Genomic DNA, 69,196 nt, shown 5'->3' with positions numbered 1-69,196 from the left:
ATAAAAAGCATCAAGTGAAAAATTTCAAAGTACTGAAGTTACTTTCAGTCAAATTAAGTTTTTTAATTTTATGAACTGCTAGGATTGTTAAGACCAACAATATACATTTTCAACTTACTTTTTCAATAAATGCTGCACAAATAAAAGTAGATATTGTCAATTGGACTAATCAAATAAACTGAAAACAAATTGAAAGACCACAGTCTGTTAGGTATTAATATTAACCCCTATTTATCTGATGTGTTTGTCTAAGGTGAGTTCCATTGTGGAGATTGTACTCTAAGCTACTTGGTTTACCCATTTATTTGGCAGGCAGTTTTTACTGTGTAAATTCAGGGTAAGTACCTTGATCCAGGATACTATCTGAGCAGATTTTTTAAATTGCGTCCTTTGGCTACAAGGTGACAGCTATAATCACTATGCTACTTGCTGCCAAAATGAAGTAATATGACTAATTTTCCATTTAGCTGACTCATATCCAAGGTGACATACAACTATTTACCTGTTTAAACAGCAGGCTGTACTACAGACGTTCAGGATAAATGCCTGTCTCAAAGACAATGTAGCACTGGAAGCATTGGGATTTGAACAGACAACTTGGTGACATCTAGATGAAATCTAGGTGACAATTCATCATTCCTAACTGCTACACTACTGACATGACCCATAATACAGCATAAAAACACAGGAACAAAGTACCATTATCCAAATAACTAACAAATGAAAAAGGACATTCAGGTCAGATACTCCAAATTTACAAAAAAAGTAAAACTCTATAGGTTTGGTCTCATTCACTGAACTTGCATCCCTCGGTCAGTCTAGTGGATCTGACAGTTATCTAGCTGGGCAATGATTCATTTCAAGACATCAGAATTCAACAGTAACAAGCGCTGGCTTGAATACAAGGCATGTAGTTGATTTACTGCAAATGGTATCTAATCTAATTGATATTGCAGTACTAATACTGCCATTGACACTCTGCTTAGTAAGTACTCAGAGCTTTCACCTCACTAGTGAAAAAATCTACTTCAACATTTTCGTTAGAGCGTGTGTGACGTTCATGTAAAGTGAGGCTGACGTCCGTTGGTATGCAAGGATGACAACGCGTGTGTGAAGTGTAAGTGAATGTGTTGTCAATGTAAGCATGTATGTGGGGCTTATCTTACACATGGCCTCACTACTAAGAGTCTTGATCTGCACCTGCCGCATTGCAGGCCCCATGCTGAAATCAATCTCGCAATCAGCCCTAGCTCATGAGAAGGAGCCTAAGATACTTAAACCCTGTCTCTGGGACAAGTTCTTCTCATCTGGGTAACACAACCTATTTTTACATAGGAAAGAACTGTTGCTTTAGAATTAGAGGTGCTGACCTTACTACTGATCTTTAAAGGTCCTTAGATACGTACCCATGATTGTCAAAGTGTTTTACTGGCATGTACCCCCCCGCTGAGGGGTATGGTGGTGCGGAGGGTTTGACCAGTGCCTTGCCCTGTGGTGGCTCTGGAGTTCGAGTCCTGCTTGGGGTGCGTGGTATCTCTGTGTTTCTTACTGTGATCGCCTCCCCCAACATGCAGAGGAAGGTCCTGGGAACCCACTTTTGTTCTTGCCTTGAAAACCAATTGAGTGGTCACTATGGGTCAGGTTTGACTCAGCACCTTGCATGCATGCACCACTATAGTACTTGTATGTAGAAGTGGGACGCAGATAATCATAGTAAATAATATAAATTTGTCCAATACTAATTAGGAGACTAAGACAGAAATAGGTCTTAAAATGATGGACTTTGGGCTCTGTCTTGAATTTTATGAGAAATTCATGAGGACCAAAGGCAGACAATCATATCAGGGCAAAACCAAGAACTTCTTGTCTTTTGATTTTACACTCCTCCCGAGTAGAACTAATAATCTGCTCTTGCAGGCACTGTAGGTACTCGGGTCAGGTCCTGCAAGTGTCAATACTAATCCTGTGACATTCTTGTAGGCTGAAACCTTAAACTTGATACAGAAAGCCAGTCGAAAGCAAATGGGAGGGAAGAAACATCAGAACACTGGGAAGTTGAGTACAACTTGTGCAGCAGTATTCTTAATTATCTGAAAAGGTATGATGGCAGAGACATGAAGAACAGACAAAGTGGTTGCAGCGGTCCAGGTCAGATATCAGGATGACCTGGACAAAGAGCCTGGTAGAGTGTTGCTCTTGTTTCAGCTGCTGATCTTGATCTGCCACCATGACAGACATTGACAACATTCGATCCCCAGCCATTCTTTGTAGCCTCCACATTAGCAGTTTCAAACAGGCCTCACTGCATATCCACCCCGTAATGTAACAGAAATGATTCCATACATTGGAGGTCACCATTGGGTTTCAGATCACTCAGCCAGTTCTTTTATTATGCTTGTCCAGATTTGTCTGTTGGTACCCATGTTAGGACTGAATTGTCCCAACGAGACTAAAGAGCTGCTGGGGGTCACTGCACTCTCTTGGACATTGTGCCCAACATCTCCCAAGGTCTTGGTACTTTGTACAGCTCTTTACTGCACAAGCATGCAGTCACACCAGTACAAACTCCAGCTTAGTAAACGTCTCCAAATCCATCTGGGCCTCTCAGATGGGACAAGTGGGAGAGAGACAACCCCAAATTAAGAAGCGTGATTCTAGAGCTAGTTCTGATCGTAGAGGCAAAAGTGGCTACATCAACTCTTTACTTTTCCACCTGTCTCACTCCTTCCCTCTTAGTGTAGTGATACTCCACATCCTGAGAATTGATTTGCATTACGTTAGCCTAAATACCAAGACTCATCCCATCAATGTGTGTTACTCATCAAGCATTGCACTCAAGCCCTTCAAAGTGGCTCTACATAGTCTTTTTGGATTGATTCCAGCTGGAATATATGAATCACCCAACAGCCCCTTTACAACCTGGTTTTGGGGGGTATGCTCATTCTACTCTGTGCAAAGTGCTCAATTTTATTTTGAACTGCACATTGATTTAATATGGATTTTGTCTGGCCCTTTGCCTAACTTATCAAGGATGATGCCAACAGGAGGATGTGGCTCCACACAACATGCCTTGCAAGTTACATCCAATGTATTTTACCCCTGCTTGTTCACATTTATGGTAAGAAAGAGGTGGTTTCAGCAAAAAGGTAATGTGCAGAAGCAGACATTTGTTCACTCTTACAGTTAAACAGGAAGAACAGATTATTTAGTTTTTATTGAAACTGATTTCTTACTGTTCATATTGGATTGTTACAACTTCACACTTGATACTTGCTAAACTTTGAAAGTGGAAGAGAGAACATCAAGTCTCTCATATGTCACTCTTAAATGTAAATGCCAGCATCCACCCCCCTTTACCACGTCTGACCTCTTATTCTGCCATCTCACCACTCAATTCCCGTCCACACAGATTTCAACACTTTTTCTGTCCCAAGTACCCAATCAGGTTATGTAACAGGACAAGGCCCCAAAGAGCACTCGTTCAGAGAGAGGCAGAGAGTGGGAATTGCCTAATGCCAAAAGCATGACGTATCAGTGCTGGGGGCTTATCTTACAGCATTGTAACACGCTACGTAAACGGGTCCAAAACAGGTCAATAACCCCGATTTAACGTCACTGCGCTCTGCTCTGCCAGGGTAAATGCGGTTCAAGAGATTCCTTTGGCCAGCAATACGACTGCAGTATATCCAGCTGGTTTTTCTCAGAAGACGGTGGTTCATTTTAGTGAGCAATAAATCATTAGGGCCTCACAGCTAAAGCACAGCATAATCATTATGTTTCAAATTCTTTTTTACCGTACACAGAGGCACTCTGCTGAAGGCAGGTCCACAAGTGACTAAGTGAAACACGAGCACAGAAACACGACGGAGTTCCGACTGCTTACTGGTCTCCTCCAGGAATGGACACCTTCATTAACACTGCACGGCGGTGCAGCGGGTAATACTGGTAACAGGTCTGTGGAGGTTTGTTCTTCCCATGTTCAGGTATACACCCTAAAAGACATGTTTGATTAAGGTAAGTGGGGTAGGTCCATAGAGTTGAATTCATCTTGTTGCATCCGTTGGTGTGTTATGCACAGTAAAGAAGGGTACAGAAGTAGTTCACTATTGGCTTCTTCTGCACATGCATTAGGGAAGGAAATCCAGCTGAACAACGGGAGAAGGTATAAACTCCACCCAGACTGAACTACATTCAAACCCAGAGTCCAGGTGCTGCGTGGCACCTCTGTTATCCACTGTGCCAATGTGTGCTCCCTCTGGGAGTACCCTGCCTCCGGCCCTGTGTTTCTGGGATAGGCTCTGGACCACTGCAACCCTGCGCTGGACAGACTGTACAGGTGAATGGACTGATGGTGTACGCGTGGGCTACCACAAACACGGTAATTTGCAGCATTGCACTGCCACTGTGCATTAAGTAAGTATGCGGAAGAGGCTTCAAACCTGTCAGCGTCACTTTCCAGCAGTTGTGGCTAGACAAGAGCTCAAGCAGGTTAGAACCATTAGAAGAGACCAAGCAAAGCATTTCTGAGCCAGCTGATACACATAGGCCTTTACTGTCTCTTCACTGCATTTATGAATATACCTGCCAGGCATTTGCTGGTTGTTCAGAAAAGGAACTTCTGTAATTTCACTTATATACACACTCATTACACAATACAATCTTTGAACTCACGCTGGCTGAAACCGCTTGTCCCGAGCAGGGTTGCAGCAAACTGGAGCCTAACCTGGCAACACAGGGCACAAGGCTGGAGGGGGAGGGGACACAGCCAGGAGGGGACACCACTCTGTCACAAGGCACCCCAAGCAGGACTTGAACCCCAGACCCACCAGAAAGCAGGATCCAGCCAAACCCGCTGTGCCGCCAAGCCCCTTGAATGTTGAACTCATAACCCAAAATTTCAGTTTATTTCTGATAACCTGTATTGCATAAAGTGCCTTTGCCAAAGGGTTTTGTAAGATGAGTTCTGTGATTTTATTGCACCTGCACAGCCTCAATTGCTCCCAAATATAGATTATTGATAAGCAGATTACCCAGTCAGCAAAGGGATAATGAATGGCATAATTAAAATAGCCTTAAGAGGAAAGATCCTATCCCTAAAGTGTCTGGTAAAAAGAGCTTCTATGTGATTCATTCCATATATTTGTCAGAGAGACATGTGCGTTTGATCACAGGCCTCATCGTTAGGGCCCTTTTCCAGATCACTGCTAATAATGCAGGTAAATTATGAAAATTACACACATCAAAAGTTCAAAAGTCTCACTCCAGGTTTATTGCTACGAGTGAAAACCAGGCAGAGAGGCAACGTAAATAATAGCACATGTCTGAAAGGTACGGCGATCAAGCGCAAACAAATTTCTCGACGATAATAGAAAACTTCGAGCCATCGATTCACAGCGGTTTCCGGGGAACACCGGCTACTCGCACTTTGCAGTCTTTTTTTTGCTAGTGTGTTATTGAACCTTTCCGGTGGAAAAACACGTCAGGGCGACTTCTCCATAACAGCGAGGCCTGCGCTGCTTGTTGACCTTCAACTCTTCTGCCTGCCGTTGATGGATTCACAGCTACCGAAACACGAAGCCGCTCTGACCGCAATGTTAGCGGTTAACTTATGAACGTCTGGACGATGCGGTACACCGCGGAAAGCCTTATGCAACTCTTTTGCAATCGACGCCACCACCAACAAGCGTGTCTTTAATCAGTGTGCTTTGCCCGCCAGGTAACTCATTAAATGTGTAAAAACATGTTTACACCAAAGCCTTGGCTTTGCACCTTTAGCTGTACAATAAAACTGAAGAGGGGGCTCTGCAAAAGCATTTGGAGACGTGTGCGACACGCACACTGATGACCTTGTGGAAAACAGGTAACAGATCAATTTACGTAAAATGTAAAAAGTAGAGTGATCGCTATTATAGGAAAAGCAATACATAAATAAGACCTTATAAACAATAGGTAAAACTTTGGACTCGGATTGATCGGATTAATCGTTTTTCTTTGTTAATATTTCACTTTTCTTACCGTTTACTAATTTCTTCCAACCTTTCACCTACAACCACAGTTTTCAGAAAATCAGTCCAAAGACTGAGCAGGGAGTGAAACAGAATTATTGCTGCATGTTCATGAAAAAGTGTAATCTGTGTTATTTAATTTAGAGCTATTTTCCCTTCATAAAGGTTTGTAACCTTTGCAAAATACTTGCATCACTTAAAAATGGAAAATTATACACTTTGCAGCTGAGAGTGGATGCAAATGTCTCTATGTCAAATAAATAATAGGTAGGAATTAACATCTTGCTAGGAAATGATGTAAAATGTGGCACAATGTTCCAGGAGACAGGGATCACGGTACGGTATGGGTTGTGAGGTAAGAACAGGGTACAGAGCAGCGATGGTCGAACCTTAGTGTCCCTGTTAAGGCACAAGTAAGAAAGTCTTTCTTGCATAGGTATGCAGGCCTGGGGAAGAACAGCGCGTGCACACACACACACACACACACACCTGGGACTAGGAGCTGGTCCTATATATCAGTAGGTCTGCTACTGACTTCCTTTCTGTAGAATTCTGAACTTTTTTGCCTCTGAAGGTCCACCGATGTGTTTAAAATTACACTACACAACTCTCATTTTCTTAAAATTTCATAAGGACTCAGAATGGTTAAATCATTTTACTAGGGGATATTTTAGAAGTGTTTAATTAGCCTATTATTCAAATTAAAAATTATTACCAGTTTCAAATCTGTAATATACTAAATGTATTCTTTCCCAGACCATTTGTCTAAATTCCTCTGCAAGGTTTTCAGCAGCGCTTCAGTTTTACTGTGTTTTATTGCGCCATCTAGTGGTAACAGTCAATATTGTCGGTTTCCTCCTCGTGAACTAAAATATACATTTTGTTTATTCATTTAGGGGAAGTTCTTCTCCAAAGCGACTTACAACGTTGAGCTCAGATTGCAATACAATACAATTACAATGTTAATGATTTACCCATTTATACAACTGGGACATTGAAATGTGCATTTAAAATTTTTATTTGGGAAAGATATGGAGTTAATGAGCCAGGCACCAGTTCTGTGCTACTTATGAAATTAGTGCTACTTACCACACTTGTACAGAAGAACATTTCTTTAGTGTAATTAAAGTCCAAGTAGTCTATTTAATATTCAAAAATAAAATCCACATTCTGTGAGTGAATGTGCGGACATGTTGAGAAACAAATTTACATTTTTAACATTTTCGTTGAACTCAGCTCAACATTTTACTGTACTTTTAGTCTACTAGGAAATAGGCTTTCAACAAAAAACAAGTGACAAAGTGTACTTTTTATAAAATATTTTATTTGTTTAAATGTAGGCTAATTGAAATGTATCAGATTTACAGCATGTTCTGTAATAGACATTTCCTGCTTTTTATCAAATAGAGATACAAACCCAGTAACACTTTTAGGATTCAATATAAATTAAAATAAACAAGGTTGTTACACGTGAGCAATTATTGTTGACAACAGTCGGCATCTATACATATACTGCAATACATTGCGGCATGGAACATGCTATAGGATAACTGGTTTAATATGGACAGTATAACATTACCTCTTCATCAATACACAAAGCGTCATAACAAAATAAGCACCAGTATAGTTTGTTTCTGTACAGTTCATAAATTGTTTAACAGTTTTATAAATATTCTTAGACTGCAATCATAGCGTTATCATCATGTCGTTTTAATTATACTATAAAATAAAGAGGCAAGCGATGCGGATTTAAAGGGCAAAGCAAGTGATGCAACAGAAAACAGAACAGTCAAAACAATGGAAAAGAAGCATATTCAAGTCATACAACCCCTCTTTTTTAATACAGTTTTAAGGGTCGTTTTAGGATTATTCCTTCTTTGGAAATGCCTGTTTTCACCCGGAAACCTTCAAGAGCTACATCACTGATGGGGGGGGGGGGGGGACTGAAGAAAACTGCCAAAAATCCAAAAAGGCTGATTGGGATGAACCCCAGTACAGCTTCTATTCCTTTGTCTGCAGTTCTGACTTCAAGATATTAACTTTGGTGGTGAAACAGTCTTATTTTCAGTGTAAGAAGAAAAGAATATCTCACCATCCCTCACTTTACCCATTTGGCTTAAGTTACTGCCCTGTGTTTTTTTTTTTTTTTCCCCCAATCCCTATAATGCTTGTGGTTTCGCTGGCATCATTCTACAGCAAAAATGTATATTCTGATCATTTTTGGTATATAACAAGGGGTTTTCAAGTGAAAAGGCAACAGAATCCAGAGAAATTGCACTAAAATGCTTCAGAAAATCCTTAACCGCTGAATCCTTAAAGGCACACATCTAAAACATGTGGTGAGTGAGGAGAAGAAAAAAAAAAAAAAAAAAAAAAAAAAAAAAAAATCTGAGGAAAGAGGCTGGGCAGTGACACACAGAGCTGCCCCACACTGAACCTCCCTGTTCTACCCTCGATGGTCGGGCACGCAGCCGGTGACGTCGTCTAGGGCTGAGGGTTTCCAGACTGACACCTTCTACCGATCATAAACACCTTCAGCCGAACCATAACTTACAAAACTTGAAAGTATATTAATTCCTCACACTTACAAGGATGCCCAGATTTACAATTTGACCATTCTGAGTTCACAAGTACCACATGCGGCCGTTGCCAAGACACCAGTCGTTGTGCCCCGAACCCTAAAGCCCCTTTGCCTCCGACTCCTTTAGGAAAACTAGGTGGTTCGGTATCGATTCACACGACACAGCGAGGCCCACCGCCCCGCAACCAAACACACGGTGCGAGACAGTTCTTTTTAAAAAAAAAAAAAAAAAAAAAAAAAAAAAAAAAAAAAAAAGACAAAAACTCCCATTTGTTATATATTTGCTTTGAAATTTGTACAGCAAACCGTGTGTGTGTGTGTGTGTGTGTGTGTGTGTGGGATTTGCACAAATAATGACCTTTGAATGATAAACAAAAAACTTATACACAGCTATTTTAAACAAACAACAACATTATCAAAAAGGCAAATAGTAGGTATATTGCAACGCTCTCCGCAAAACCTCCGCCTTCCACACGTCACGCGTCTTTCGCTCGGGGCTGTCAGGCAGAGCGACGGCCCACAGAGGTCCCAGTCTGTCAGGCACACGAATACTGTACGTTCCCCGGGGACAGAAAGCTAAGGGTCGCGTCGGCACGCCGGCGTGGGACGCCTGCTGCGGACGCGGGCATCTCTGGAACGGGGAGAGTTCGTTTCAAGGTGGGAGGGCTCGTGACGGGTGGGGCTCTCAGCCAGCGCGGCGACCGCTCCGCTACGCCACCCAAGGTCTCCCCAGGTTACCGTGCACGAGCGGGTACGGCGTTCGTTCCGTTTGTTCTACTGAGCGGCAGGCTGCATTTGCTCGGCGACGTGGTTCGCTCGCATGAGACACGTACGGGCGCGAAGGCTGGCCGCGAGGCCCGTCCCGCTGTTCTCCGTCACGATCCTCCCCACCCGCGTACATTCAGTCAGCTCTGGTTTCCCTGAAGCAATACTGGCCCAAACCAGCAAACCTACCCGAGCTTCCCCTCAGGGTCAGAAAACCACACTCGGTTTTCCCACCGCAGGCCCTCCAAACTCGAGTCCAAGGACTCTTGATTAAAAATTTGCCCGCTTCTCTGCAAGTACTCTTCTTTAAACTATGGATTCAAGTATTACTGTTTAGAAGGGGTTTGGGTGACCGTAAACAGACGAAAGGAGAGAGGCGCAGGAGGAGAGACGGGCCAAGGAGTAGTTCTTTGCATCTCTTTGTGATTCCTCGCCCGCGGGGCCTCCTGGTCCTCCTTCTCTCCTGTCACTGTAGTCCAGGCCCCTGCAGCTTTTAACCCCGGAGGGAGCAGTTGCATAATGATAAAGCGAGACCAAGGCTGACTGACGGAGATTGTGACGCTCTCCTCCTTCATTAAAGTGCTAAGAGATGCCTGTCGTTTGCGGCCCAGAGTTTAGGTTCGAGCGCAGTGGACGGCGGCGGTGCCTCCTGGTTAGGGAAGTCCACCTGGAAGAGGCTTAGGCATGGTGGGAACCCTCGATTCACACCCCTCCCAGTTCAGTAAAACACAGCGACTGTTCTCATCAGCTTCTGCCCATCGATTATTTCTTCACATGCACTAAGCAAATGGTAGAAGTTAATGCAAGCCTGATATACCTGATGAGACACATGACAAGCGAACCTGGGTTTTGTGTCGGGGGGGGGGGGTTATTATCAATAGCTGTTCTGCAAAGGGATCCCCAGGGGTCCGCGGACAGGCCGGCCCTACGCTCCTCATCCCACGCAACACGCCGGGCTCCTAGGGGTGACCGCCGCCGACCTGCGCGCCACTGTCCACCGCATTCCTGTGGGACGCTGCTCTTAAACTCTGGGCTCTCTGTAGAGACAACTTCATCTGGAGTTCATCATCAGAAAGTTCCGTCAACCGCGATCACAAACACACAAGTCCACGCATTATAACAGAGGTCTGTTTTTTTTTTTTTTTCTCCCCCCCCAAACTCTTTACAAGCCTCAGCTTGTCTTGTTTTTCTATCAAAAAATAGTGCAATTTTTTTTCAACCTTTATATAAATAACTCTAAAATCGTGCTTTTAAGTTTGTTTTTTCAGTTTTCATTGTAGTATGCATGTATGTGCATATAGATATACACAGACATACACACGCACACAGATATGGACATAACGTACAAGTATAATCATATGTATAAGAACGTTAAACACGTTTGAGTTGGCAGCCCAACAAATTGCCATTTCACTTTTTTCGAGATAGACAAAACAGGAACAAAACATCTCTTTATAATCCATTCTTTTACAAAAATACCCCTGCCCTTGCACTCGCCTCTTATGATACATATTGCAGATCTCATTTTCTTCAAATAAACAGTCTTTTTTTCTTTTTAAGCTTTTGTGCAAACATCTCTTGAAAATGTACGGAAACCAGAGCATCCACATACATGACTCCACTGTGTACTGTAGGGTGAACACAGTTCAGTTCAGCTCAGCACAGCACGCATAGCGCCAAAGATCGCGGGTGAAGCCCACACCCCTCAGTTCAGCTGCATGACCTCAAACCGATGACTGGATGAGAGCATGAGAGCACTGTTCACACGCACACACGCGGACACACTCGCACGCACGGGCTTCCAAATGGCTGACTAGGGCTTGGCTGGGCAACAGCCGTTGTGCTGAGCGAGGACGGGGGGGTCCAGAGCAGAGTCCCTCGATCTGGGACCCCCTTCATGCGGGTGGAGAACGAGCCTGACCGCAGGCCAGTATGTGGGCTCTGTGCTAAGCAAGGGCTTTGAAAAGGAGCATCTGCATTGAGGAAGGAAGACCTGTTCATTTTAAAGACATCCGGAGCATTTCAAATGAAGGACAGGCATCGAAGAGATAAGTAACTAGAAATACGGAGCTCATAGTAAAGCCTAATGTCAAGGGATACAAAAAATGAAATATGTGAAAAACGTAACTTTCTTAAAAAATCTATCAGTGTAGAAAAGAAGCTGTGAGCACAAAGACAACAAATAACAAGTAAATATTTATACAAAGTTTGGGGCTGGGTCAGCACTGGGGGAGTGCAGTCATTGCATTGTGTGACAGCCCCCCCCATGCCCTGACAGTTCCACTGAAGTGCACAGAAGTGCCGATGGGGGGCGTCACACCTGCTGCGGCTGCTGCTTCTCCTTGTTGCGGGCGTTGCGACTCTCCAGACTGCTTAGCGGGGAGTGCTGCAGGACCCCATGCATCAGCGCCGGGGAGTGTGACCGGCCCACTCCGGCCGCGCTGGGAGTCTGGTGCCGGCCGAGCGACGAGTGGCAGTAGTGGCCGATGACCTCGCTGTAGGCCGGCGGGGCCCCCTCCACTCGCGCCTGGCTGGAGTAGGAGGCAGCACTGGTGGCGCTCACCCCAGAGTTGAGGCTGGGTGGGCAAAGGGATGTGTCGACCAGGTGGCTGTCAAATACGGTACGGTTCGGCGGCGCTCGCACCGACTCTCGGTTCAGCTCAAGCTGCTGCTCGGGGTCCCTAAGCTGCAGGGTGCAGGGCCCCTGGTAGGGTGGGGGCTCCTCACCGTCGGACAGCGAGATGGTTGGGGGCAGGTCGATGATGGCGTGGGACAGGTAAGGGTAGGTGGGCTGGAAGCGGGCCAGACGCTCTCTCTGCAGGTAGGAGGGCACTCTGTCCGGGGGCCGTGGTGTGTACACTTGCTGCTGAATTGCAGACGGAGACAGTAAATAACATAAATTTGGGCTCCCACCTCGATGCAGATTTCACTGCACACTGCGTGTTCGACTGGTAAGAACAAGTTCTGGACCGTTTTTAGTTAAACCGTTTCGCATAAATAAACCAGTCGACACATACAGGAAAAAGTGACAGAAAACAAAAAGGCTGTACATAGAGAAACACAGCGAAGGAATTAAAACACTGGACTGAATATTAGTGTTTAAAAACAAAACTTCAAAATACTGGACATACATTCTGTGTTTCTACACAAGTGGAGAGAGAGCTCAGATGGCTGGACTTGCCTGATCTTCCTTCTGTTTGTGCCAAAGTCTTAGTAAGATAATGAAGGAAAGAGGACAGAAAATGGCCCTTACCTCACTCACTCCACTGGAGGGTCCAGGTCCATCTGAAGGCCACAGAGTCCCATCCTGGAAAAGGAGGGAGAAAGGAAAGAGGAAACATTTGAGTGAGAAACAACTGAGCAGCAGGTACACATGCAGTACACATGCAGTACACACTTCCACCGCTAGGTGTAGACATTTCCTTCTCTGTTCTATAAACCTTCCCTCCATAAGCAGAACAAGTTTGTGGATAAGGGAGTGTTGGAGGTGGGCAGTTTAACATAGCTGGGTGATTGCATTTTGGGAGGGGGTTATGATATTTGTTAATAATTTAATGCATAAAGGCACAGATGCACAGTGATAAAATATTTGCTCTCAGCGAACTCCAAAAATTTAATTCATCTCCCTCCACCCTCGAAGAAGCAACACTCCCACCCCAAGCCTTGCCAGACCCCTGGGGTTAAAAAGGCAGAATCCAGAGCTGGGTGTAGGCCAGCCATTTGGATCCTGCCAATGATATACTGCTCATATTTCACTCAAACTAAAACAAAAAACACCTAAGAATGGTTGTGCCGCCCAAACTAGGCACGAACAATGTACAAGCGACCCTCAGTTGCAATTATTTTCCTGAAATTCTCATCAAAACATCTGAAGCGCGGCATATAATACATCTACTGTACATAGTCCTCTTTCCTATGTTAAACCCCCAGCGAGCCCAAGCAGCTCTGTACTCACGGAGGGGAGCGGGAGGTGACGCCTCCGGGCCTGGCTGTGTCTGGAGATGAAGGAGCGGGCTGACAGTCTGTAGTGGTTAAGCAGGCAGGTGATCACCACCACCATGACCATCATCACCACCACAATCACCAGGATCTGCACAAACTCCAGCTGGCCTGTGGAGAGATCAGCAGCCTCATGAAACACAAGCCTTTTTTCTCAGCCATTCCAGCCCCGCTCATCCAAGAACCCGATAGACCCACAGCCCCAGAGAGTGAACCGCGGTCGTGATGCCCACAGCACGGCTGCACGCGGACACCAATAATGCGAACGACAAAATGTAACATGTATTAAATAAATCTCATTTTGGGTCTATATGCTGGTCCTACATCCAAATACAAACATGGTCCCTCATGTAGAGCAGAGCTGCAACTAATGCAGGGATTGGAGGGTATGACATAATACGCAGCCAAAAAAGCATGTAAAATAAACCCTTAGAGACATGTTATCCTGAACTTGAGCTAATGGAAAAACAATAACAATGCAACTAATATTTTAATAAAAAGTTCATAAACTCTACAAAAAAAAAAAAAAAATAAATAAATAAATAAAAACAAACAATACACGCTATACAGGGGGCAGCCGGTAGCACAGCGGTTAGAGTTGCGTCTGCGTCCTTTAAACAAAGGTTGCAAGTTCCAATCCCATCCCTGCTGGTACTTACCCTAAACTGCTCCAGTAGAATTACCCAGCTGTATAAACAGGTAAATAATCGTGGGTAACTTAACACTCTAAGTCCCTTTGGAGAAAAGCGTCAGCTAAATTAATAAATGTAATACACACACTATGGTATAATGCAGAGCAAAAATGACAGCAGTTTAAAATGGGATTTTTAACGGATAAGAAGAGGTGAGCTGAGGAAGAGTGGGATGCTGGGGAGGTTTCCGTCTGGGGGCTTCATGAGTCATCCATGTTCATGTTCATGTAGGCCCACCAGCTTGGCTGGACTGCAGTGCATTCAGAAGCATTATTCATACACAGAAATCCGCTTTTGTATACTTTTCTCCCTCCGAAAATAAAACAAAACGTAAGACACCGAGGGGATCTCCGTGTAAAGCGGAGAGCTTTAATTTACAATCGCGCAAGATGGGACTGTACAGGATTGGAGGAGGCGATGGATGCTGTACAGCTGCGCTGCACCACGTGAAAAGAGCAACCTTTTGACCACAAAAACCAGAGCTTCATCATGTATCTCCACTGGAAATGTTCGTCCTCCTTTTTTAAACCTCAAATGAATGGAATAATGAAGCCGTGCAGACGCATGATATTCCAGTTGGCCTGAAAGAGCGCGAAGGAACATCCAGCTGGAATGGAGGACTCGCGCTCACTTTTTCCAGCTCTCTCTACCCCTCAGCTGGGATTAACGCGTTGCTCTACACTCACGCCCCGCATCTGCATCCGAGATGCATCAGAAAACCCACTTTATTACAAAAACGCGTTGGGCTGGAACTGTGCATCGGCACTGGGAAGCAGAAAGCTGGATGTGACGCATGACCCCAGAGCGGCGTCCCGCCGCCGTGCCACGGACAACCTCGGCGATACAGCTTCGCAAGTCCCTTGTTTGGTGTCGTCTCGCATTCCTGCGTGCAGCTGACTGCCCCCTCTGGTAAAAACAATAGACCACTCGAGGGAGGGGGGTGGGGGCACCGGCGGGACAGAAGGCCTCTTAATTCACGGAGGGGAGGGAGACGACTACACGGAGGAGGACAGATGGGTCAATGATGGGAAGAATCGGCGCAAGAGCCCAGAAGGGCTGCGAGTCTAGACTGCCTTTCAGAGTAAAAACAGTGCCATTGTAACACAAGCCCTGCTTTCCAATCAAAGCTTCCGAACAAGAAAACCAGCACCGCGGCGTGTTGGGAATGCTCTCCCGCACATCGACGAGGCCTCAGCCCAAGTAGATGAGCGGCGACGCAGTTGCGGGACCCTCACCCTGGCTGGAGAGACATTAGGCTCCAAGAGCTAACATTCTCTATCCTTGGTCTGAGAGAGGTATCAACCTTGTTAACGCTCTGACATTTGTTCATTTAGTTCACGCTTTGCTCCAAAGTGACTTGCAATGTTAAGCCACCTACAATTACTTACCCCTTTATACAGCTGGGTCATTTTACTGGAGCAGTTTAGAGCGACTAGTTCGCTCAAGGGAACTGCGGCAGAAGCCGAGACTCGAACGCGTGACCTTCGGATCTGAAAGCAACGGCTCGAACCGCTATTCTAGGAGCCGCCCCTTCTATTTGGCAGCTTACCTGACGCGCTTATCTTAGCTTCGGACAATTCGGACCACGTGTACGGCTGGACGTTTGAGCAAAGCGATTCGGGGGCAACGTTTCGCAGTCTGCTGTACGCATCGGGCAAACACCCTCCCTACTTCATTCATCGCATATAACCCGTCAGCTGCCGGCAGTTTGTATTTTCTGCGCACGAAGCGGAAGCACCACATGGAGGAATGGTACCATGTCCAACGACTGCACTTCTGCCCAACACTTCGCCGCTTTTATGGCTTTTTACTGAGAGGAATGAGGGAGTGGAATGCTGCTTTGAGTGCGAGTGCAATGGAAATCATTCATTGTACCATCTTCCACGCTGCTCCTGAAATGGCTTATCTGGAGGAATGCAGATAAAGCGGTAAAAAGTAAATATATTCTTCGAGGGAGGAATGAGGGAACAGTAGGATGTTGCACGTTGGGTGGAAAAGAAGCTCTTAATTCTTCCTTAGCCTCGTGAAAAGCCCCAGAAACTGAACGCGTACACCCTGTTTTCCAAGACGAGATTCCAAAGTAAATCCCGAAGAATGCACTGCAGAAAAGCGGAGGGAGGAAGAAAATAAGTCGCTGTGATGTTTAAGTCAATTCAATCATCTTAAAAACTCTAAATTTAATCAGAAACTCAAAACAGATTTTCTGAATGTACAAGAATTGCGGGGTGCACACCCCTCCGAGCACGGCGTTGTTGCTGACGAACAAATGCAGCGGTAAACAGTTTTATTGCTGCTGTTGACAAATGAAGGCGATGTTAAAGAGCTGTTGTTACTGGTAAACAAACATCACGGTAAAGAATGTTGGCGGCAAATGCGGCGGTGAGGAGATGTTGATGTTACCGATGAACACGATGGTAAGAAGAGTTGTCGATGACAAACAAACGCTGCGGTGAAAAAGAAATCCGGTAGGGAGAAGTGCTGCCGTTACTAATGAACAAAAGTGAAGGCGAGTAGCGCTGACAAACGTGAAGTGGTGAAAAGTTGTCGGGGAGCAAATGCAGCAGCGGAGAGCATCGCTCACTGTTTCTGTTAATGAACGAACATGACGGTGAGCAGCGCGACCGTTACCGACAACCAAACGGTGTGGTGAAAAAAGTCGCTGCTAAAAAACGGCAGCGAAGAGCGCCGTCGCCGGGCCGATGGACAAATTGCAGGAGCGGCCGGGAGCAGGCGGACCTCTGCGGCCCCTGGCTGCACGGAGGCGATGGCCGGGGCCGCGGGGGCCAGCTGATGGGAAGCTGAGTCAGTAGAAAGCAGGGCAGGCGAGTCAGGAGGCGGCGTAGGAAAGCTCTTTTGTGCGGCTGGCCTGTTGCACCAGACCTGTGGTCCCCAGACAAAGCAACCCATCCACAAACTCTGTGTGTGTGTGTGTGTGTGTGTGTGTGTGTGTGTGTGTGTGTGTGTGTGTGGGGGGGGGGGGGGGTTAGAGGTCAGAACAGATTCCAGTCAAGGGGAAGTCAGTAACCCCCTAACCCCCCTCCCCGTCCCTGTGCAGGGCATTCACGGTCAGTGCTGAACCAGACAGCTCTAAGCATGCAGGCAGACAAGGCTGGAGGCTGGGGTGGGGGGGGGGGGGGTGGGGCGGGGCGGGGCGGGGTGGGGTCGTCGCCGCTCGGCCACTCCGGGTTCCTCCCACAGCACGCCAGGCCTGGTGGGGGGAGCGGGCCGCGTATATCAGCCTGTAAAACTGTCTGCTCCGAAGGGAGGATCGAGGGTGGGGTCAGGTCAGCGGTTCACGCAATCTGCTCGCCCATTTCCATGAGAATGGCAGCGGCGGGAGGTGCGGCGCACACTGGGCCGATCTGGAGCGGCAGTCAGAGAGCCGGGCGAGAGAGCGGCGCGGGGCAGCGCCTGGACACGGCGAGAACAAAGCGCTTTCTTTCACCAACTTGGGAGACGCAGTCAGAGTGCCCCGCAAGCGTGGGAACCGCGGCAACTCGGCGCGCGACAAACAGCGGTTAAAAGGCCTTTCACAGGCCTGGGCTGGGCGGCATCATATGATTCCCTTGTCCTCGCTTAAGTCACAGAAGTAATGGTAATTTTCCAGAAAATGGCAGCGAATTAAAGGCCCTTGTGTACGTGGAGGCGCGACGCGTTCGCTGGAGGGTGGACTCGTTTCAGAAGTAGAAGGGCAAGCATTTGATGTTTTTCTCGGGCTAATTGTAACCGAGCATATAATCCACGTCTGACACGTTTTAATCAACCAAATGTCGTTCCGGCTTCATGTTAATAAAAGGCACCGGGGGAATGTTTGTCGCTCTAAAATGGAAACAAACAGAAATAATTTGTAAGCAGCAAGTCCAGACAGGAGAGCCATCAGAACGAGGCCCGGTGGAAATATGGCTGTCATCTTCTGGGGAAGAAAGCCTGCAATTTAGACAAACAAAACCGGAATTGTTGCTCCTTGAGGAACTCCGCCTCTCTCTGTCTGTCTGTCTGTCTGTCTGTCTGTCTGTCTGTCTGTCTGTCTGTCTGGCTCGCTCTTTCTCCCTGGCATTTTCTGGCCCTTTCCCCGATGCCTTCAGCTGCTGCCCAGCTCCCCGGCAGCGCGCGACGTCTGCGGCTGCGCGGTCGCATGACGCTCTGGCCGGCCGTTCCGCTGCGTACCCGCGTGAGGCTTGCCGGCAGACCGCGGGCGCTTTACGGACATCGTACCCGCGATTCGATGGGGCAACCTGTGGGTTCTAAACCCGGCAGCCCATGCAGCCTTAACCCGACAATGCTGCCGCAAGCCAACTACCTTCACGGTATAAATAATCAGAGCTATAACTAACCAGCGAAGAGTGGTCTTAGCTGTGGGTAAAGGGCCCTTGGTTAATAATAAACTATGCAGTCACAGCAGCGGGTCGAGCGAATGATAAAAAAAAACGGGACAAATTATCCTCAAAGGCTCATCTGCTGTCCGGGAGACACTCGGTGGAAAAAAGAAAAAAGAAAAAAAAAACCTAAAAGGGAGTTTAAGTCTTTAACCAAGAGCTGGGAGCAAGTGGCAGTGAAAATGTTCAGATCTCCACAGACTCCTTGCTGTTCCCATCTTCTCTCACCCATGAAATATGTTTCAAACCTCTGACACTTCCAGTCACTGTTCAGTCAGAGGGAGGTGGAATGGGGGAGGGGGTGGGGTGGGGTGGGGTGGGGAGCGGAGGGGAGGGGAGCTGTCTGCTTTCTCATTTGTAAGATGACCCAAGGGAAAGGGTGACAGACGCCTCCCTCCCAACTAGACACAACTGAACGCCAAATTCCAGACTTCTCCAGCATCTTCATACCCTCCTTTCCACATGCTGGAATTAAAGGAAAAATGATTAAAATTTAATTAAACAAAAACAAAAAAGAACAGAGGTACATGAATCAGCTCTCTCCTAAAACTGCCAAGCAAATAACAGGCAAAGGCTGGAGGAAATTCTCAGAAAGTATGTAATGAGGAAAGAACTGAACTTCGGCTGAATTCACTTACGAGCGCTGGGTTACTCTCTCTCTCACACACACACACACACGGGGTGGTAATGTGGGGTCCAGACTAGAAGAGCGGGTTGCCGCGGGTTTCAGCTCGCAGGTGGCTGTACTCAAACGTACCCGGGGCTCCGGCAGGTCGGCCACGACTCGGTCAGGAGCTCTCCGGCCGACCAGCCAGGGTCAGCTGCTCTGTCCACTGAGCCATTTCCCAGCATTCCCGGGAGAAAAGCGATGGCAGCGCGCGCCGTGTGACACACGAGCTTGGCGAGGAAGCAGACGACGAGTCCCCGCGGCCGCCGATCCTCCCAGACAGGAGCGCGTAAGCAGCTTTGGCCTTAAGGGAACGTCTGCCTCTCCGAACGAAGCTGCAAATTCCGCGCGTCAAATCTATATAATGAAATCGGTACGTTTTATATCGCGACATGCCGTTTGCTTTTAATGAAAATGCACGTGCGAGCTTTTGTTTATGCGCTGGGGTAATTTCTCAAGGTTTCCGTGCGACAGAAGAAATCTTGCCGTCGGTTCCGAGCGTCTCCCATGGAGATTAAAGCAGAGTGTTCCCCTGGCTCGGCATTCGGCGCCAGGCCCGGTCTAAATAGAGTTTCCTTCCCCCTGCCGCCGTCATCACCGGCGTCATCCTTCACAGCTCAGCAGACAATTATCGCGGCAGCACCTCTGCCCTGCGGACGGGAGGCGCGGAGGGGGTCCGGGCGGCAGGTAGCGACGGACCCGGGCTGTCTAAAACGTATGAAAATGTAACCTTGTTATCAGACGGCTGTCTGAGGCCAGGCCGGGCGAGGGCTCATTGTTATTCCAGCCGGCGGGGCCTCGGCTCGCCTCTCACGCCAGCTCCCCGCCTCATTTATCCGCTGTCACTGAGGGCACAAACCACGCGCCCCTTCATTTGAATGAGAAAAAAGATGGGAAAAGCAAAGCATGCAATACCACCACCCTGATTCTTCCTTTTTTTTTTTTTTTTTGTGGAGGGGGGAGAAAGCAAGCAAAAAAAAAAAAAAAAAAAAAAAAAAAAAAAATCATCTTTCGTTGTCTGGCCAGTTCATAATTGTGGCTGTGTCTCGCTTTTTCCTGCCCCTTCCTCATTGCATAAAGTTAGTTCCCTTCACTAAGTTAAGGTCTATTAATAGCACTGTATTGCAGACACTTCCCAGACTAATCAATGGACACACACACACACACACACACACACACACACACACACACACACACACACACACACACACACACACACTCCACTCTGACTCCTGTTCTCTGCCTGTGCAAACAGAGAGGGAATTTCAACTCTTACGTTATTCACGAACAAGGTTTTTTCTTTTTTTTTGTAAACCGGGAAACCAAGGCCTTCGCTGGCAGCGCTCAGTGGCTGGGTTTCAAAGCACCGCGCTGTACGGCACTGCACGGCACGGCAAACAATAGCAGGCAACGGGTAGCACGGAGGTTCGAGGCACCGCCACGCAGCCCGAAGAGCTCCGTTCGAATCGCCACTCCCCTTGATCAAGGTACCCTCAACTGCTGCAGTAAAAACTAAAATACCCTGCTGATAAAGGAGTAAATCTAACGATGCGAGGCGCCTTGTAAATAACTAACGGCGAACGATATCCACGAGTTGTGCGTTTAAACCCGAAGAGAGACTCGGAGGCAAACCCCATTCTGAGCGCCGCAATATTCCTCGGAGCGGATCCGGCACGGTTTTAGGTGCGGCGCAAAGGGGCGTCTGCGGAGCCCCGGGCTGTATAAACAACGTGCCCCGGAGTTCGCGCAGGTGAGCCTGCTGGCATGCGGCCAACTGTAAACAATTTGGATCTTTGCCTGCCGTGGCTGAAAACTCGCTGTACCGGTCACCGGCAGATGCAGACAGACTCAACACACATCCAGACATAACACTGTCTAGCACAACCACAGTCAAACTTGAAAAACTACAACGGCCCCGCCAGGAATCCAGCTGGGTTATGACTGCTGGGAGGGGTGGGGGTGGACACACACACGCACACACACACGCACGCACGCACGCACCGAAAAAACCCCTCCGAGTACAAGCAAGCACAGACGAATACTAAGTTTGCGTCTCAAAAGCCGCAGAGTTTCATCAGTGATTTCCTGCAAAATCATGGAACTCGCCTCTTTTCCTGAAGAGACACATTCAGCTATAAGAATTAATAAAAACAGGTCTCTCAAGAATACTTAACCTCCTTTAAAGTAAAAAAAAGTCAGATTTTTCTTTTTTTTTTTTAAAACTTCACTGCAACTGTCGAACTCGAAAGAAAGGGCGACGGCGACGCATAAGGACAGTTACTTCCAGAGACACATCGACAGCTTTCAGTGTCTCCATTTGATCTCCGCAGGCATGACGAACGGAAGCGGCCGGGAGACCACGGCATCTCCTGCTGGAAGCACACGCAGGACTTCCTGCGCATATCGCAAGGGCGTTCCTGGGAAGCCGCGGTCACGCCACATGGCCCGCGCTGTCGCTCGCCTCCATCCCGTTGTGGCATAACAATCTACGCATGTAGCGCGAGTTCTTACCCCCTTCCGATACCAGGTATACACCTTCTTCCCTCTTCTGCAAACCCATTTAGAAAATGTCAGGATTAAAATATGCAAGCAAAAAACTAAGTAAACAAGAATGTGGCATGTCTTGAACTCCAGACTCCAAATCCAGCTTAATCGCCGCTTGTCAGCCGCAAAGCTCATCTCGCTGAGTAACGCCGTTGACGTAGCATTTTTTCTGGAGATCCTGTGAGTCACTTTGCGCAGAACATCTGCCAGGATGAAGAAGTAACAGTAACAACAGTAAAACGCCATGTGTTTGAGTTTAACGACAGCTCCGAAAGCGGGGATGTGGTAACGGGAGGGCGAGGGAGGTGTCCGAGGGTGAGGAGAACGCAGGTGCGGGGGAGCGGAGAGCGGCAGACTCAAGGCTCCTCCTAATGAGCCCCACATCTACAGCTTCTAGCTGTAGACGCGCTCTAAACTGAACCAGCTGACTTTGGCACCGAGAAGCGTTAGTCTCCGCTTCCTATTTCAGGACCACATGCTTATTACACCATTTAGGAGGTACTTAACTTGCTTTGTCTCTCTCGAGTGGCACAGCGGGTAGCGCTGGTGCCTTACAGCTCCTGCGGTGTGGGTTCGGATCCGGGGTCGAACGCATGGCTATCTGTTCCAAGCGTGCATTACACTTACGTTACATTTATTCATTTAGCTGACACTTTTCGTCAAAACAACTGACAATCTTAACCTATTTACAATCATTTACCCATTTATGCAGCTGGGTAATTTTACTGGAGCAACTTAGGCTAAGCACCTTACCCAAGGGTACTACAGATGGAGGTCAGATTCAAACCTGTGACCTGTGGGTACAAAGGCATAAGCTCTAACCACTCTGCTACCAGGTGCCCACATGGGTGTTCTCCCCATATTCGCCTGGGTTTCCTCCTACTCCTAAGACATGAGCAGAAGAACGATATCGATTACCGACAGTGTGAGATACTCATACAGCGGTTTAAAGTGTCAATCTGTTCCCAAACCCTCTCCATCTTGAAAACCACGTGGGTGGTCGCCATGAGTTGACTTACTGAACGACACTTATCCCAACCTTACATTTTTTTGAAATGGCTCACAACACCTAAATCAGTTACAAGAAATTTGAGGTGGTATTGGTGCCGAAGAAATGACAAAATTACAGTTACAATGTGCATGACTGCTGGCATCAGTTCCAACCTTTATGTCAGACTTCATGTGCTGTTAAAAAAGAGCACAGCAGTACATGCTCTGTGTATCCACCTGTCAATACTACAACTACCATAATACAGTGAATCAGCATTAAATGCCATTAGTTTAAAATGCTGAAGGCTACTGCTGCCTCGACTGTAGGTAGACTTGGCAGTTCCCCAGGAGGGAGACCCTGCCAGCGTGTAGAGATGGTGTTGGTGGGGGGGGGGGTTACATGTGTGCCCCACCAGTGCAGAGACAGAGGGACCCCCTCGGCAGCTTCCTCCGACACATTGATATTCAACGCAGGGGCTGCGCATTGTTTGCCACCTGCATCGGCAAGCACCCCCAGGCGACAGCCAGTCTAGACATGGCCTGCAACGCCACCTCCCCCCGCCAGTCCAGAAGAAAGGTCCCAATACATCCCATGACTGAAACTGCTACAGAGCACCCACAAAGACACAGGGAGTCCTAATATGCCCTTGGTGAGGATGCCAAAAATTATAGCTCTTTGGCAAAAATGGCTTGTAACCATAGTAACAAGGCAGAATTCTGCACACTGTTGAATGTGACCATAGGACATAACCAGAGTGCATTCGCACCATCCCCAAGTGGACCTCGGACTGACAGCGTCCAGCAAAACGTGTACTTATTTAGAGCGAGAGAGATGGAGCGCGTGTGTTTTATAGTCTGCAAAGATCCGGTGATCCAGGACTCCACCAAGCGCCTCAGTTCTAGAGCCCCAGACAAAGCCTGTTGGAAATCCTCCCTACAATATCACTTAGACCTGCTCGCACCATTTAAAGGAAGGCACAGAAGAAATGCACAGCCGAACAGGGAAACGCAAACAGACCATCAGCGAGACGCTCCAGACGTCCGTCAATAGCTTCGATCAATAATGTCCAGACACAAGCGGGCTGCCCACCGGGGAAGTTGCAATGTCACTCTCAGTGGCTGGGAACAATGTCTGTCCTCCAGCTGGGAGGGCTGCATGGGAGAGGAAGTTCACGCCAGAAGGTCTGCCGCGCAGCCTGGCGAGCAGACAGGAGCCGGCCAAGCCACCATGAATCACCCGCCTTCAGGAGGAGTGCGGCGGAAGCGCACGGCGGCAGCTTCCTGGGCCAGCGCAGGGGGGACGCTTCTCCAGGCCCCATCAGTGCTTACTCACACCTCCACCACAGGCCGCATGCCGGAGGAGTCCGATCGTGACGGAACACGAGATGCTCGAACTCGGCGGCGGCGGCGGCAAGAGCAGAACAAAAACACCCACTTTCTCAAAGCCCAAGTTCACGGAAACACATTGTGCTGAAGCACGGCAAATTTCGAGAACAACAACGGCAGACAAAGCATCTTACTCTGGTCCCGGTAGATGTGGGAGCAGCCTATTCACTTATGAAGAAGGGATGTCTTATTTAAAGAAATGCAAAAATTGTGAGTCAGATATTAGGTTATTTGGCTGAAGGGGTGGGGGAGGACTCATTTCAAAGCCCTCTCTGTTGTCTGAGGACAACAATGGCTTACCCACGACCGAGTCGCCTCCGTCTGCGTGACAATAAACTCTACTTTCTGCCAGGCACGTCCCCATAACCCCTTGCCCTTTGCTCTCTGACCTTCACTCCTCACAAACTGCTCCGTTGCCAGGCAACACAAGTTCACACTTCATCTGCCTGCAGATGCTCTGGCTTCTCATGCAAATTTTTATTTACATATATCTGAATTAAGACAACGATCGCTGCTCTGACGTGACTTGGATAGGAGGTTAGTATGTGTGACCAGCTGATCTTATTCCAGAAGACAGGATTATACAACAAAAATTACATCCAAATATATATGGGTTTGAGATATAGATATATATGAGAAAACAGAAAACACTGCCGCATAAAACTACATTTTCAGAGCAATGAAGTGAGATATCCTGCAGTATGAGTTTAAACTCAAGACACAAAAGAAACTGATAAAAACTACTGCATCAAAGAATTTCATTTAACAGAAATCAGAATATGTGGAAATCATGAAGACTAGTGCTGTGGTAAGATGCAGTAAAGCCATACCTCCCCACTCCTTCAGTCACTATTGTTGTCTTGACATGTTTTGTATGATTAATTTAATGGATCCCACCCCCTCCCACCATCAAAATGCAAAAATTATGCAATGTCTAAAAACAGCTTCGTCTGGCAGGACACAATTGGAGAAATTATGCACTGCTCCACCCTGCCTCCCCCCCCTCCCCGCTCTCCTTTCCATAATCTAGCATGCAGATTATTCAGAGCGATCATCCTGGTCCCTTGGCGGTGACCCTGGGAGCGGCAGGAGAAGGGTTAAGGAGGCCTTCTGCGCGCAGCGTCACGTCCCCCCTGCACCATGTCTACAGTGCGGAACAAAGGGCGGCAGAGAGCAGGGGGACACGAGGAGGAGGACGACGTGTCCCGACGCACCTCGTGCCGTCTGCCGCTCAGGTGACCGCCACTCCAGACAGGAAGTGCTCAGCCAAGACGTCGCCTGTGTCTCGGCCAAAGGAAAAAACAGCCGTCTGCGACTGTCTTTGCATTTTTTTTTTTTTTTTTTTTTTTTAAGATTAAAGAATGGCCTTGTGGTGGAGAAATTCCTACCCAAAAATAGTCAAAATACGGCTTATTTCTCCCCAGCCACGAATTGGGGCGTTTTGTTGACGGGATGTTCGGCAAAAAACAATGTCTGCGCACCTCAGTCTACCATCTGCAACAGAAGAACTATAAACAGGGCGGATGTCCAAAAAAAAAAAAAAAAAAAAAAAAAATCATTCGAAAGTCATACTGTAAGGCTTGCACAGGAACTGGAATTTAATATCATGCCTCCGCGGATCTTTGTGCAATTTACAAGGCAGCGCTTTCGCTTCCTGACTTGAAAGCACATTGTGTCCTCCACACAGGCGGGTTTGCCTCTGCTTTGTTAAGGGCTCTTTTACAGCTGTCAATGACCTTTCCCACGAGGCGCTCAGAGCAGGCTTCGTCCTGCTGCTTCGCGCAGAATACGCCACGTTGGAACAGTTTCATCTCCAACAAGCATGTTAAAAGTGTTAATGGAACCCTTCGCCGCACGGCACAAACACATTTGCAATTCAATGAGAACGACTTTTCTCTTCTTTGACTGAACAGCTACAGGAAATGGATATGACAGCATGCATTATATCAATATTGGAATAAATATACAGCCACTTTATGAAATTATTATTTTACTAAAGGGGTTTGCCTTCAACTTGACTTTGAGAGGAAATCCGTATTGTGTTAGCCGGTACAAACTGCTGAACAGAAGAGGCAAAAAAAAAGATCACCTTGGAAGTTCCACTCTGCCTGCCAAGCACCAAATACACTGGGACAGCAGCATATGGCCCCAGCGAGGACTACACATTGGCATGGAGAGAGAGCGAGCGCAAAAGCCATCGTTTGCCAGACATGGTGATCGACGCCGAGCCCCTCGCGCCAACCGTCCGCAAGGGCCGCAGCGCAGTCGCGGGGGTTCGGAGAGAAGCACGCGGACGAAACCCTCGGATCGCAAACACCTGCCGGCGACGTTGCCGACGGGTTCCTTTGGAGCAGGCGGTCAAGAACAGCCCCTGCCGGGGACACAGACCGCAGTGCTCGTGCTGTTAATTATTAAATCAAAAACACAGACGGGACCTGTACGCGGATGTAAAAATAGAGGCGACTCGAGCAATATCTTGTGTGACTTTTGCGGCGGATGGTGGGAGAAGTGTGTGCGCGCGAATGCTCATGGGGTGGAGGGGAGGGAGGCATTGGGTGTATTTATAGAGGGAGGGCTGCCACTTAATGAGTGTGAGAACTTGTGCCAGACAGTTAGTGTATGATCACCACTCTCACTCTTGCACTCACACGCTCGCACACTGGTGCTGCTCAGTCACGCTCCCAGTGGAACACTCTCAGCCGTCTCAGTATTTCCATTAGAACCATACAGTTGAGACCAGGCCAGTCAGTCAGGACATGTGTGTGTGTGTGTGTGTGTGTGTGTGCGCACGCACTGTATGTAACTGCATGTGCGCATGTGGTATGTGGCCTCATTGTGAGCGTATCTGGGACTGGCTCATCTCGAGCTTCGAGGACTCAGCCAGGCCCAACCCAGGTTGAGTTCTACGGGGAGCGAGTCCAGACCCTTACTCACGATCAGCGCTTCCCACTCTCGACTGCGTCTCGGCACTTCCCTGCCAACTCCTCCAATTCGGAACATCTTGATTACAGAAAGCCGTGCCCCGACGGGATGCTCTTTGACATTCGGCGGCACCGTCGGTTCAAGGGGCAGAATATGCGAGGCGAGCTCTGGTGGTCCCGAAAACCGAAGGCGTAGAAGGCTGAGCGATGGTGGGGCTTCACCAAAAAGTGGCTCCAAAGTCAAGAGCGAGACCAACTGAGCACCTAAACCCTACCAGCAAAGTAAGCGGACGGGTCACGTCGCACCTTCACGAAAGGCCACGGAACTCAGATTAAAAGCCACTCCCAGTTCTTTACATTAGCTGAACGCTGGAGCGGCCCAGGGCTTTGTCTGCGACGAGACTTGCGTTTTCCTCCATCGCTTTGCTACGCAAGGTTCGGCTACGATGCAAAATCATTCTCGAACCAAAGACGCTACAAGAGGGAGGCATTCAGCAGTTAAGGAATAGAAACCGAAGGCGAGCGGAAGCTGTATCCACACTCGCTCACAGGCTGCGCTTCACAGTCTGTGCTGCAGTGGTCCTTCTGCCTCTCGGTTAAGGACATCGCGGAGCAACAGTGTGTTAATATTCTGAATCACTTCCAAATGAGTTGGCAGGAGCTCCCGAGCTGTGAGCAGGGCGGCTAAAAAAAGCCCAGCTTGCAAAGCGCCCTGCGAAACAGCTGTGCGCTGCAAACAGGGCAGGATTCCTTGGCTGGGGGAAGTCTGCTGCCCGCCTATGATGTGGTTAGCATATTGATATATAAATACATAAATGGAAAAAGAAGGGGGGAGGACATTAGCATGGAGGCCGCACAGCACGGATAGCAGATACCTCGCGGGTCCTGCCAGGGACGCTGCCCGTTTCTCACCCCGGCTTTTTAAGGGAGCGGAACAGGCGCAAATGGCGGCCAGGGTGTGCACGTGTGGGAGAGGGAGCCTGCATGAACTGGAGAGAGGGGGCAAAAGCAGCGCTGTGAAGCGGCCGGCAAATTGCTTGGCTGCGCCAGACCGGTCTCATTGTCGTGGTTACAGTGTTTATGGAGCAGTAAAGTTGCTCACTGCCCAAGACAGACACGAGATGGGGGTGGAGGGTGCAAGGGAGGAGGGGGGGGGGGGAACACCTGTGCTGCAGCTGATACAGTGCTGAAGTAGGGCGCTTTTGCCATAAAAATTCCCAGACGGGGAGTCAGGGGGCAGGGTGTGAGTGTGCACGCGGGAGGATGTGTGTGCGCGCGTGAGTCAGCCGGGATGACCTTAGCCGCTGCTCTTCGCCCTTAGCAGAGGGAGAGGTGTGGGCAATTACAGAGCATCTAATACTGCGGGAGAGCCGGACCTGCCTGCTGTGCCACCCCCCTCTTACCCCAGCCGTGCCCCCCTTAACCTTACCCTGGCTTCACCTCAACTTACAAACAAAGCGAGCTGAGCCAGAACAGGAACATAAGTTTTAAAAAAAAAAAAAAAAAAAAAGAAAGGTATTCAAACTCAGAGACCTGGAGTGCATTTACTCAGGTCAATGACCGGTAAAGGAACCGGTCAGAGAAGATGGGTGATTACCAGGACACAACATGACCCAGGGTTCAGCTAAATGTACAAGACAGGCTAGATTAGGTCACATTCAGCAGGCTGTGCACATGGAAAGAGACACACAAACAGGAGACTGAGACAGAGAGCGAGAGACAGAGAGCGAGAGAGAGAGAGAGAGAGAGAGAGAGACCCATAACCCAGAAAGATCTTGTCTGGCACTGGGACCAGCTCCAGACAACAAAGAGACACACTGACACTCCCTCCCGTGGAGCTCAGTCAAGAGGAACACAGCAACATGGGGCCTTTTGGCTGCTAATGGAAGTCTACACTCCTGCATTATTTCCTTCCTGTAATGCGAAAGTAAAGTCACAGCAATTTCAGGTTTACACATTAAAAAAAAAAAGAACAACAAAAAAGGAGCCAAAATATACCCCTGACCCCGGCATACGAAGACACGCAGAGATGCACGCCTCGACGGTACAACAGATGAGACTGCTGTCTTCCGAGTTCTCGGCAAGCCCAGTATCCATGCGAATGAGGGCTGTGGTTGCAAGGCTTCTGAATACTTCCTGCATTGCTTGCCAGATCTTGTGATATCCACATCCCGTGTGCGCGCACCCCCCCCCCCGACCCCCCACACAGTGCAGCCGATGTGTCACGGCAGACAGCGGACAAGTACAAAGGTGCTGGAAGGAAGGAGTGGGGCGGATGACATAAGGGCTGGGCTAAGCTCACCTGGATGGTGAGGAAGCTGGGACGGTACCGTAACAAAGGTGACTCAAAAACCACACCGCAATTACACCGCGCTCCAGTCTGAGGCGCAAGCAAATGATAGGGCCAGTGCTTCATTCCTGTAGCCTGAGCTGTGCGCCGCATCTGGAAAGAGATGGGATATGAAAACCAGGGCATGATTAAAAGTCTATTTCTCAACACTGGTGTCTGCGATTATGTGTGACGCGTTCACCGCCCGACCTCCTCCCCTTCCCTGGCTCCCCCACCCCCTGAGCTCTTTCAGAATCAGTTTCATTGGCAACAATTAACCTTCACCTAGGAGCCTCAGACAAGCTGTCTGGACTGACGTCTGAACTCTGCTCCGCATGGCACCGTTTTAGCACAAGAAAGCAGAGGGATCTGACTGAGGTCATCAGTGCTGCTGGTTTCATTAACCAAGAGAGTCTGAACAGGCATCTGAGAGGTGGCGGCATGGAGCGGGAACGTAGGGGGCAGGTGCTGCCCAGTGCTCTACGTCCTACCAAAGGGAACATCTCCCGTGCTGCAATTTAATTAGGAGCAGATTCTGTTTCCTTTCTATTTGGTGGGGGTGGTAGTTCTGGATCCAGCTCCAAATCTCATACAGTCCAAACACACAAGTGCAGTCGAGATTCTATTTCCTTTTTTTTTTTTTTTTTTTTTAATGTTGTTAGGGGGTGATGGTGGATCGGTGACTTCCTTGGGTGGTCCGCTCCGTAAGGGTCGTACTCCGTGCGGATCAGATTGTTTGGTCCTTGTAAAGTAAATAGGAAGTGCTATTGAAATAAACAATATGACGGAATTCGGAGCAAAAAAAAAAGCCAAAGTGCACTGGCCTCTTAAAGCCAATCAGGGTCTCCTCTCACTCTGAGGACCCAAAAGAAATTTATAGACACTGGTCGCCCCACCCCCCCCAGCCATTTGCTCACAACTGTTAATGAAATGCGTTGTCTTTTACGGATGAGGGAGGAAACATTCGAAGTGAAGCACCTAAACCTTACTCATTCAGATCTTGAGAGATTCCAAGTATCAACCCAGAGATGTGTCATCTTGAAAGAACCATGTGGAGTTCAAGTACACAGCAGCTAATGAAACTCAGCCTCTCCTTTCCAGCTTCAGTCAGTGTTTACACTGCAAACATATTTGGTGCCAGCTGCTCATTTGTATGGTCCTAAGCGAGAAAAAAGAAAAACTACCAAAATAGACAGAAACAGGATACAGAGGGTAGAGAGTCAGTCACATCTGGTTTGCGGTCTGTGGCCAGATCAGCTTGCAAGTCTGCGCTGTCGTCTACCCCCCCCCCCCCCATTAAAGGGGACTTCCACAGAGGCAGGATGGCGGTACGCAGGTGTGTGGAGGTGCGCCATGCCGCGCCACTCAAGGTCCCGAGGAAGCGCTGTCCATCCGGACCACGGCAGACGGCAGGCCAAGTGGACGGAAATTGTCATTTCCTCTGCCTGTCTGCTCGAAAGCAGCTGCGCGCCGATTTCTCACGCAGCGTCTGGAAGCAGCATAACATAGACACGTTTTTCCAGTAGGTGTTTTAAATAGTAAGTTAAATCATATATGATTAAGTGCGTTTATATCACGTCATCGACTTTTCAGAATTCTAAGAATTACTTAATCATATGTGCACGTCATGCAGGACAACGTACAGGGAGTCGCAGATCTGAGAACACTGCGCACCATCTGCCTGCGCTCTAAACCTGGACGTCGTCGCTTCAAAATTTTCCCTTCAGTTCAACATTCATATTTAATGTGAAGTTAACATATATCCTTCGGTTCCCGCACAGTGCGGACAGGGCATACGTCAGAGCCCAGGGAAAGAAGAACATTGACCTCATGTCTACCATTTTCCCAGACTCCAGCTGGGCTTCCACAGCCCCTCGCCACGCCCAGCCATACCCAAACACAGCTGCACAACTGTACATACCCCTTGCAGAGAGCTGGACACACACGACTGAACCTGCTAATAAAACCGTTTTTCTTTATTAAAAAAAAAAAAAAATTAATTAATTTAAAAAAAAAAAAAAAAAGTCTCACACTTGCCCCTTCTTGTCTAATGGAAATTGTCACACATCGTTTAATTATAGCCTCACAAACACCTCCCAATGCAGAAATCATACGTCGCCCCTCTTTGATGATTGACTGTCCCCAATGCGGCACATAATAAGTATCAAAGAGCTTGCAGAATTAAATTGCTGCAAACAAGAATTTGCTATGCACCCCCCCCGCTTTAAGCCTTCTTTTTATTTAATTAAGACCTGCAAGACTACAAGTCATTAAAGTTATTTTTCTGCTTTTGCAGACCATAATAGTCACAATGTTCATTTATTTTGCATGTTTTCTTTTAGATTTGCTCAAAGTAGATGAAATCTAAGAACAAGTCACATCAAATTATACTTCTATTTGACTGAAATAAAATCAAGTCCATGTCTCCAAAAAGGGGGAGAAAAAAAAAAAAAGTCATACAATATAATTCAAAGCAGTAAGTAACACTCAAAATATAATACTGTTTAAAGGGGTTACAGACGGTCATGATGGCGATCTGAGAAATATCCTTACTGTCTAAGACAGCCTGAGCAGTACAAGACCCAGAAGACAGTGTCCAAAGCAGACCAACTACATTGTGCACCTTTCACACCACTGAGATGTCGATGTAGCACTGCTTCTTATGACACCATCAGGCTAGATTCCAACCCATGAATATTCTATCATTGAAACTATACACAGAGAAAAAAAAAGATGACCAAGGAATTGTATTAAGTACTCAGGGTACCATTTCATAAAATGCAAATAAGCATATACTTTATTCCAACAAAATTGCCACTGACACCTTGATTGTATTGTGCAATCATTTAAATCAAACATTTTAATGCCATTCTACAAAATGCTCTATAACTTTAGATTATTTTGAGTATGACAGACAACAGCAGATCAAAGAAAGGGGGACCCTGTCTGTCTAACACACAGACACAAACACAGAAACACACACGCAAACTCAGGGATAACTAAGCCGTCATCGATTTCACCATTTTTCAGGATAGAGGTATAGAAATGGATTAAAGGATACAGCAGCTGCAAGGGGCAAAAAGAATCTATCCAAGCACCTTACAAAACACCGAGCCAATAAACTGGCAAGAAACCATTTCATTGTACTTATTTTTAGTCCAACACCAGTACACCCACACTGACTGGCACAAAATGGAGCATCTCTGTTGGCATGATGATGCCACAGTTTGGGGGCCCTGGAGTGGAAACACACCCACAAAACATTGACAAACATGCCCCCCAACAGAGAGAGATCTATCACAAAGATGGAGATCAAGGAAGAAAAGGAAGGAATCTCAGAAAGAGTACTACTCATGGGAAACCAAAAAACAGTTTTAGGAAGCCTGGGTTAAAGGTATTCTACGTATGCTAACGTACAATTTTCCCAAGAGAACTTTTTTTTCGAATTTTTAGATAACCCCCCCGCCTCACGTAGATCAAGCTTTACATGACAGGAATCCGCACCCACCGAGTTAGAGGAAAAACAAACAGAAAATCAGTTGCTTTGGGGAATGCAAAATATCTAGATTTCTCTCTTAGATATACAGCATCATAGCATCTCCTTCGGGAAACCTCACTGAGACAGAGCACATCTATTCCTTATCCTCACAATCAAATATGCATGAGTTATAACATGACAATACTAACAATATCACAGCATACTTAAAGGTAATTCATCCTTACTCAGGGGGAGGGTAGTAAGCAAGTTATTGATAAGGGTACATTCACCCTACTTTTACTTGTAGTTAGAAGAAGCCTTATAAATTATTCTGTTTCATGGTTTGACGGCAGTCACTTAAAATAACACTCCCTGTCGCAGGTCAAAAAAGTAATCTTACACGTTTGTACACTGCCAAGGCTTCCTCAACTACTGAGCTATTACTAAGGGCAGCAGATAGTTGTTAGAGCTGTCATCTTGTAATCGGAAGGTTCCTAGTTCAGTCCCGCTCTGGGGATCCGACGGGAGAAACCTAGGAGTAGTACGTTTGGTCACACCATTTACCCTGAACTGATACTGTAGGAACATCCTAAGCGTATAAGTGGGTAAATCACTGTAAAATCTAACACTGCAGCTTGTTTTGGACAAAGACAAATAAAGGAGATTTCTTTAGACATTACCTACTCATCACTGCTCAGGATTTTCAGAGGTGTCCAGGTGAAGCTGGCCTGCGACTGTCCCCTCAAACTCCGTGTGTCCCTCACCACAGAGCTCTTGATGCTCTACCCTCCACTGACAAACTCATACCGAAGACATTGTATCAAGACGGACAATGTTAAGCGTGAACCGCATCCCTATTTCACCTGCTTCCAGCAGCTTCTTGGCAGCAGAGAGAAATATTTGACAGCAGTTGTAATCAAACAGATCCCAGACATGACACCACACTCATAAGAGGGAGGTGGGCAGCATAAAAGTCTACCACGACCGAAAAAAAAAAAAAAAACAGACCCTCCTAAACTAATAAACACGTGAATAAGTTTCAAAATTTATTTTGTGGAGTGTCTGGAGTACCAAAAAAGCCGCGTTTCCCTAAGAGAGAGTGTCCCTCCCTGTCCAGCGGGACGTGAAATGTCCTCCTTCGGTGTGACCGCTGATAATGTGGTTACACACGGATCCAGTTTAATAACTGGATGTTGTGTCCCTTTGCTGAGGCGACCGGCGATCCGCAAAATCCGCAGGGTCCTTAATGAGAGCCGGGGGGCACACCGAAAAGGACGCGCGGATGGATACTGTTTACGGCGCAAAGCAGCAAACAGATCCAGTCGGAAAGGTAAATAAGTAAATGAAGAGGAGACAGGGAAGGGGGGAGAGGGGCAGCCCTCAAAGTACGAGATTAAAAGTAACCAGAACACCTCTTAAATGATCCGCAAACTCGCGACTACATCATCTCAGAGTACACGATCATGACAGAGCTGAAGTGTGTGTGTCTGAAATCGACGTTCGTTAAGCAATTCACGGGTAAAGTGAGGGCGAAGCTGCGGTGGTATATAAGCGAGAGAGAGAGAGAGAGAGAGAGGGAAAAAAGTACTTACTGATCTCCATACTTTGGAATGAAGTCGACCGTTTGCAGTTGCATGTACAGGATACATTGGTCTGGATGGCCGCAGTGCCGTTTTTCAGACCCATTAAGTTGAACATTTAAATGAGGGACTATAAAAGGAGAAAAAGGCTCGAAGGATCGACCCAGATTCCCAGCTCTTTCCCCTGCCGAGTCCGCAGTGTTGGTAAAAAATAAATAAGCACAACGCTGCTTTCTTCTTTCTTCTTTCTTTCTTTCTTCCTTCGTTCGTTCGTGCGGGTGGTACTTGGGGGTCTCTCGCCGGTCTCAGTTGCCTTGGTCCCCCCCCGACCCGGCCCGAGCCGGTTCTCGCGCTCCGCGCTCCAGGATCCCCGGTGCTCGCGAACAGACAGCCCGTGCCACTCCGTGTCCGTCTGTGTGACGGGCTCTGAGCTCGAGCCTCATTCAAGTCCAAGTCGGCTCACATCTTCTGTGGGCGGGGCTTCCAGGCAGACGGCATTACGTCAATGCCAGACTTGGACTATCAAGATTGACAGGCGAGTCAGCCAATCGCGGCGAAATTCCCGTCTCCTGTACTTCTGACAGAAAACATGACGGGAAGCGGCCCACTCGGATTCGCACGACTGTCATATTTTCCTGACCGTTTCCCATAACCGAAAATTAATAAAGTACATGAAAATTAATACTCCTATATAAGCTTATCCCCTATATATTTCTAAATATATACACGTATGACCATTCAGCCTATTTGATAAAATAGGTCGCTTAAATAATCTGGCCACTCTCATAAACAAAGTTTGTTCAGTTGAAGACGCATGATGTTAAGTGGCAGCAAGTTCTGTTATTTGAGGCAATTATTTTGTTTAAAATTAACAATAAAATTCACAGTCTGAGGGAATTTATTTATTGTTAATTTTCCACTTGTGCAGCGGAAGCACTAAGCCACTGGCAACTAAATACATCGACTTCTGTGCCTGAGGATTAGCTTGTTACTTGAAATTTCGTGGCCATGAATACCGAAACATAACTGCTACAAAGATACTGCATCCAAATTCGAGCGTTAATGCCGAGTACCACAAGCACAAACAATACTATTACTGCGAAAAATACACGACATTCCAAGACATTTATTTAAAAAATTCCTCGATCTGAAGCCGAGTACAAGTGGGGATGTGATGCTGATGTCAACGAGTTGTTAAACATTTAGGCGTTAACTTATTTGTAATTAATTGATTATTATTTGTTGCATTTATCACCAGTTTGATGATGAGAGAGTGAGCTTTTCCACTGGTATTGGCCCGATTACTAAGTAATGAAACCAGGGTACTGTGCAGTTGTAAGTTTATTTATTGTGTGGATATGGAGTGTTTTGTGATATAAGGATCACTTTCAGACTGTTTTTTTTTTTAAATGATACTATATGCTTTGTGTCTGAAGGAAATCATTTGTACGAAGTATAAATTAGCAACTATTGCATGAATAACTAACCAACTAGATGATACATGAGGCCCACAGGATACCCCATCCGAGATGTTCTAGAAGAACAGTTGCCCCCCGATGGACAACCTGAGAATTGCAATACCGCTCACACACCAAAACTGTTTTCCTACTACTTTCTACATTACTGTCATTTTCAACGCACCAGATCAGTACCGACGAAGAGTTTTTCCAAGCTATTTTGAGTTCAACATCACTAATCATATGTGAGAAGAAGCTCAGTGAGCTTCTAGCTTGGAGTTCCAGGAAGGGTCCCTTCAACAAGGTCCTTGGCATGAACTGCTCCACAGACATATTTGCTTCTATAAATTAAATAAATTAATACATAAATATTTATGGAATACAATTAAATTTCACCATGGACATCTTTCCATCCATATGATTCACGTTAAGTGTGATGGTATAATGGCATGAATGGTGTGATTCATATTAAGTATAGAAGAGACAAGAAAGCATAAAAATAACACACACACACACACACACACACACACACACACACACACACTTTCTGAACCGCTCGTCCCATACGGGGTCACGGGGAACCGGAGCCTAACCCGGCAACTCAGGGCGTAAGGCCGGAGGGGGAGGGGACACACCCAGGACGGGACACCAGTCCACCGCAAGGCACCCCAAGCGGGACTCGAACCCCAGACCCACCAGAGAACAGGACCAGATCAAACCCGCTGCGCCACTGCGCCACCACGCCCCCTGATAAAAATAACAAATAATGACAAAGATAACCAATTTGCTGTTGTCAAAGTTTTTTTTTCAGTCTGGACAGCTGAGCTTTGTCACCTGACAGCTATTCTTCTGATTAGTGCATTTTTTAATGTATTTATAATTGTTACGTTGTGCACCGGTTCTTCTCTGGGGGCTTGGTGGTGCAGCGGGCTTGGCCGGGTCCTGCTCTCTGCTGGGTCTGGGGTTCAAGTCTTGCTTGGGGTTCCTTGTGATGGACTGGCGTCCTGTCTTGGGTGTGTCCCCTCCAGCCTTGGGCCCTGTGTTGCCGGGCTAGGCTCCGGTTTGCTGGGACAAGCAGCTGCAGCCAATGTGTGTGAGTTATTCTTTGTCTTCCTTATGTTTTCATTGCTCTTGGTGTGGGAAACAGTTTTTTACCATTCTAATCCTAGTTTGTACGTCAGTAAGATTTTTAATTTTGCAAAGTTAAAACTACAGTCAGGGGGTATGGTGGCATGGCGGGTTCAGGGGGTGCCTGCTGTGTGGAGGGTCTGGGGTTCGAGCCCTGCTTAGGGTGCTTTGTGACGGACTGGTATCCTGTCCTGGGTGTGTCCCCCCTCAGCCTTGTGCCCTGTGTTGCCAGGTAAGGCTCCGACTTGTTGCGACCTCGCTCGAGACAAGCGGTTGTTGAAGATGGATAGAAACTACAGTACTTGTACAGTTTTTATTGTGTAGCGTGGTACAGTGGCTCAGCAGGCAGCGCTGGCTTCTCACAGTCTTGGGGCTGTGTGTTTGGACACAGATTAAAACCTGGATCAGTCTGGGTGGAGGGTGTATGATCTCACCCTGTTCATGTGGGCTTCCTCAGTCCAAAGACTTGTTTCGGCTGAGCTGGTGGGTCTAAATCGCACGTCGTGTGTGTTTGTGTGTGAATGCACATTCTACATTGCTCTGTTGTACGAGTGGGTGAAAAGACTATAGGGAGTTTGGCATGATATTTAACATTTTCACCAGGTGACCTTGGTTGGGAGCTAAACACTAGCTGATAGTCATTGTCTGATGCTTTGGAGAAAACAGTCTACTACATGAGTGTACATGCAAAAAGAGAACTAAACTACTTATTGTTTAGATGGTTGATGCACGAGAACTTAGGTTTGAATTTTGCATACCGCTTTGTGATGACATCTTTTATATGTGTGCTATAGTTACATATAGTACGCTGTTAGACTGGGCTTCTGTTTCATCCATAAACACAATTTAATTTGAAGTACAGTATTTTGTACACATATTACACAACAGTACAAGCAATTTGTGAGCACCACTGATCTGGAAATGTGTGTTTTTGCGGTGGGGTGAGACTGCAGTATGCAGTAAATATATGAAACCTGTACAATCAGCACAAACACATATTATTGAGGTTGGGGTACAATCCTGGCTGTGGTATTCTGAAGAAACATGGATATTATGTTGATGTAAATGTGACTTTAGGCAAACTTCATGGGGAATGCATCGTGTTAGACAGATAAAGCGTGTGTTTGTGGAACTGCTATCATTTTTACGAGTGCTATCTTCTTGAGATTGTTTGAATCCTTGAAATAATATCATTTCAGCATTACTTTGCACTCCTTCTGTAAACACGTCAGTCATAGTCTGTGTCTAAACATGTTTCGTTCCCGGATTACAGCTGCGCTGTTTCCACATTACATTCAGTATTTTTCCACTGGCTATGCTTCCTTGATGAAGCCTGCCCTGAATACAGAATAATTAACTTTCTTCATTACACACACTCACACACACTCACACACACACACACACACACACACACATACACCACATTGTGTACAGTATATAATGCTTGAGCATTTTGCAGTGAAGAAAGTTAATTATTGTATTTGCATAATTTTCTTAAATTAATTTTTATTATGTGTGTGTAATTTTTATTATTATGTTGTTATATTGCATACTCTGATCAGTCTTTATGTTTTCATAGCAGCTTCTTGTTTGTAATTTTCAGGAACCTGAGTACTTGAACATATAGTGCCATGACCGCTTTGACCTGAAATTATTATTTTTTAATTGAGCCAAGTTGCAGCAGATAAGAAGGGAGCTGAGCTGTTAAGTAGAATGATTTGTAGACAGATTATTTTTAATTTATAATTAAAGATATATACCTGGTTGGGACTCTTAGCTATGAATTCAAGTCAATTTTCAGATGAAAAAAGTCAAAATGCAATTGATGTTGTACTTGAGGTTACATACATATATATGTATTTCAGTACAGGCCTACCGGCGCATGAAAACACTATCTATGTAGTTTTTTTATTTAGCCTGTTTGCACACTCACTGTGCTGTAATCAGAGCAGGCAAAGGGTTATGTTGACTTTCCCATGGAATTCCTAACACATTTCACATCCTTGGAGTACAAAGGGATACAGAATATTACTACAGATGTATTCACAATCAAATGATCAAATTTTTCCTTGTAGGTTCGCAATGTTAACAAGCGTGTGCAGAGAAGTGTAGATAACATGACACAATCATCAACTGCACACTAAACCAGCTGAGACCACGGCTCCTTAACCTTGTCAGTTGTAAATGTGTCTTGCAATCTGATGTCGGTATCGATATAATACAGACATTGTGATACTGAACACACACACACACACACACACACACACACACACACACACACACATTTTCAGAACCGCTTGTCCCATACGGGGTCGCGGGGAACCGGAGCCAACCCGGGTAACACAGGGCGTAAGGCCGGAGGGGGAGGGGACACACCCAGGACGGGACGCCAGTCCGTCGCAAGGCACCCCAAGCGGGACTCGAACCCCAGACCCACCGGAGAGCAGGACTGTGGTCCAACCCACTGCGCCACCGCACCCCCTGATACTGAACACATAGCTTTATAAAGTTTCTGCCTCCTTATCCACACACACACACTGTTCATTTGTGGTCCTTTGTTTCAGCCCCATAACTACTACATTGCGGCTTCTCAGTTCCACTTACGTCTATTAACTTCTCAGAAATGAATAACATCCCCATTACATTAAGTAAAGACGTTTCTCAGCAGTGTTTCAGCTTTCGACACATTTCATAATATTGGTTTAATAAGAGCTTTCTCCTGTCTGGGACTATTTTGGTCATCTGGATGAGCAGAAATATACTTAGGTGTAAGAACAGGCAGTATGCTTATGGTTTTGACATAGCATTTAAAGTGCAGTTTCTTTGACCATTTCGTCATTCGCTGTCTGAAAATAGACATTTCATTTGTTTTTAAAGATTTATTTAAAGAAGCTACACCTATGTCTAGACAGTTTAACATCCCCTAACGCCCTAATTTACCCGCACTTTCGGAGTACGTTGTGAATGTGAGACACACAATTGTCTACAGCACACTCAACACAAATAGGTCTTGACTTTGAAATAGGTAAATCTGTAATGATTTCTCTGCCATCCCTGCAGCACCAACGAAAATGTCACTCTGGCATGGGGAGCATGAGGAGAAACAGAAGAGATGGACAAAGCTGGTTTGTATAGTGGGGACGCTGTCCTGCATGCCAGCTAATCCTCCATGTGACATCAGCTGTTGGGACTAAAGTCTAAAGTAAGTCACAGGTGTAAGGCTGTGTTCATCCCCCAGCGACTCTGTGTTGTCTCATTAATTTAATTTCTCAGGTGTCTTATCTTGAAAGAAAATCAAATAATATTCAGCCTGATTGCCAAAATCTAATCCCAAATGGTGTCAAGGCATTGTGACAGTGGAAGAATCCACTGCAATTTGACAGTGTATGAGGAAGGAGGAAAAATATCAGAACTAGTGAGCATCAAACATGATTGGAAGTCTGTTGTACATTTCATATGCATATTGAAAGCTGTTACATTTCTATATGGATTTATTAGAGGTAAAATGGATATAAACATCTACTACAAAAATGTAATATTTCAGTAAATACAAAGGTATGCTGTATTTTAATAATCATACTTTGTCTCCTTCAAAAACCAGTCTTGCTTCCAGAACAGGCCATTTGTATTTGCTACGATGAGAATAATAAAAATAACAGCATAACTCGTCTTAAATAGGACAATATTCATAGTTTGAATAGCTAGCATAGTTTTTTTCTTTTAAATCTGATCTACTGTGTAGATTTTCTAATGCACTATTGTGTTGTATCGAGTAAACATACTTAGTGTATGAGTTCTGCTGCCAGACAATGAGCCAGCCAGCCTTTTCCCAACTTCCCACAAACATATCCTGACCCATTTTTTAAATCTCACACTCCTTCTTCCCCTACCTCTTTTAATTAGTTTTTCCTTTCTGATTTTTTCCTATATATAGACAGACTATGTGAGTTTGTCCTTAACATAAGCTAAGGCTCTTAATGGAAGTGGTTCTTAGTTTTCCCAGCTGAGTGCTATAGTGTCTCTTTAAATATCATACCAGCGCTAGATTAGACATGGAAATGTGTCTACTCTGTATACCCTCACCAGCTGTACCCTTCTACGCTCCCATATTTTTTCACACATACATTTATTTTATTGTGAAGCTCATTGTAATGCTTGTACGCACACGCTCGTAAGCAAAAGGGCAGATAACATATTGGATATCTAACATATAATCTGTCTTGCGTGTTTTAGCGTGTGTGTACAGATAAATGTGGTGGCAGAGACATGGGTGGGGGAACGAGACAGGGGCACAGAGGCGGCAGTGCCGCCGTGACCAGGCACCCAGAGTGCCGCGTACCACAGCCCTCCGCTGAAGGCGTGAGGTAACGTCTGGCTTTGACGCCAAACTGCAGAGCGAGTCTAGCACACCCTGCAAGAATAATAGCACATCGCTCTCCACACCCCCACCCCCACTCCCCCACCCCATCCAAGACTCCTCTCCGGACTTTGATCGAGAAAAAAAAAATCAGCATTTTTCTTTTTTTTTTGCCTTTTTTTGTCCTGCTTTTCACACGTTTGCTTTTTTCTGTGTCTTCCACCCTGCTTCTTGCCGCAAACTCGGTGGATGTACCTCTTTGCTGTTTCAAAGGGGTGACAGTGTGACTCAGTCGGTATTGCTGCAGTGTGGGATGGGATCAAAGAAAACCCGTTTTCTCCCCCAAAAATGAGGGCCGGCACACCGTACATGTCATCCGTCCCTGTCTGCACTCCAGTGACCGGAATCTTGCGGGCCAGATTTTTAGGATGGTCCTTCCTCATCACGACAGAAACCGAAACAAAAGGTAACTGAAATGTTTGGCGAAGTCCGGAGGGTACCGAAGCTGTCGGTCGAACCGGTCATTGTTTTGTCTCAGAGGGAAGTGCAATGGGAAGCGAGAGGTCATGTTATGTCTCTGTACCTTTTACACTTGCTGCGAAGAAGCTCCCGTCTTGCCAGTGATATTGTTTTGCAAATAATGGTTATTTTAGTTGCTGCTGAACAAGCAACCAGCGGTGTTATTTCAGGACTATGGAGTGGCGCCAGCCTGAGAGCTGTGAATATAATAATCCCTCCAGAGACAGAATGGGGAAATTAATACAAAACCCGCACTGCCAGACATTAAAGCGAATGCAGTGGAGAACTGGCCCGGTAATGTCTGTCTGCGGTAATCGGACTCTGAGCAGAGGATACCGCAGTGGGAAGAGTTTGGTACACCTGGAGAACTGCAGGTAAAGCAGTGGATACTGCACCTCCAGCTGTTCTGTAAAAATAGACTGGAACGTGACGAAAGGTAAAAACATTTCTATGGAAACCTACAATGCAAGAGGAACAGCTTCTCCTTAGAATACAAATGGAATATTCCCAAGCACCCCGCCCCCCCCTTGCTGTACAAACAAACACAAATACACACACACACACACACACACACACACACACACACACTCACACACTCACACTTTCAGTCTAATCCCTAGCAACATCACAACAAAGAATAATAATTCCAGACTGCCGGATATATCTTCCGTTCATTTTGATCATTTAATGGTGGAGGGTAATCATCATAATCTGATTTTGCCGTGACAGTAGGAACTCTACAGAAGTTCCCCCAGTCCTCCCTTGGGTTGCCGCAGCCTCCTATTCCAGCATAAATCCCCCGCCGTTCCACCACCCTCCAAGCACAGTGCAAACAGTGTAGTCCTGAGATGAACCCTGTCTCTTAGTCACTACAGTTCGCAAAGTAAATGGCTAACTGTCCTGCACAAGAGAGGTATCTCAACATGTCAGTCTTATTCATTCCCATGATTGCTACAGAGCAAAGAAGAAACATTCATTATGTCTCTTTACTTTAGTGACCCCAACTTGTGTACTTTACGCAAGAAACAAACGATATAAATGTACACTGATTAAAATAGAGTATACAGTTATAATTAAAATGAATGGGATGATGTGAGTCACAAAGGGGTGTGGGACTCAGACATCTAATCCGCATTAAGGAAATGCGTCAATTTATGGTCCTTGGACACTGCTGCCACAGATGCAGAGCCTGGCATGGTCGAGAGTCAAAGCCAGGTTCTCACTTCAGGGTTCACAGTGCATCAGTGGTCGCTGTTACCTTGTTAACGGCAGTAATCTTCCGGTGAAGTCTGCTGAGGAGCCAAACCGAGACTGGCGATGATGATGATTGCAATGGTGGTGAGATCAAAAGTATGTCAACCACTAACAGGGGCCTTGATGGATTACATTAATACAACACGGTCATTCACTGATGGGAAGTCGATGCTGGAAGAGCTGGATTGACTCACCGGATGGACCGAAATGACCATCCAGGAGATAAGAGACCCGGTAAAGTCAGAATTTTGGGTCTTGGTGTAATCAGAAAGGTAAACAACAGAGTAAGTAAATGCAGAGGGAAAGAGGAAATCCCAGAAAGTTCATGTGTGAATGTGGACCGTGGAGGTTGACAGAATATAATTTCATCTCCTGTGTGTATGATGTCACACCAAGTCCCACAGACTTTGCCACCTAGGACCTGCAGTATTATCCAAACTGGCATCGCTGGCAGGTCACCTGGAGGAAGCTACGCAAAAGTGCAGAAAGTTCCAGAAAGGAGACACTTTTGTCTGAGAACGGATTGCTTTTGAACAAAATGAGAAGACGAGTTTAACCAACAATAATGCTGTACTTTATATTTCCATATTGGTCTTGTTATTGAAGTAAATTTATTTAATTTAATTGCTATGCCATTCGGTGCGTTATTATCCTTGTGTCTAGCCTGCATGTTTGCACATTTTCCCCATATCTATTAAATTTACTATTGAACCACTCGTACTGCTCGTGGCATTTTCCGGAATGGCTTTCAATGTGATTTGCTCTGCGAAAGAAAACTGAGTGCTCTATTAAGAAAAAATTAATTTATTCTGTCATAAGTGGCGTGCCATCCTTCATTATCAGTGGCACTGACACGGAGACATGCGCTGTGTGCCTGCGCAGTTCAGGGCACCTCGCTACAGGGTGTGTGCATAACGCCGGCTTGAAACGGAAGCCTATTTGAATTCAATAACATTAGGGCTGTAAAATTAATTTCAAAAAAGGAAAAAAGGCAAATGTACAGCCGTATAGCTTTTCCTCTTTTCATCTCTGGCTTTAGCTGGCGTCTTTCCTCTAGAGTTGACTGTCTCAACTGCCCTTAACTGGCACCACTTTACGCTTCTCATGAATATGCAAATCCCTCAGAGGGCTACATCTTCTCAAATAATTGCTTTGTAATGAACAAGCTAATTTGCTGTGAGATTCCAAGCCAAGGAGAATCACGATGAGTTTCCACTCTGGAAGAAGTGCTGACTCCTGAGGAAGGTAAAGACTCGGTGGCCGTCACTGCTACGAAAAGCACCACATTTGTGAAGAGTCCCATTTCTTTTACTTGGACCCAGTCCCAGTGTTTGGCTGAAACTGTTCAGAGCTGTTTCCAGAGTGTTCTGACCGTTTTAATGTCAGATGTAACATCACAGTTCTCTAGCATTTTTGCTTCGAGTCACACGCTATTCATAAAGGGTATAACGCAAGCTATGGATTTTTTAGTCACCTAAATGCATTTATTATTATTTATTTTTTTTTTTAAGCTTTGCATTTACTCGTTTAGCTGGAACTTTTTCTCCAAAGCAACTTTCAATGTTAAACTACTTACCACTATTTATGCAGTTGGGTAATTTACTGGAGCAATTTAGGGTAAGTACCTTGCTCAAGGGTTCTGCAGCAGTAGATGCGATTTAGACCCAAAGGCAGCAGCTCTGGCACTACACTATCACTCTCTCCTTTGCATCTTGACACTTAGCTGTATGAAATTACTGAAATCGATGTTTATGTAATGTTAATAGATAACATATTTGTAAAAATTCATAAAATTCATTAAAATAATAAAAGTTATAACATTTTGGCTGTGGATTCCACGTATAACAGCGCAGTTCAAGTCCGTGTAAGTAAAACATTATAGCAAGAAGGTGTTTTCAGATACAACAGGATTTACATTTATTCATTTTGCTGATGCTTTTCTCCAAAGAAACTTACAGGGTTAAGGTTACAGTTATTTACCCATTTATACAGCTGGGTAATTTTACTGAAAACTCACCTTTTTCTGGCCCATTTCGCCCAAGATCTCTCCAGCTCATGTACGGTGTAAATGTTCATGCACTGTAACTTCATGAGCATCACCAGATAAAGCCTTTATTCAGCCACTACTCCAGCATTGTTATTGTTTGCTTGTGTATCTTATGATATTATTAAAAAAAAAAAAAAATTGGTGGGAGGGTATCAGGATTTGTCTATCCTGTGTCTTATGGACTTACCTGAACGATGAACCTCGGTGCAGCAAGTGGTAGGGAACAAACTAGGTTTGTTTGAGACGTTCATGTCTGCAGCTATGTCTCCTTTTCTTAATGTAATGCATAAATTGTACTTTGGCTGAGATGTATGTCGCTTTAGACAAAAGCATCTGCTAGAAGAAAATGTGCTGGAGCAATTTAGGGTAAATACCTTGCTCAAGGGTATTACAGCCAGGGGGGGATTAAACCTGCAACCTTCAGACCCAAAGGCAGCGACTCAATCACTACCCTACCAGCAGGATTCAGATATAGACAAACAAAGGTATATAGAAGTACCCACATTGAAGAGCAAATTAGAAAATCCTGCCTAATGGCAAAATTGAGTCAAATACAAAGTCACACATTGCTTTGTACCTTCATCAGTGGAGTCGCTGTTTTAAATACAGATGGGTGATGAAGAGTGCAGAGCAAACACACAAATCTCTGATAACAGAAACAATGTTAAGAACAAAAAATGTATATTTGAACTCTGAAAGGACAACTGAAGGCTTGAATAGTTTGATATTAGGCATGCAGTACTTACAGTAGAAGAGTGTATTTGGCATTTAATCAAAGAAATAGATTTTTTTTGAAGCAAATCACAAGTTTTATGTAGTGTACTGGAGTCAAGTGTTTAATTTTATATTTTGCACCTTATTGTGTAAAACTTTTCTGGGAATAATTTTCACAAAGTACTATCTTGGGTGTCCCGGGAATTACTGAACAATTGACCTTTGCTAAAGCGATACTGGTTCTAATTCTCTGTGGGCTTTTGAGAATGACAAGGTGATTTATCCCAAGAATTAACTTTTGTTCTAACAGTGGGAAATTTCTTGCGTTTAACACGTGAAATAGACGAGCATAATTCCATGGTAACAGATTTAGAGAGAAAGGGAGTAGGGGTGAATTTTTACTGATGTTAAGATCGGTTAAGCACAGCGTATGAGTAAAAATTGTCAGCGAGGAGATTATGTTAAAAGCCATCCAGGCGATGAGGGCCTGATTAAGTAATGTGAAAGAGGGGACAGTAGCGCCCATTTTCGGAGGAAAATATGTGAAATAGAGAAATTAAAAAGAGACACAGATCCCCTTTTGTGGAACAATGATTCTGACTCTTCTCACTTACGGTACCGAGCGCAGAACACTGTCTAATTTAATGACTAAAAAAAGCTTTTTGGCTTATCTGTGTTTTTAGACTGAGACAACGGAAAGGCTTTGAACTATGCTTCAGGGATAATTACTCATTCTCGCTAAATGACTTGTTTGGTGAGTCATGTTAAGTAAAGCCTCCATGACTGATTCTGCTGAAGCACTTCTGGATCGCTCTCTCCGCTTCTTCCCGTGCTCCCTTTCATTTCATGTAATAAGCAGTCTAGACAGCAACCACTGCAGACTGAGCAGCAGGAATACCTGAGAGAACTTGTTTACATGTGTAAAGCTCCAGAGCAGCTTGACGTGCCCTGGATGACGTCGCTTACTACTGCAGGGAGCAGTGCGCATCCCTATGAGAATTTTGCTCTCGTTTTTTCTGGGAGAAATAGTAAGGCAGGAGCTGATTATTAAGAAAGCATAAGTGCCATTATTTCTTTTTTTTTTTTTTTTTTTTCATGTTATCTAATAAAATATAATCTGAAAACTCAACCGGGGGACACGGTGGTGCAGTGATTTTGACTTGGTCCTGCTTTCTGGTGGGTCTGGGGTTCAAGTCCTGCTTGGGGTGCCTTGTGAGGGACTGGTGTCCTCTCCTGGGTGTGTCCTCTCCCTCTCCAGCCTAATGTCCTGTGCTGCTGGGTTAGGCTCTGGCTCCCTGTGACCTTGCATGGGACAAGTGGTTTCAGATTGTGTGTGTGTGTGTGTGTATAAAAACTCAACCCTCTTTGCTTGTGATTGACTGGAATCCCATACAAGGTATAACCCCCTTAGCCTTGTGCTGGGATAGGATGAATGGATCAACCCTATTTGTCCTAATGTGTAATAGTACTGAGCAGACTAGGGAGTAAAGAACTGTAGCTTCATATTCCAGCCATCCATTTGTTAATCAGTATCCATGTGTTCAGTTCAAGGTCGCAGTAGTCTGGTGCGTAACGTGGAAGCACAGGGTGTGAGACAAGGAACATGCTGAATGGGATATCACCAATCATACACACTTGCTCACTGACACATACACACAATAAGGGCAGTTGAGAGTAACCTCTTTACCTGGAACACATCTTTGGGCTGTGGGAGGAAACGAGAGCACCCGCGCAAGCATGGGGAGAACATGTAAAGTGCATTGAGTCACATTGTAACCCACAGCTTTGGAGCTGTGAGGCACCAGTGCTACCCCCTGCACCAGCGTGCTGCCCCTTATTATGATAGTACTGAGCTTCTTATCATGATAGTTCAAGATCCCTTCTTGTGTTTTCCTTCTGAGTAAAGACCCAAAAACCTTGGATGAATTTATTCACTGTAAGGATCTAATTATATTTAGATTACATTTAAAGTTTGCACCTTAATGGTCTCTTTGACAATCCCCTTCATGGCAATCAAACAACATTTTAGTTTACATGTGATTTTGTGTTCCACCAAATTTACCCCATGAAAAGCATTCACAAAAGAAGATGCACCATAAATATATCTTCAAAGGGCAGGTTTGACTTGAACGAATCATTTTCTAAATTTTGACCGGGCAGAATTGAGAATCTTGGCCAGAGGTCAGCAACTCTGATCTTCCAGTTCTCCAAGTTTCAAAATGCATTTTAGTTAGCCTTTCCACTGAAATTCAGACCCTAGGATGAAATGACTTATCAATTAATTAAATAAAATGATTTGGCAGAAGTACAGAAGAAACAAGATGCCCGCTATCCCTTGAGTACCAGAGTAGTAAAGTTAAACAAGTAACTTTGAGGCAACAGATGATGTAGTGGTTCAAGCTGAAACCTTGAAATCTGAAAGACCTCTAGTCCAATCCTGGTACCACTTGATCAGGGTATGTATCCAGAAATACTCCAGTAAAATATTGTGATCTTTAAATGGCGTAATCCTTGTAAGTAGTTTTTTCATTTAATAATTTTAGCTAGTGTTGGTCAAAGGTGTCAGCTAAATGAAGGCTAAAAATAATTTAGCATTATATTTTGTTATTTTGTCTTCTGACTTTCTTATTGTGAAGACACATTTCTTCTTGGAGCTGTATAAACATCGTCTCTTTTATTTTATTTGGTGACCTTTCTTAGTATTTCACTTTATTTTTAACTTCTCTTTACTTTTCTGTGTAAGATGTTGACTTCATTAGCTATAGTTTCTTTTTAACCTTAATCTTGATAGTTAGTGTCCAGTCCAACGCTGGGGTCACCCTAGATGGTCTTCAAATTATTTGTCATTTAAAATAATTTATTATTCAATAAGAAAAGTTATGTACGATTTATTCCAGTTGATATTTTTTGTATTATTATTTATATTGATATTCATTTACTTTAAATTGTATTTTGTTCACTGTTCAAATTTCTACAGTTCCATGGTGTTCTAGAGTGAAGTTAACTGTATTTCTCCATTCAAACGTTATCTGGAAGAAAAACACACAGAGACAGAGCGGTAACACAACAGCGGTCATTCCAGTGTTTTCAGCTGGACTCTGGTATTCTTTCTTGGAGACGGATATGATAAATGATGTGCACTTTTATGGTGTTAATCAGTCGATAATCAGCATTCAACTGGGGTTGGAGGTGGACATATGTATTATTGAGCTTTGATTGATCGTAAAAGCAACTTAGTATGTAAAAAAAAATTGAATTACAAACAGACTTCTGCTCCCAAATCTGTTCGTAGTTAAAAGACCCAATGAATAAGATACTGGTGTACAACTTTCCAAGTGCTAGTTTTTCCAGAAACTTATTTACTCTGGAATGGGAAGGGCATTAAGGATCTTTTCTCAAGGTTTTGACACATGGAGTTGGTAGCAAGTCAGTGATTCTCCAGGCTTTTTTTCTTGGCAAAAGAACAGATACTTCGATAGTCCAACTTCTTTTCTTGTGACTCTTCAGAAGCTTTTAAGCATCTTTAAACACCCAACATACTGGCTAAAACCACTGGTCCTAAGAGGGGTCGCGGCGAACGGGAGCCTAACCCGGCGACACAAGGCGTAAGGCTGGAGGGAGGGGGGCACACACACCCAGGATGGGACGCCAGTCCATCGCAAGGCACCACAAGCAGGACTCGAACCCCAGACCCGGCAGAGAGCAGGACCTGGCCCGCACCCCATTTTAAATATCTACCTTCAACAATTTGATTGTTACCTTGTAGCTTTGAAAGCAACTTTATATTCTCCAAATCTAAGAATGTAAGTCACTGTGGATAAAGGTGTCAGCTAAATAAAGAAACAATAATACTGAACGCATTTCATATTTACATTAACGCCTATTTATTTAGTAGAGGCTTTTCTCCAAAGCGACATACATCTCACCAAAAAAACAATGAGCGCATTACATCAACGGAAAAAGAGACTTGGGCGCTGACACGTGATTCTAAAGCACAGTTAATTTGTCACATCCCACCGTAGAAACCCATGTACATCACACACGTATTTCAATATTTGTGTTCAGTTTAGAAGCGTCTAGAAAGCATCACCTGTTCTCCTTCCACGGGTTTTGCAAACATACCTTTGAGCTGAACCTCTTCCAACCTTGACTCTAGCGCGCAAAGGTAATAAGATAGGCAGCAGCTGTGGTTTTTGCTGTTGGCTGAAACTTGTTTTTTGGTTGACACAGACATTCAGACAGAATGACTGGGCAGAAAAGTTCTCAGGGTGGTGTCCTGGGATGTTATCTAGACTAGAGAAAAGATTGAAGGGTAGAAGAGCGAAGGATAAGTTCCCTTGCCCTTCGCTCTTCCCTCGCCAAAAAGAGCAAACAGGCCTCTCTCGATTTTATAGAGGACCTCAGGAGGTTCTGTTTCCATGGCAACACCAGCAGAACCAGTTCCGTTACTGACTCGTGCACCAAAGTTTTGACGAAGTGCCAAAAACAGAAACGATTCTTATTATTTACCTGACACCTTTACCCAAAGCAACTCACAATGCAACACAGCCGGTTCAACGATTTACCCACTTACATCGCAGGGTATCTTATTGCATTTATTCATGGTAAATACCTTGATCAAGTTTACTCGAGCAGGAGTGGGATTCAAACTGAGAATCTTTGGATTACATGTTGACAGCTCTGACCACTACCTGATGCCCCCCAATACCAGATACCCCTGCAAAATACCTTTCTCACCTTAAGAAGCCCATTAATCTGCCAAAGCACTATGATAAAAACGATTAAAACTTCTGCTTTTACAGAAGATAATGTAAACAAGTGCCTTTGATTATTTTGACAAAGTGTTGAGGCTTCTCTTTACAGAAGGCTCCTGGGACAGTGTTTGCTGGACTATTGCTCATCCCCCACCAAGGTTTTACAGCTGGTGCAAATGGCAAATTCAGACTGACAGCTCGGTTCTTTCCATCATTTCATGGTTTTGTGGCAATCCTGCAAAACAATGATCTTTGCAAGCATGTCTTGTGTTGCCGTACTGTCTGGATGACATTTGCGTACTGTCAGCGCGTCCACGCTTGAGTGAAATAGCTCTCCTGCTGCACTGTAAAGAGAAGAACGACATCCTGCTTGATGAACCTGGTCTCCATGTCACGTCCTAAACCGCCTGGCCACCCTCACTCCTCCCTTCCCCTGACCCCAGCGGCACCCAGACGTAATTGAGTTGGATCGGAACTTGGAATCTCCTCGTGCCGAGCCAAGCTACTGATGGGATTAATGTGATTTTCTTGTTTTTCCTTTGCCCTGCACAGGCGCTCCTCTGTTCGGCGAATGTTTTGGTGAAAGCATTTTTTCCCCACTTGTTTGTTTCAGACTGAGACAGTCGTTGTGCCACCCTGTACCGTCTGTGCCCCCAGCAGCCCAGCTGAGAGGGAGACGGAGCAGATCTAGGGACACCAAGGGACAATAACGTGGAGGAGAACAAACAGAGGAGGTGCAGCTGGGAATGTGAGATACAGACTGAGGGTAACCGTCTCTGACAGAGAGTGATTTTGATGGAGGCGAGAAATGTGGGCAAAGATCCACAGTGAAACAATCAGAAGAAAGACCTGAAAGTCAAATACATATCCCTTTAGCAACCTACAGGATAATGTACCTAGAATTTCACAGATTGCAAAAACCAAAATAAAACAAACGGTCTAGCATGCTGACTCCGATTTCAAAAGGTAGCAAAAATATTGCGAAATAAATTAAATTTTATTTACACCAATGTTCCTATATTGTCCCCAATGCTCCGAATTCCTATACAAGTGTTAAATTATTGGTCAGGCTTGTTTTGAATTCAGTGAATCATCTCCCTTTTCAAGCAGAATTCGGATGGAATATCAGTTCAGTTGCAATGCCTTTTTAGGCAATGTATAGATTTTACACGCACAGTTATACCTTTTCACTGTGCCCTGCCAATTTTCTTGCTATAGAATGGATCGCTGTCACAATTTTTTTTAATAAAACGCCATTGTGTCCTTGTGTGTGAGCTCAACGCGCACGCAGTCAAAAATTACCCACCGCATTGAAAGCTTGTAAAGAAGATGATTCACCCAGCTATCCCAACCACCCCCTAATCCGACAGCACGCACTCACTCTGAATCCTCACATGGAGATGCCCCCCTCCACACCTTGGGAGTGTGCGATGAGTCGTCGGTGGCCTGCTCATCATCAGCGTCGGCTGGTCGGCAGGCAGAGCTGCGCGCTGTGACTCCCCCCGCAGCTGAGGGGGAGGGACACCCTGGCGTCCCTATGCTGGCACGACACTCCGCGCGGCGTCTTCACATGAGGGTGATGACGTGCTTCTGCCACTTACAACATGACACTGCGCCAGACTTTTTAATGCGTCGTGCACAGAGCTACTAAATAAACTGGGAAAAGGGTTAAAAAAACGTTGCGCTGCAAGCGGCTGCCCACATTCGAAGAGCATCCTGAGAACTTGGATGAAATATTCACCCATGGAGAGAAAAAAAAAAAAAAAAAAAAAAACAAGTGTGCTTTGGTAATCTGCACATAAATCTCTGTGGTGCTGTTGTGTTTCAAACTATTTCATAATTTAAATAGCTGGAAAAAATACCAGTTTGCCATCCAAAATGAGAATGTTTGTATAATGCTCATTTAGAGCATATTATTTAAATTTCACTTCCGCTACAACCTGTCATCATTCACCGATTTCCAGTCAAACTGTGGAAAGGTTAAAAACTATACAGTGATGCGCACAGAAATGCTTCCGTAGTTCCGACCGGCGTCGAAACAGGGTTCGCGCTTGACTAGACCGAAGGAGGGCCGTTCTCTTAAATCCCTGTCAGATGGAATCCAGAAAAAGAGATTGAGAAACTGCATCTTTGAGATGTTTATATGTCAGAAATGTTTGAAAACAAGTATAAAAGAGCCTGTTGGGCTAACCGTTCCATTGATCTCATGTTTTTGGAAAATTTCATCTCCGAACCCTTAAGGATTTATATAATATTCCCAGCAGAGCATTCTTTTCACAAAGCACAGAGCTCATTCATTACTCTCCTGTACTCTACACTGTCACACACACTCCCACTCACCAATTAACAAGTGAAAAAACAGGAGCAGATTAAGCGCTCACCATGGCGACACACGAACCTCCAAATGTTGTTTTGTTCTTGTGCGCGATAGGTTTGGGGCTTTCAGAATTTCACTTCTGTTCTTGGCTCTGCGGAGCTGTGCTCACCAAGAGGCCTGTGGCGTTACATCCAGTCTGTGGCGCTGTGTCAGAAATGCAAGTGGGTTATTAAAATGGAAAATATCATTGTACTGAAATAATTCGTAGGCCTTGCTGTGAACGTCAAATAGATTAGCAGCTCAACTGCCATGGCAGGCCCCACTGGTTTAACCGTAGGTATCGTTTTTCATTTTAGCAATTTTATTGCGTCTACGGAAGGGTACGTACGCGTAAAACGTTGCCGCCAATACGTCCAAAAGTTCCCGTCCTAGTATTTCTGCACGGGCGACTCCTGAATGCTGCTGTTTCTGGTGCACCAGGCTGTCATCCAAGATTTCCTTAATCTGTTTATATGTTGCTTTTCTTAGGCATTATGACCGGGTTACAGCTGTATTGGTGGCATTGCTGCTGATCGGGATGTCCAGCTCAGATGAGTTTCCGTGCAGCTACCATCCTGTGACTCGGTGGGAAAAATACTAGTGTGTCAGTTTTTTTATGGTAATAGACCAGAGAGGAGCAAATTCTGCAAAGTGACCACATTAGGAACTGAGTCTGCAGATTGCAGCTGGTCAGCTACAGCTGCCCAGTCATTCCTGGACTTAATTCCAATTAATTTCAACCCAACATGTCATTTTTCACATAGTGTATTTATTCAGTATTCAGCTGAGACAGTTTACCTCAAAATGCTTTATATATTTACAAGGAATAGGAACACAAGGAACTGTTGAGACTATAAAGTCATAACTGACACAAATGAAGAAATTTAAAAAAAAAAAATTATTATGTGCAGACAGGAGGAAACCAAAGCGGTTCGAAAACTAGGTGTAACACAGTTCCCTCCTCTTGGCAATACAACTAAAACCAAATGGCTCGGTGTAACAATCAGAAAGTAATTATGGTGGATTCTGCCAACAAAAAGGGATGAAAATGTCTTAGAATGTACGCCCTGTCGCTGCTTTCTGGGAGCTGAATGTCTAGCCGCCGGGGGTGGCTAAACACAGTGGCGGTTGGGGGTGGAGTTGGGTGGGGCAACGAAATTAAATAATGCAATCATTTGATGTACTTTGCTGAGAGAAAAATCGTATTCATACATCTCAATAACCGAGAGCTCTGGTGGCATGGGTGGCATGGGTGAAATGTTGCCAAGCAGACAACAGAACAGTGAAAAAGTGGTTCTGGAGCCATGCTGAAGTATACAGGCACATCGACATTGGGTGACAACTCCATGTAATGCTTTAACTTAACAGTTTTTAACCCTTCTGTCTCAACACTTCTGAGAAGAAAATGTTTATGGGGATTAGGGACACACCAGATAACGTTTGTGTCTCCATCTCCAGGGCGGCGCGTTCTGGTGTCGTCTGGAATCCAGCTCAGCCTGCATGGAGTTTGCATGTCGTAATGTAACGTTCTCCTTGTGTTCATGCCAGTTTTGTCTGGGTGCTCTGGTTTCTTCCCAGAGTTCAAAGATGTGTTTCGGGAAATTGCCTATAGTGTGTGTATATGTGAGTGAATGAGTGCGTGCCATTTCTCGGTGATGGACTGGGGTCCGGTAGAGAGTGTTTCCTGGCTCACGCCATGTGCTTCCAGGACAGGCACCAGATCACCAAAGGCAAAGCAAAATGAGAGATTGTTGATAATAGCTGGGTGGATGCATGGATGGATGCATGGATGGATGGACGGACAGACAGATGGATAATATGACAAAGTGCACCAAAAACCTGGCTGTATTCTACTTCTAGCTTTCAACCCCAGCTGAGCTTCTGGCATGAATGAAACCGGAATAAAGCAGTTGTCTGTCTTCAGGATCCTTAAGTTCTGCACAGGAGAAAGCTCCTAATGAACAAAACCATCTGATCCGGTCTGATCTGAGCGCTGTGTGGGAATCTGCCGTCCCTGATGGGTGCTGATGCATTAATGCAGTCGATATGTTGGCACTGTTTAATGTGAGATGGGACCATTTGACAGCTGCCTGAAGAGTGTGCCTGGATGCGTAGGTGTAAATTGTAAGAAAAGCTGCACAGTACTCCATCGTGATGTTGATGGATGGGGCAAGCTTCACAAACTGTTACACTTATGTGACCCGTCGTACAATATTTACCGAACGTGAACTGTTGCATTTACACGACCTGTTGTGCAATATTTAGCATCAGTTAATTCTCGTACTGTTCTCCATCTAGTTTACCTTTACCTTAAATTAAATCACTGATAATGACAGCAAAAGACATTTGGTTCTGGAGAAAGAAATGACCAAAAGCTGTTTTATTGCTCCGCAATGAGATAATAATATTAATAGTATTAAATAGGGATGCAAAATATGAGTCAGCAGTTTTGATTTACTGTTTTATTACTTATACAAAACACGAAGCACCGCTTACACATTGATCCTATAAGATGGCATTAGTATTACAAAGATAAGCCATTACTAATAAGTCACACATATACTTTTCCTCTGCCTACTGATATTGTTTGAAAGGGGAAACAGTGCGATAGAGATGAACACTTTTCAAAGCACTGAACTGAATTGGCAGTAAAGATGGATCTTAGAAGAAATCATCAAGTAAGAGTCTTTCCATTCAAAGTCATCCTGAAAAAACTGGTACAAAACAAACAAAGCATACATTTTCTAGGGCTGCTTTCACTGTGTTTATGAAATTACCACACCATACTGACAGATTAGGTGTGAGACCAGTTGTGGAATTCTACTTATGTCTTTTAAGTGCAGACAGTAGTGCCCATTCATTGCACACGGATAGGAAATGAGGTCCTTCTACTTCTTCTTCCCGCTTCTGCTTCCTTCTCCTTCCACCAGCACCACCTCCTCCTCCTCCTCCTCATCCTACAACCATAAACAGCCTCTCGGTTCATGACTGAGCTCAGGAGCCCACACCCAGGTGTGGATGCCTGGAGGGAGCCAGGGGGCGTGACGGCGATGGCACGCTGCCACACTGAGCAGCTATTCCCTACCTCTTAATCTTAACCATGTCTCAAAGAGAATGCAGTCCTCTCATTTTATTATTTCATGTTTCCACATTACTTTCATTGTAACTGCTAACCATTTGAGTGAAGTGTGCTGTTAAATCAAACAATGAAAATGAATTAACACACTCTGTATATTCTGTGGGTATAAAGCATCTGGGAAGTCTTATAATAAAGACTGGTTTGCTCTTTGCAATCCATATTTGCCTTTAGTGTTGTACTTTCCTCTTTCTACTGCTGCTGTTGTGTTTTGTACTGTAAAGAATTCTTGCGCATGTTGAAATATTTAAAATGAACTCTCTGTGCTTTTTTACTCCTTTTAGAATGGATGGCGCCAAACCATGTAGTGAAACTTAGATTTTTACGGAGAGGAACCTGAGACGATTCTGTGAAATTCGGACCCAAATTTAATTTCTGCATCTGGGCAGAAATGAAATCAAAGCAGCACTAATATACTGCATCTTTTGTGTTCAACGCAGGCTCTGTATTTTGCTGTGCGCACTGACATGGTGAGCACAGAATGGCTTTTATTTATATATAATTTTCTATAATTACACTTCAGCAGGCTGCACAAGTGAATCTGAGTGACCCAGCGAAACCCATTCTAAACCCTTGTTCTCTCTGTGCGTACTGCAGCCAGAAAATGGATTTATTTGGGTTTGCATTTCTATTCTGTCTACATTCTTTAATCCTTTACATGTGGAGAAAGTTAGAGCGGCTCAACTGGAATGTGAGAAATCCCATCCGAGTTTGCGCCTGTAACGGTGCCTTCTGAGTGAACCCAGCCTGATATGCATCTTTCAGCAGGGTACAGGACGGATGGGAACAAACTCTCCGTGTGAAGGAGAATCGCTGTTCAGAAATGACGGTTTCAGGTGCGCCTGAACGCTAAATGGCCCCTTCTTCCTGCATTCTCTGAAATATGAATACACCCCTGCATCCTCTGTTGGGGAACTCATCACTGTGGGCAACAAAGGGTATTCGAGGCATCAGGCAGGCTTCCTCCGTGGGGGGCATCTGGCTCTGCGTCACCCGTACTGATACACCACGAGAGTAAACGTGCGCCTCCGTGTGACACCTGACGAGAAACACCGCACTCCACGAGACAAAGCTGCTCACAATACAAGCACAGATGTATGAAATAGTGAATGCAAATATATTATATATGTAAAAGTAAACAAGAGCCTCTAACCTCTCCCCACAAATGCACACACATTTTCCTCTCAGGGGTGCCAGGGCAGCTGTGCAAACTTGGCCCCCCACCTCCTTTCCTTCCTGAGCAGCCCCCATGCTCTGTCGGAAGCAGATGTTTGTCTGCGCATGGCCCATGAGATGACCGGCGTCCTTCGCAAGCCTCTGTTTCCCAGTCCCCCCCCCCGCCCCCATTTTCCCAACGCGCTGTGTTCCCGCAGTGGCCCTCGCAGGGCTGGGGCTCTCGTACCATTGTTCTCCCTGTTCTCGGATACGGGCGCCCGGCGGAGGCGAAGAGGAGCCGCACCACTTGGAAGGTTTATCTGGCTGCTCCTCTATAAATATCACAAATTCTGGGAAAACTACCATTCTCTCGCTTGACAATTAGCCCCGTGGAACTCGACAGCATCCTCTAAAAGGTGTTTCCTCGAGTTCTGAGAAGCAGGACTCAGTCCAGACTAGCAGCGTGCACCAAAGCTCTGCGTTTGTGTGCATCGCATTAGGAACGTTCTGCATCGACTCGACATATACCTGAATAGAGCAAATCACACATTTCTCCATTTTTCGTTTCTCCCTCCTTTATGGATCGCAGAAGACTGTGCTCAGACCTGTAGATAATGGTTTTTTTTACCTTTGTGAAATGTGGTATGATGGCTCCCTAATTCCCTGGTGACTGGAAGCCTACAGGTACTGGATGATTTGAAGGACACACACCGATTCACAAAGCCAGCCACCCCCCAGATGTACACTGCACAGTCCCCGCATCCCCTTTTTAACATTAAGAAGTCCCTTTGATCTGTCCGACAACTCAAACCGCATGACGGTCGTAAGATGTTTTTCGCACAACATGAGGACTGATCCAATTCTGCACAGTTCCTGGCATCAAGCGCTCCCATCCGCATGCTCTTCATCCTCACTCAGTTTACTGCCAAAGTCACCTTCACCACATGTATGAGTATTGACATTTCTCAAATATTTAAAGCGAAACGGACAAAAACTTGGCCTCGAAAGGTCATTTCAGCAGGTAATTTTCCCCTGACATTTCACAGGTCTCACATATTTAAATGTGCTATTCACTGCTCATGGATATAGCTCCTTTATGTAATGCAGAAATTGCCACATATATGATTTCAAGTTAGGAAAAAAAAAATTGTCGAAAGTTTTGGGATTAAAAATGTGGCCAGAAAAATTGCATATGTACAAAAATAAGTACTACGCTATTTATTCAGCTCTTGGAGCCATCCAATATAGTAGAACATATAATGAAATATTTAAAGCTCACATATGATTTGGCAAATTATTCAGATGGTTTTATTTACAAATATTGAAAAGTGTATTTTCAAATATGCTGTTTTTACTTCAACTCGCTTTGATGTGCTGCTTTTAAAAGTGCTATACAAATCAAAGTTTCTTATTATCATTATTATTGTTGTTATTATTATTATTACAAATTGTAGATTATAGGCAGTGACAGTGTTTCACCAGATACTGAAGTGGTTTCCATCTACGATATTATAACATGCAATAGGCTACATTGTTTAATGACATATAGATTGTCAAATAGGCACCAATAACATCGAGATTTCACTTTACTGTACCGTATATTACGCGTTGCGCTGCAGTTCCACGAGAGAGGGTCGTCAGCGCCCTCTGCTGGAGACGCGTTAACAAGACATGCGGAGCGGGTAAAAACGTGCCGGTTTTGCGGCTCCCGCGGGGCGTCTTAACCTGGGCTGCGCTTGCTTTGCAAAGAATACTTTTATATTTAGTGATTTTCGGCTACTTTGAGTGTGAGTAGTATTCTTTTTATTTCCCCAGCACAAGCAAGGTGAGGTGAGAAAACAACAAACACACACAGTAACTATACACTATATACTAGTATATTGATATTGATCTACAAGCGACTGTCGCTCGGTTTAACGGGGGGGAGGAGGGCGGTGCTGCGATTGGTAAATCAGTGATTCAGTAACAGAATAATAATAATGAAATAAAAGAAATATGCTGCGATGGACAGGGTGTACCATCCCTAGCATAGCGTCCAGTGATTCCGGTATAGGTTCCGGAGCGCCGCGACCCCTGAAGGACGAGTTAGTGAGTGAGTGAGTGAAATAAAAATGCAATACTACTATCTATGATATAATGCAACGTGAAGGAAATCATTGATTAGTGAAACAAGTTATGCGCATTTTTTCGGAATTTATTTATGGATTTTTTTTCTTACAAAGCAAAGGGTCCTTATAACGTTTTTTCAGATTCAAGAGTCAATGGCCTAGAAGAGCATACGAACCTGTGGGTTGCAGGCTATGATAGTGGTCTGCACTTATCAGTGGAATTTAAGCTTGAGGTGGTCAGCCTGCTGTTTAGTACAAAAAACCCAACTTGTTTCATTTCTTTAGAGACAAACAGGAAAAAAAAGATTTGTATTTTGTCTAAAATATGTGCGCTAGGTTTGAAGAACAGATTCGAGAAAGGCTCGGACTGCAGAGTGAATTAATTACATTTCACACTGAGATGTAAAAAAAATCGACTGATGATGGTTTCTACTCATTCAATATATTTGAACTTTTGTCGATCTGAACATTTTTCTCTGCTTTCCGTTTATTGTTGTGCTGGAAACCACTTCAGTATCTGGTGAAACACTGTCACGATTAGGAATTATGCATGGCGTTTACGATTAGCCCCTAAATTTGTCCGGTACAAGACAACACAGCGTTGTCATGGTAACTGACTGAACCCCGTGTATCTGCTGGACAGTCTGCTCGTACAATGTTGCCACGGTGACAGTTAACATGCCACATGGTATATCTGCCGGAAATTGTCCCGGTATAGCGTTGCCATAGTGACCGTCAACAGAACGTATGCCGCACTTTGCGCTTGTGCGACGTTGCCATAGTGACAGTGAAGCGGGTTCACCCGCCGCCGGCGCAGCGCACGCTCTTCCCAAAGGGCTTGATCTAAGGCGGACCGGGGGCACATGGCTGCTGACGCTCAGAAATCGAAAGGCGAGCCGAAGAACTTAGTGGATCAGGACGAAATCTGGTAAATGCGGTAACTCGCTGTGTTCAACAACAACAACACGGACATGACCTTCTTTGACACACGGTGATTAGCACGTGGTGCCCGCCGTCGCCTTTAAAAACGAGTCGTGCGGAAGCTAATAAACTATACGTCTGGTGGAATTATTTCACAACAATTGCGGTGACACCCAAATCGATGCCCAGCATAAAAATAACTGCTTTACTGAAGTGCTGGAATTGGAAAGTGAGATGATGACACTTAGAGATTTTTAAATAGGCACAGTGACACGTGATTTTTCATAGACCACCATGCCTCTGACCTCTGGTAGACCACGTGTTCTCCTCAACATCCCCTTACCCGTTTTATTTGGCGAATACACCCTCCGCAGTATTCTGCAACCATATCTACTGTCATTTCATTTAAAGTATGCACTGGGCTTGCTGTACCCCTCCCTCGCCATTCCCAGTCCCATTCTCAGTCCCATTCCCCTGCCCCCACCCCACACTGTCCCATCGCACATAGGAAGAGCCCATCCTCTGACAGCTCATGCTCAGCACACTTATGACCTTCTCCATAGACAGCTCATGACCACCCCAGATTTAATGATGCATAATCTTGCACCAGTTGATGCACACTTGTGAGGGGACATTGGAATCACATGGGACAGGTTGCTCCCACCTAGGAACCCACTATTTTTATTTATTTAGTTAGTTAGTTACTTAGTTAGTTAATTTGTAATTACAAGGGTAAGCCAAAGAGCATCCCGAGTAATGTTTGTGAAAAACTGGGTATACTTTTTGACTCGCCATCATATATATTTATGTATTAATGTTTGCTGCTGAACTTAGGAGTTTGAAAAAGACTGACTTAAGCACTTTGTGTACATGCAATGGGAAAGCGTGTAATGTTTTGTAATAAGGTGCTTTTATTGAGTTTGCCTGAAAGTTTTCAAAAAGTGCATTTACATTCCATTTTTATAATTGTGTTTAAGCAATGGTGGAAAACTGTAGAATCAGTACATTTGTACAGTGAAATGGAAACACCAAGAGAAGGCCACCCTTGACAATGTAGTTCCCCTTCAAAGATCACATTTTGAATTTTAAAGTAGAAGACATGGATTTTTTTTTTTACATGACATTATAAAAATTACTGACATAAGCAGAGTTTCTACCACGTTTTTACCTTCAGGAAAGTTCATGTTAACGCGGAATTTGAATCAGCCAAAGCCTGGTCAAATAAATGGGGCTTTCTGGCAGAGTTTTATAATGAGGTAAGTGTATGAAATATTGCTGTTCGCTGTCTTTTTCGTCTCTTTTCTGCCAGTTTCATTTAAATATTGATGTAAAATTAAAGGTGTTCTTTTTCACCGCTATGTCATTAAAAAAAAAAAATCTTAATAAGTACAGGCTTTGCTCCTAGCCCATGCCTTCAGGTGGATGTGCCTGCGCAACCTTCAGCTTGCGCTCCCTCTTCCAGGTGTTGCAGCAAAGCAAAAAGTTAACTGAAGAAATAGAGAAAGTGGAGGTTCCGAAACACTTGAAGACATCCCCTCCAACCCCTCTGGAGCAATATATCAAGGTTATTGTTTCAGTCAGAGTACATCCTTTCCCCAGATTTACCTCATTTCATCTTCTCCACTTGCTTGCTATTTCTGCCTGTCCTAAGAACATCGACTGAACAGGTTAAAGGCACATTGGTTTTATCAGTGTGTTGCTCTCTTCTTTTGGCTTTAATCTTTCTGCTTCCGTCTGAGCACAAGTAGCCCCATGAAGGGTTTTTGGGTGCTGTAGATACAGTACATTGAGGTAACTCGTGTTTTTAGATCGGACCGTCACCTCCAGTCCCCCGGACATCACAGGCTTTCATTGGCTGGAGGTCCTCGGTGGCGCATTTGCAGCTGGAGCGCTTTGGACGGGTGAATCATGGGAGAAAGAGCTTCTCCGAAGAACTTGGCTGAGTCTTTGATTCCTGCAGCTGAAGACCAGGCAGCACAGCCTCATCTCTTACATTCCTGGAGTGTTTCACAGTATTTTGAATATGGCACAGTATGATCCACCAGCTCCCCACAAAATCATTGCACTTTTTTACAGCTTTTATCTACTCTGGAGTATAATTATATAAAGAAAACATAACATTTATAAATCCCTGCAATAAATTGATTATTATTTTGGTTTTGATTATTACAGTTTTGTTTTGTGATTCATTAATAGTTTTTGCACTATTAGGGAAAGTCAAATTTGTATTTTTAAAATGTAAGAATTAGTATTAAAATAACAACTTTCTAAAATATGCCCAAAGATTAATATTTGTATATTTACTATTTATATTGTATTTAATGTATTCCTAAGCATTGGAGCTATTTAAAAGCAGTTTCATTCCTCCAGAGTGCTACAGTGATCCCTCTGAAAAATACCATAATTAGTTTTATATTGTACCAGATCAGATTGTGTTACATTATAGTCTAATGGGAAAAGTGAATACATAGTGTTTGTAGTGGACAATCTACATTAAACTTGACTGCTTTACTGTTGTGCTGTGACCTTGTTCTCATTTTGCCTGCAAGGTCATTCCATGTGAGGAAGGTAGAGAATGGAGATTGATTGTTACAGATGTGATTAGAATTTGATCTGATTCAAAGAGCTTATTATGGAATCAACAAATCTGATAACAAAAATGATATTCCTTTCAAAACCGTATGCCGTGATTTGGAATAAACCGCATTACTTGAAATGCACATGGTCGAGTCTACTCTGCAGAAAAGGAAAAAAGAACTGGCTGAACGGACATAATGCTGGTAAAAATATGGACACAAGTATGCCATTGTAATGCTTCCTCTTATAAACTGTGAGACCGCTAGAAGCCACCAATTCAGCAGTATTTATGGGATAAATTATTTGCTTGTTCTTCTTGTTTTTCTTGTGCCGATGGAGCGGAGCACCGGAGCCCTGACCCCACTGTGACTCCTCTCTCACATTGGCTTCATATGCTTAGCAAAGGTGCCAGACACTAGCTAATCTGCCCATGGTCTGACCTGCTCCAGCAGTGCTGCCCACCCCTTCACCATTTCCCATGACAGCCACGAAGACCCAGCGGATTGCCAACATTTTATTGTTTTGGAGATTAACACGTATTCGCTAAAAGAAATTTTACCATGACGAAGAAACTATTCAGCACAGTGGGGCAAGTGAACAGGTGACTCTAAATTGCCCTTAGTGAGACTGTATTGTTCCCTACGATGGACTGTCATCCTTTAAAGGGTGTGCGCAACCTTTCGCCTTGTGCTTCTGGATAGCCTCTGGAGCAGTGTGACCCTGCAGTGGACAAGCAGTTACTGATAATCATTGAAATTATTGCAAACAAAGAAAAGTAAATTTAAAAAATCTGAAGTTTCTAGCACACTTGTGTTATTGTTTGATTCCATTTTGTTGTTTTCAGTTTATGTGAAACAGATTAATCAAGGATTACTAATTTAGCAGCTACAGTGTACCATGATAATGTAGAGAAACCAGCAACCAGAAAAGGGTAGGAAAAAGATATCTATATATCCTTTTTTTCCTCTTAAAAGTTGTGTGATGCTTTGCTTTCCTTTTAATGTTAGAAGCAAGACAGTAGCAATGGCAATAATTCTACTCCTCATTATCAGCTGGAAAAGAACTGGGAAATGGTTTGCCTTACAATAATTGATTGTTACAATACCTGTTGGATGTTCTGATGCATTATGACAATTGACAGCTTTACTGTAAATGAGTAGTGGAGGAAGGGTATTTGGAGACACTTATACTGAGCACAAAAGAGCTGTAGTAAGGGAAACGTTGAGCAGTATCCTAAAGCATTTCAGAAGGTCATGAAACGCAACACTGGTTCAGCCAATGCATAGATTAAATACATATACTAACATGTCATTTTTACATTTATTCATTTGGCAGACACGTCTCCAAAGTGATGTACAGCTCGTACATAAAGGTGCATTTCACAACAAATTTAAGCACTGTAGATGAGAGCACATCTAACACAAATAAATTGTAATCAGGCCAAAATATAAATGTTTATTCAGACATCATTAAAGTCTCCTTCTAGAATTCTGTTATATTACTAAGTGACATTGATTGGTACATCACATGAAGTACTTCAGCAATATAGGAATGTCCAAAAGTGTTTGTTTACTTATTTCGAAGTAAGACTGGAGTGCTAAGCAGTGATTTATTAGTATAAAAATCAGCCTAACTTTCAAAACTCAATAAACACACAGCTCCTGGACAGAACATGAGAGGCAGTTGAAACCACATTAGACACTTGGAGAGACACTTGCTAAGAGGTGTCTGTAAGACTGGAGGGAGTAGAAGTGTGAGGTCCTCAGAAGGTCACAGAGACTCAAAGTGAAATCCCACACTTAACACCATATTAAAGAAAAATGAACAACAGAGCAGCGGAGTGGAAGGCTTTCAATACATCTTTAAAATTTAAATGGATCCTTCATCATACCATTATTTTATTAGATTGGTTACTTCCTTTACTGAATGCTAGGTTAACTGCTGAGAAGCTATAAATAAATGTTTTTTCTGCAGTGTAGTAGTGATGATCCCTTGCGTGTCACATGGGGGACGAAGATTTAATTTCCCTATAAAGTATCAGATAATGGAAGTTTCTTGAATTGTCTTCTGTTTCATCTGCTGATAAATCTTTTTTCAGTAGATAAAAAAAGCAGTGCCTTACAATCTTTGTTCAAAAGATGCCGAGGACAATCCTTATGCCATGCTGTAGGCATGAAAGAAAACAAAGCATTTCAACAGCATATTGAATTGTCTGTTATATATGTTTATTTTCTGCTCAATTAGGGCTGCTAATCTGAAATGCTCACTATAAATTATTTTCCTCCTGTTCTTCTTCACTATAGCGGCCTGATATGGTGGCACTAGAGAGCTGCCTTGTAGCTCTTTGGCTGTGTGATTGAATTTGGGTTCGAATCCAGAGCCGTCTGCCCAGAGCATGCGTGTTGTCCCTCTGTTCATGTGGGTTTCTTCTGGGTGCTCCAGTTTCCTCCCACAGTCCAAAGTTTCAGCTGAGGTGGTAACTCTAAATTACCCTTAGTGTGGGAATGTACGTACATGATTACCCTGCAGTGGGTTGGCTTGAAGATAGTGTGTACCCTGCCTTACACCTTGGTTCCAGGATAGGCTCCAGACCACTGCGACCTACACAGGACAAGTGGTTGGAATGGCAGCAATGGGAAAAAAGTGAAAAATCATTTTCTTTAAAATACAATATATAGACCACCGGCTGTTGGCATGTAAAAATAATAAACGCAGACATAGTCAAATTCTTTCACTTTGTGAAGGTCTTGGATTGTATGTTTTACATATTTAGAAACAGTACTGCGCATGACAAGATTGTATGTTTTACATATTTAAAAACGGTACTGCGCATGACAATGAGTTCCGAACTAACTGTAACGTAACTTCCTTTCCTGCATTCAAAAATGGTGAAGAACTTATCTGGTGTTTACAAAATGGCAATTAACAATTAACTAATATACGTTTCAGAGGATCCTGTAACATTAAGTGGTGGGAATAACCTTAAACGATTACAGTCGTCGGTGCTTGCACACTCCATATGTAAATAAAATCGGTAAAAGAGTACAGCACAGAGCGCTACAAGCAACACGTCGTAGCGAATCGCAATGACTACGTAGGGCATCTAGTGCTGAGAGCGCTGCGTTGCCCCGCCCCGCCTCGCCACGCCTCGCCACGCCACGCCTCTTTACTCGTGAGCGTGACTCACGCCATGAGGGCGCGATGACGTAATGACGTCACGGGGCCTGTCGGGCAAGAGGAAGCAGAAATAACAACAACAGCAGGGCGACCGAATCGAGCAACGAGGCCGGCCAGAGTTGTCTCATTTTTTCTGGGTGAAGTTTTGGCACACACCACGAATCAAGAGAGTCGTTACTTGGGATTTTTTGTTTACTCCGAGTCAAAGGATGTCTTTGTTCACCAAGATTTTTGGTACCGGTGGTAAGGGGGGCAAACCCCCGACACCTCAGGAGGCTATCCAGCGACTTCGGGAGACCGAGGAGATGTTGACGAAGAAACAGGAATTTCTGGAGAAAAAGATCGAACAGGAACTCATTACGGCAAAGAAAAACGGCACTAAAAACAAAAGAGGTGAGGCTTCCTTCAGTGAGAAAGATTTAGTGGGAGAGGAAAGAGTTCCTCAGCTCGGCATTACGAGGTGGCTGCCTGCCTGCCTGCCTGCCGCGAACACAACTTGACGTGTCGGTACCGGTTTGTCGGCTGAGCTCTGGAAGAGGGCCGTGGGACTCTGCTCACACACCCGCCTGTGTGTTTCCGTTGTGTGGACACTGTTTTGGCCCGGTTACAATGCGTTCGGTGTGATTTTTATTTTTTTTTGGCGGTGTGGGAGTGTGCCGAGTAGGAAACGCCTCGGAGTCCGTCTCCAGGCATCGGTGTGACACAGAGCCCTGGTCAGATGACTCCTTAGTCTAGAGTTAGACCTGTGGCCTACACCTCGATAACTCTAATAGCGTTTGATTTCACACACTGGAAAGCTTATGAAAAAAAAATAAATTAGTATTGTAGTTTATACTATTATTAATAATTCAGTGCTCTTCTGGCTAGTCATTGAACTGCTTCCTGTGAAGTAATGCGTACACAAGTATAATTATGTGGTTATATTTGCTTATGGTACGCATACGTCACTACACGGACGGAAGTAAAAATTAAAGTGCTTGTGGTACTGGCGGAAATTTTTTGTTCCACATTTGCCATGATCGTGGGAATTCGTGTTCCTTCCTTTGATCCCAAAGGCTCCACAGGTAGTTACAGTATCTAGAAACAGTCAAGCAGGGACATGTTCTGGCTGTTGTATTGTTAAATAACATTTCTCTAGCTGACTCCTTTATTCAAGGTGACTTCCAGTGTTCAATAATCTGCTTTTGCAGTGCTTTACCTGTTGTTATAGCGGGGTACTTTATCGTATCAGTTCTAGGGAAGTAAGTGTTGGTCAGGGTAGAGAAGGAATGGGATTTGAACCCAGGGTCACTTAGATTATGAGGCAACAACTCAAGAAAAGACACTGCCAGCAGCCCAAGTAAACAAATGTTACCACTTTCATACTTATTTCCTGTTACAGTCTGGAAAGTGACATAACAGTAAGCAGATAGCATTCATTCTGTGGGAAACATGATTCAGCTCTGTCTTTCTGAGGATTTACATGTGACACTGACAATCTCTTGCACTCATCTTCTGTCACAAAATCCTCTCTCTCTTTGCCAGTTGTAGTAATGTCATAATTCCACTTTTTTGCTGCTTTTTTTAATAAATAAATATGAGGCCTTGAGTTTTAAGATGTTTTAACACTCCTGGCCCAAGCGTAGAGCAGCATTGCTGTATTAATCCTGATAAACTTGTTTATAGGACATGTTAGCAGAGGGAATCAGGAAGCAGTAACCTGACACCATACCGAGCAAAGGTGTAACCTGTGAGTCACAGAACTGCACTAGATCTTGATTGGAACATATTCCCCTCCTGGTTCACTGTAGAAAGAACATCAAAACATCAGGTGTGACACTATATGGTCAAAGTAAGTGTCTTAAAAATAATTTTTTAAATGCCCAACTTTGGTTTTGTCGTGAGAAAATGTAGTTTTGACATTGCTTTAGTGTGGTGTGTTCTGAGAGCTGAACGTACTGGTAATGAACTGCTAATTTTTGAAACATCTATCTGTAGTTATAAACTGAGGGTTAAATTAATAATGGATTATTTTAAAAAAGTGTGCAGTGAGAAACTATTTCTGTTATTCAATGCAACAATGTTTTTAAAACAATTGCAAAGTATTACTAGAAAACAAAAAGCCACAGTATTTCTAATCTTTATTCATTTACTACCTTTTTTGATCAGTATTGCTCTTATTTGTATATACTTAGTTAGTTTCTGCTGTTCTTTTCTAGGTATGGACCTTATGGTTTCTTTTAACTATTTTGCTTCCCTCATACTTGTTAAATGTAATGATTACAACCATCTGATTCAGAGACTGCAATAGCATAATGAATTTCACCGTAATTTACTTTTTTTTTTTTTTTTTTCTGTATTGATTTCAACAGCGGATTAAAACGTGAACCTAATTATAGCATATTACTAAGACTAAAAACAACTTATAAAGGAATGTTGTGCAGTCTAGGTAGTCTGCAATAATGTAATGCCCCGGGTTCCATATTTCCTGGGTCAGATCTTTTGACATTCTTCATTTTAAAAGTTTTAGTTAATGTGCAAAGTATATTATTATGACTGATGTGATGTGAAACAGGACAGAGGTAGCCTGCAAAGGTCGCTCGCAGTTTGCTGCATTGTAAGATCAGTGGTTTCACTGTACAGTGCTAGTGCCTCTCAGCTCTTGTTCTGTGGGTTTTAATCTGAAATCAGATGTGGCTCTGCAGAGTTTCTGTGTTCTCCCATGTTTGTGTATGTTTCCTCCCACAGTCCAAAAATATTTTCCCAATGGATTTGTTATTCTAAACTGCCATACAGAGTGTGTAAATATGAGTGGATGTGTGCAGCTCCATGTCTCATCCAGGGTCCACCCTGCCTTGCACATTTTGCTTCCAGGATAGGCTCTGAACCATCATGGCCCTGTAAAGACAAGCAATTATTGGCAATGAATTAATTAACCGAGTGCCGATAAGCTGTCCAGTGGTATAAAGTAAATTCACTTGATCACTTAATTTTTAAGGATTACTATTGGTTAAACTAGAACCTTTGTTTTGCATTAACCCAGGTTTTCTTTTTTTTTTTTAATGTCTTGTTTCATATTAGTTGAAATTTTCACCAGATTTGAGCTCGAGCTGTTGTCAGCCATGCTTATAAATATTTCTCAAATATTTTTGGCCTCTGTCATTTATCTAGTGGTGGTGGAAGTGCAGATTTTAGGAGATACACGTCGCACACTACATATTTAATACAATGCATTTCAAACAAG

General features: G+C 44.6%; 3 protein-coding genes across 7 annotated transcripts in view; 2 read left to right on the top strand and 1 right to left on the bottom strand.

Moving 5' to 3' along the window:
* Positions 1–8,806: 8,806 nt before the first annotated feature.
* Positions 8,807–34,776, bottom strand: pmepa1 (prostate transmembrane protein, androgen induced 1). Of its 5 annotated transcripts, XR_003797251.1 has the most exons (5): positions 34,326–34,776; positions 13,307–13,461; positions 12,605–12,658; positions 10,960–12,217; positions 9,495–9,506 (listed from the first exon to the last, which is right to left on the bottom strand). XR_003797251.1 is itself a non-coding variant. In XM_018742209.2 (4 exons), the coding sequence occupies exons 1-4, from the start codon at positions 34,429–34,431 to the stop codon at positions 11,666–11,668; spliced, it is 867 nt and encodes a 288-aa protein (XP_018597725.2). In that variant the 5' UTR covers positions 34,432–34,776; the 3' UTR covers positions 8,807–11,665. The 5 variants fall into 5 exon arrangements, 4 of the variants coding, with proteins under 4 accessions (XP_018597725.2, XP_029103772.1, XP_029103774.1 ...); XM_018742209.2 differs by having other exon boundaries at positions 8,807–12,217; XM_029247939.1 differs by having other exon boundaries at positions 8,807–12,214.
* A 25,358-nt stretch (positions 34,777–60,134) lies between these two features.
* On the top strand, positions 60,135–62,396 carry LOC108928383 (uncharacterized protein C20orf85-like). The gene is made up of 4 exons (XM_018742277.1): positions 60,135–60,226; positions 61,394–61,475; positions 61,682–61,783; positions 62,028–62,396. The coding sequence occupies exons 1-4, from the start codon at positions 60,162–60,164 to the stop codon at positions 62,160–62,162; spliced, it is 384 nt and encodes a 127-aa protein (XP_018597793.1). The 5' UTR covers positions 60,135–60,161; the 3' UTR covers positions 62,163–62,396.
* A 3,605-nt stretch (positions 62,397–66,001) lies between these two features.
* Positions 66,002–69,196, top strand: part of chmp4ba (charged multivesicular body protein 4Ba) — a 6,582-nt gene continuing 3,387 nt past the window's right edge. The window contains exon 1 of the mRNA XM_018742231.2: positions 66,002–66,366. Within this exon, the coding sequence (XP_018597747.1) occupies positions 66,183–66,366 (184 nt within the window). The 5' untranslated portion in view covers positions 66,002–66,182. The remainder of the gene's footprint in view (positions 66,367–69,196) is intronic.

The sequence above is a fragment of the Scleropages formosus genome, chromosome 22, assembly GCF_900964775.1.
Source record: "Scleropages formosus chromosome 22, fSclFor1.1, whole genome shotgun sequence".
NCBI classification, from domain to species: domain Eukaryota; kingdom Metazoa; phylum Chordata; class Actinopteri; order Osteoglossiformes; family Osteoglossidae; genus Scleropages; species Scleropages formosus.
The sequence above is the reverse complement of the archived record's forward strand: the minus strand, read 5'-3'. Positions and strand labels throughout refer to the sequence as shown.

Coding starts and splice junctions, on each gene's coding strand:
- pmepa1 (XM_018742209.2), bottom strand. CDS start 34,431: ATGTTCAACTTAATGGGTCTGAAAAACGGCACTGCGGCCATCCAGACC. Junction 13,462..34,325: donor ATTCCAAAGTATGGAGATCA/GTAAGTACTTTT, acceptor ATCTCTCCACAG/GCCAGCTGGAGTTTGTGCAG. Junction 12,218..12,604: donor CCTCCAGTGGAGTGAGTGAG/GTAAGGGCCATT, acceptor TCTGCAATTCAG/CAGCAAGTGTACACACCACG.
- LOC108928383 (XM_018742277.1), top strand. CDS start 60,162: ATGGCTGCTGACGCTCAGAAATCGAAAGGCGAGCCGAAGAACTTAGTG. Junction 60,227..61,393: donor GTGGATCAGGACGAAATCTG/GTAAATGCGGTA, acceptor TTTTACCTTCAG/GAAAGTTCATGTTAACGCGG. Junction 61,784..62,027: donor CTCTGGAGCAATATATCAAG/GTTATTGTTTCA, acceptor TCGTGTTTTTAG/ATCGGACCGTCACCTCCAGT.